This window comes from Leptodactylus fuscus, chromosome 8, assembly GCF_031893055.1.
Source record: "Leptodactylus fuscus isolate aLepFus1 chromosome 8, aLepFus1.hap2, whole genome shotgun sequence".
Taxonomy (NCBI): domain Eukaryota; kingdom Metazoa; phylum Chordata; class Amphibia; order Anura; family Leptodactylidae; genus Leptodactylus; species Leptodactylus fuscus.
Window position 1 is genome coordinate 67,838,656 of NC_134272.1, and position 72,089 is coordinate 67,910,744.

The window sequence follows — 72,089 nt, forward strand, 5'->3', positions numbered from 1 at the left end:
GCTGACGCACATGATCGTCATGTGGTTTACAAGAAAGACAGTATCATTTCCTGGGAACTCGAAAGCTAAAAGATGTTGAAATTTAAGAGCCAATGACTGATCGCCAGTGTATTCGGATACAAGACGTATATGCTTACAGCCTGCCGTTATCTTATCTTTCTTGCATTCCTGTATAAAAACTGTAACTTCCTCAATAAACCTCAGTTCTGTGTGAACAGGCATCACGCTCGTTGCATGGACTGGGATTAACCCTGACATATGTGTCAGAATTCATTCTAGTCAGCGCGCACATGCATGATTGATTTGGAGCAGGTGACTGACCACTGTAAGTGACCCGTACTCTGGCGGGGATTCTCCCTCAACACCGGTCCCGCCAATCATTATACTCGAGGGTCCGAAAAGACCCCCAAGTATAATGATAGCAGCGGTAGCGGCTGTCACCGGGCCCCTAATGTCCCGAGCCCTGTGGCAGCTGCCTCCGCTGCTATGGCGGTAGTTACGCCACTGCTTCCAGGGTTAAGACTGGACTGCCTGGATGTATAAAGTGGACGGATGGTCTGGAAGTGTGGTTAAAGAAAAGGAAACTCCGATTGAAGATACCAAGCAGACCAAGAAGACCTATCTATATATTACCTTTTACCTATTACCAAGACCTATAATGCTCCATGGAAGAAAATATGAAAATTAGCAAATGTCATCCAAACCAGAGATTTTACCAAAAGGAAGAGCAATCCATCTGTAAACAGCTGCTTCAGGATTCTTGACCCTTACGAGTACAGAGTAAGGTATAAGTTGGCTGGATGAATTGCCTTACACTAGGTTCGGGTTTCCATTCTTCGGATCCTCCTGGGGACCTGAAAAACAAAACCCAATCTGCTTAAAAAGTGGTTATCCGCTTTACTATAATGGGGTCTGCCGGGTTTCCACCCGAAAAATACAGAGAGAATAGTCCCGCTCCACATTTTTCAAACAGTTTCAGGGACGAAATCTCTGAATGGAGACTATGCACAGGTGTGAACCAAGCCTTAGACATAACTCCAGAAGACAAAAGGTAAAGAAAACTACAAAGCCTTCTTTGTATTGTGCATTGAAGTATTAGAGCAAATCTACACCCTCTATACTGAATTCAATTATATTGTAGAATTGTTACCTATGTTGCTGGCTAACGCGATCCCATAAAAGTGTCTTTAAATACAGGCTTCACTTTATGATGCTAAGGGTAAGATTAATACTTAGAAGTTACAAGTTATCTTATTGAAATGTGTTTCCACAACAATAGAAATCTTAACCTCACCTTTGTCAAAGCTTAGTCATGTGCCTGGTCAATGTAAAGCATTTCAGTCATATATTAATATTATCGCACATGCAGATAATATAATGAAGGTCAGCATAAGGTATATTTTATCAATGTGCAGTTAACAATGTTTTCCAATAACTTTCATTGGTTTCTGCTGTCTTCTGTGATAAGCTATCATGTAGCAGTAGTTTAACCAATTGCAGAAGTCCGGGTTACATTGGGTTCATATCAGCACTTGTATTACGTTCGGAGATTCCGTTCCCCTCTCTCAAATGTGGAGAGAAAAGCGCTGCAAGCCATGAAACTGAGTGCAAACCACATGGACCCCATTATAATCAATGGGGTCCGCAGGTTTCCTAAGGGGTTGTGTACGAGAGCCTTTCTCTTATAGAGCTGTGACAGAAGTCGCTCTGATAAGATGGGATGCACTGCACAGCTCATCTGCATATGGGTTAAAAGTTGACTTTCTCGACAGCAAGATTGCACTTTGACACAAGAAAGATATGTTCACTATGTCACTAACATCCCATACAACAGCTTATAAGCGGTTTAAAAGCAATTTTAACGGTGGTAGACTCCCTTTAGAGCGTACATATACTTTCAAAAACTTTTTATTTTGCATAAACAGCAACACAGCAATTCCCAACTGTGTCTTCACAACTGGTGTTGTCACAGCGGTAACTGAGAATTGCATCAATATGACACCAGAACAAGGTGCTATAAAGCCAAGGAAGCTATTTGAAGAGTTCTCCTCCTCTATGTAGACTATGCCAGTGCTATACACGAGCCAGCCATCCCTACTCACAGTGAGCAACAAACATTGATTTCCAGAGCAGGATTTCACAGAAAGAAGCCAAAACTTGTCATATTACAAAAGTTCTTAAGAACACAAATGCAGCCAGAAAATTTTACATTGTTGGAAAGTTTAGGTACGATTTAAGGCTTCGTTCACATCTGGATCCTATTTTCACATTTCTGCACTATATTCACATTGGCATGGGAGGTTCTAATGGTACCTGAGGAATCTGAATATAAGACAGAGAGGTTTTGTCTATTGGAATAAGTTGTCCAAAATTAGATGTTTGTTTGTTAAATGACTTCCTCCACAAAAAGTATAATCATGCAAATGTAGCTGGAGTCCTGGGTTCGAATCTGACCAAAGACAACATCTGCAAGGAGTTTGCATGTTCTCCCCATGTTTGCGTGGGTTTCCTCTGGGTGCTCCGGTTTGCTCCCACACTCCAAAGACATGTTGATAGGGAATGTAGATTGTGAGCCCTATATGGGACAGTGACTGACAATGGCTGTGAACGCTGTGGAAGATGATGATTCTATATAAAATAATAATACATTTTCTTCAAAGCAGCGAACTTCCCATCAAAGAGGTAAGTGATCACTTGGATGAAGAGAACAATAATGTTCTACAATATTACAATCACATTATACAAAAGTGTAAATAAGTGCAAAAAGGGAAAATAAAAAAATGTAAAATTGGGATAATAGAATGACAAATGAGACACATAGGAAGCCATTACAACAAGAGGGCATTGTGAAGTGCTAGGAAACCACCTGAAGAATCATGTGGACAGAGCAGGTCTTGAAAGCAGCCCACAGATATTGGTTCTCCTTGTACAAGAGGATGGATCTTCTGCACCTTAGAGAATTGATCCTAAACCATCTGTTGAGAAAAAACAAAGCAGACTTAGGCCGGGGCCCCATGGACCGGAAACGCCGCAATTTGCTCCGCTGCGGGAAAAATCGCGGCGTTGTACAGTGCAGGCAAAGTGGATGGGATTCATGCGAATCCCATCCCCACTTTGCAGAAAAGATCGCAGTGCGGACACGCTGCGATTTGCAAAGCCGTTGCGGTTTTGCAAATCGCAGCATGTCAATTATATATACAGAAACGCCAGCGGCTTTCCCGTAGATATAATGTTAAGAGAAAGTCCGCAGAGGAAAAGTCTGTGTACTTACTCTTAAAAGCGCTGCAGAAAGAACTGTAATGCATTCACGCAGCAGTTCTTCTCGCAGCGCTTTAGTGCTGTGGATACGGCCCGTGGGGCCTTAGTCTTAAAAGGTAGTCTCGACTGTGAGCCCAAAACACCACAGACCACCACCATCATTTACAGCAAGGAGAACTGGCAATTAAGAGGATACATCAGACAATGGATCGTCTGAAAAGTTATAGCATATGCTGTAGAGAAACCAGAAGGAACGGTGGATAAAGCGATACATAGATGAGAACACTTGAATGTGTATACACGTTTCATAATGAATGCCGCAGATCAAGATTTAGTACAGTTTATCCCCTAAATTGGAATTCACAAGACTTGATTCAATACTACAGCATGCAATCTACCATTAATGGGGCACTTAAACTTAACCAGGAAGACTCATTGGGTCCCAATGTATAGTCCCCCCTTCAGCTCTACCACCGAGGCAGTGGCTGATGTACATTGCGTCCTATTGTGTAGTTGCTCCATTGGCTTAATCACAGAGCCCTTGTCTAGTGCACATTGGGTCCTGATGTGTAGTCTTGCCCTCAGCTCAGAGCCAGTGTACACTGAGTCCTGATAGAGACATTACCCATACCTATACAGAACCAGAGTCCATTGGGTCTTGATGTGTAGTCCTTCGTCCTCCTCCTATATGTTTGAGGAAGTATATCGGTTATTGTCTCAATAAACCCCAAGCTACAGTGTAAATGTGCCAATAAAATGCATGCTATAGTACAAGCCTGTATTCTTTCAATCGCAAGGTAACCCCTAGCCTACCCACCAAAAAAAAAAAAAAATCACCAGGAAACAGTATATCTGTCTCGAATTAATACTTGAGTTATATAATGAGACATCCAAGGTTTCAAGACAATCTAGTTTGTTCCCTCTGCCAAAGTCTCCTGAGGCGGAAATAATTGACTCTACTGGGACTTAATTTCTGAACCAATGACTAATGGCCATTTGACACCATATGTGCTATATAATAAGACAATACGTTTTTACTCTTATAGGTGGACCTTGATGAAAGATGTTATCAGTTCTAAGAAGGTCCTTAAATCTGTAAGCACCTAAGAATGGTAGGACCTTCTTATAAGGTAGGAAATAAGGGGTCCATAGTATAAATGCATATACTGCGATAAGGTCCTAGAATATAAATTCATATTAGTTATTTTTATTTTTATTCTCTATTATTCATCCTCATTACCATTTTATTCCTTGGGTTTTATCAAGATGCTAAACTAAAAGATCTAAACTATTGATAAATTATTTTACCGAATGCATTTGCAAGCGCTGTGCAGTGAAAGCACACGGACCTCATAAGACTATAATGGGGTCCGTGTTCTTGCCGTGAGATCTCCACAGGGATCATGCGGACAGGAAAGTACTTCTCAATCTACTTTTCTGTCCACATGATTCATGCGGAGATCTCGCGGCGAGCACACGGACCCCATTATAGACTATGGGGTCCGTGTACTTTCATTGCACACCAGTTGCATATTCATTCGGTAGTCCGCTCCCATGCAGACTCCTCCCAACGGATTACCAAACGCAAATGTGGACCAAGGGTCAAATTCCAAACCCCAGACGTAAAATTTGATTCAAAACCTAAACGCCAGACCTAAAAAAAAAATTAATTCCCACCACAGACCTCAGACTTCCAAACAAATTCAGTACCCAGATTTTAGATGCCAGCAACACACCCCAACAAACACAATTATTCTGTGATACTTGTAGGCTCTTCTCTTCCTGGGCTTGGCTGGCTGTGGCCGAATCATGGAGAGAAATAAGGCGAGAGGGAGAGATAGAAAGCCAGTGATGTGCCCGTATATTACCCTCTCTGATGGGGTACCACTGCGGCCCCTGCCATTGGCAATAATGTGACCTATTCCCACATCTGCATCACTGCTATGTCCAATCCCAGGAATAAATTGCAGATATTCGTGCATGGAAGGGGACTGGGGTATCTAAAAAATCACTAAATAAAGTTACTATATGAAATGCTAACTCTTTTTCTGGGCCCATCCTCCCCTAGACTGTTTACAACTGGCTCACTTTGCTCCACTTTGTACTCAAAAACTGAACCGTGAAAATCAATTTCCTGCAGAATAAACAGCGGGAATAAGCATTCGGGATGATGTTTCAATTTTTTGCCTTGTTTCACATTCTGTCTTTCTGTGTCTTACCCGCTAGAATGAAGACGCAGTATAGAGAATTCTGTAATTGATTAGAAACAGAAGAAATGCTGCGGGCCACAACGGTACAGACTGAATGATTCTTCTAAGCCACTGGCTCTGTGCGTTGTATTCCTGAGACCGGCCAGTGATCCATAATTCATCTTCTCTCTCAGTCTTACTTTTCATTACAACTTTATGTCAAGCTCAATAAAGTCAGAGACATAGTTATGCTCCCCAGCAACAAGTTATATTCAGTTACGGTCCAGATCATTCTGCTTTTTGTTTGTAGATTTATAGTATTGTGTAAAAGTTTTAGGCAGGTGTGGACAACATACTGCAAAAATAAGAATGCTTTTTATTTCCACGACTTGCACATCAGCAAGGGCATTGAAGATGAAACGTGGCTGGGTCTTTCAACATGACAATGATGCAAAGCACACCGCCAGGGCAATGAAGGAGTGGCTTTGTAAGAAGTATTTCAAGGTCCTGGAGTGGCCTAGCCAGTCTCCAGATCTCAACCCTATAGAAAACCTTTGGAGGGAGTTGAAAGTCCGTGTTGCCAAGTGACAGCCCCAAAACATCACTGCTCTAGAGGAGATCTGCATGGAGGAATGGGCCAACATACCAACAACAGTGTGTGCCAACCTTGTGAAGACTTACAGAAAACGTTTGACCTCTGTCATTGCCAACAAAGGATATATAACAAAGTATTGAGATGAATTTTTGTTACTGACCAAATACTTATTTTCCACCATAATTTGCAAATAAATTCTTACAAAATCAGACAATGTGATTTTCTGGATTTGTTTTCTCATTTTGTCTCTCATAGTTGAGGTCTACCTATGATGTAAATTACAGACGCCTCTCATCTTTTTAAGTGGTGGAACTTGCACTATTGGTGACTGACTAAATACTTTTTTGCCCCACTGTATAAGGACTTTCTATACATTTCCCATTCCTTTTGTAGCCATTCTTGGCTTTGGCTGAAGAAAAAGCAACAAAATCTGCAACAAAACAAGCTGTGTTTCTGCAACATGTGGCCTCAGCCTTAAAAGGTTTTTTTGAGAGTTTACAACTACTTTTAGAATAAACTATCAGTATCTGACTGGTGACACTGCAGCATTCAGACTCTTCATTGAATACCAAGCACAGTGACATATATTGTGTAGGGCTGGGCTTAGTGATGCAGCTCAGCCCCATTTACTTGAATGAGGCTGAACTGCAAACATACCACATAACATCAATCATCTGTGATTTGGAATGACACTTAGGCCTCGTTCACATCTGTATCGGTAATCTGTTCGGGGGAGTCCGCATGGGGACCCCCTTGAACGGACTACCGAAAGCATTAGCTAGCGGTGTGCAGTGAAAGCACACAGACCCCATAGACTATAACGGGGTCTATGTGCTTGCCGCGAGATCTCCGCAGGACAGGAAAGTACTTCACAATCTACTTTTCTGTCCACATGACTCGTGCAATCTCACGGCAAGCACACGGACTACATTATAGTCTATGGTGTCCATGTGCTTTCACTGCACACCGTTTGCCAGTGCATTCAGTAGTCCATTCAGGGGGTCCCCATGCAGACTCCCCAAACGGATTACCAAACACAGATGTGAACCAAGCATTACCTATGTTACAACATTATCCAATTTTTTTATGATCTCAGACAACCCCTTTATATGGTCCCTAACTTTTCAGACAACTTAGCCACAATTAAATAAGGCTCATCTCCTCTGAAGAGTCTCGTGCATCTAAAGTTTAGAGTCCCAAAGCGATGTCTTGTCTTGACCTGTCTATATGGCACTATTAAGTTTATTTTCCTAATGTGAGCTTGTGTAAGCAACAAGTACTATGGACTTATAAGAAGTGGCTGCGATATATACGGATTTCAGACGAGCCAGGCAATTCATTGCTCACAAAAGAAGTGAGTGTATTTTTGCTTACACTGCAATTACAACTGTAGAATGGCTCCAATTTTCCAAAGGCAAAAATCATATTAAAAAAAAGCTTCTCCTTTGTAGAGAGGATTAACTTGACTCAAGCTGCTAGAGAGACCTTGGCACGAAGTGGTTAGCTGTTAGGATCTGTGACGTCATTTTCTGTCTCTGTAACCACAACTGCTATTGCCAGAAGGAAGATTAGTGTAATATAGCGGTAACTGCAGGCAGACTAGTCTGAGTCTATGATTACCAACCATGTAACATACATACTGTACATACTGTACATACATACACTCACCGGCCACTTTATTAGGTACACCATGCTAGTAACGGGTTGGACCCCCTTTTGCCTTCAGAACTGCCTCAATTCTTCGTGGCATAGATACAACAAGGTGCTGGAAGCATTCCTCAGAGATTTTGGTCCATATTGACATGATGGCATCACACAGTTGCCGCAGATTTGTTGGCTGCACATCCATGATGCGAATCTCCCGTTCCACCACATCCCAAAGATGCTCTATTGGATTGAGATCTGGTGACTGTGGAGGCCATTGGAGTACAGTGAACTCATTGTCATGTTCAAGAAACCAGTCTGAGATGATTCCAGCTTTATGACATGGCGCATTATCCTGCTGAAAGTAGCCATCAGATGTTGGGTACATTGTGGTCATAAAGGGATGGACATGGTCAGCAACAATACTCAGGTAGGCTTTGGCATTGCAACAATGCTCAATTGGTACCAAGGGGCCCAAAGAGTGCCAAGAAAATATTCCCCACACCATGACACCACCACCACCAGCCTGAACCGTTGATACAAGGCAGGATGGATCCATGCTTTCATGTTGTTGACGCCAAATTCTGACCCTACCATCCGAATGTCGCAGCAGAAATCGAGACTCATCAGACCAGGCAACGTTTTTCCAATCTTCAATTGTCCAATTTCGATGAGCTTGTGCAAATTGTAGCCTCAGTTTCCTGTTCTTAGCTGAAAGGAGTGGCACCCGGTGTGGTCTTCTGCTGCTGTAGCCCATCTGCCTCAAAGTTCGACGTACTGTGCGGCGTTCAGAGATGCTCTTCTGGCTACCTTGGTTGTAACGGGTGGCTATTTGAGTCACTGTTGCCTTTCTATCAGCTCGAACCAGTCTGGCCATTCTCCTCTGACTTCTGGCATCAACAACGCATTTCCGCCCACAGAACTGCCGCTCACTGGATGTTTTTTCTTTTTCGGACCATTCTCTGTAAATCCTAGAGATGGTTGTGCGTGAAAATCCCAGTAGATCAGCAGTTTCTGAAATACTCAGACCAGCCCTTCTGGCACCAACAACCATGCCACGTTCAAAGGCACTCAAATCACCTTTCTTCCCCATACTGATGCTCGGTTTGAACTGCAGGAGATTGTCTTGACCATGTCTACATGCCTAAATGCACTGAGTTGCCGCCATGTGATTGGCTGATTAGAAATTAAGTGTTAACGAGCAGTTGGACAGGTGTACCTAATAAAGTGGCCGGTGAGTGTATATACACACAGGTCCTCTTCAGCCATATCAATACATTCATGTTTCCCTACTAAATGTGTTCTTCACTATTTTGCATGTAGAATAAAAAATCTAACATTCAGGGCAACATGGTGGCTCAGTGGTTACCACTCTAGCCTTGCAGCGCTGGAGTCCTGGGTTCAAAACCTGCCAGGAACAACATCTGCAAGGAGTTTGTATATTCTCCCCGTGTTTGCGTGGATTTCCTCCCATTCTACAAAGACATACTGATAGGAAAAATAAATGTACATTGTGATCCCTATATGGAGCTCACAATCTACATTAAAAAAAAAATCTAATTTTCTTTTCGGCAAGCACACGGACCCCATTACAATCTATGGGGATCCGTGAGCTTTCTCTGTACACCGCTTGCAAGTCCGTTTTTTTGGGGTCTCCATGCAGACTCCCCCAAACGGATTACTGATGCAGATGTGAATAAGGCTTTAGCCTCAAGGGATTTTCCGGTCCCAAATTGAGTTTTCATACTTATGACACTTATGACCTTGATATATGATCAGTAGATGATCTGTGGGGGTCCGACACCCAGACCGCAGACAAATCAGCTGTCGCAGCAGCCTCGGGTGCTGGAAGTTGCTGCAGTGGATGGGCAGCAACCAAGTCAACTAGTTCTGACTTGGAACCTCAAGCAAACGTTACAACCCGAAGGTTGGAATTGTTTTAGTAAATCTAAATAACGCCCGTGGGTTATGATGATGGATTGGCGGCTGGATATGTTAAAGGGTGTCTATAAATTTTCAGAATGTCGTGGCTTATAATACAGACCCTAAAAATATTGTAACTGTCCTTTCTCAAAAATAAACTATATTAAAGAATTTCTAAAAACTGTACATTTCCCCTACAAATAAATATGTCATCATACTGGTTGTTTATGTGTGGTAGTAAGGGAGTCTCGTGAGGGTTCGACATGTACCAGTACAGGATCCTTTGCTCGCTTGGTGATAAGCTTATCAGACAACTGCAGAACCAGCAGACAACATAAGGATAATATGGATCTCCAACTGAACAGCAAGATGTTCCCATGTCCTAGGGTTACATATTCTTACCAAGGGCTGTGCTATAGTAGGTGGATTATATAGTAAACTTAGTATTCATCTTGGCCTCGTATCTTGCTTAACCTTATGTTTTATGCCCCTGTATATTCCTTAGCAATGACTGACTTCATCTTGCTTCTGACTACCTTCTGCATCCCATATGGTGCCAGAAGTCACACTTGGAAAAAAAGTTTCTATCCATTTTTTGGTTAAGATTATCATCCATTTGACATCTTTTGTTTACCAATACTACCATCACCATCATCTATTTGCTCCATCATCTGATTACTGAACTATCCAGTTACTAGCCTCCATTCGCATCACGTTGTTTTACATCCGATTAGCAGATCCGATGCCAAAAACACATGGAAACGGATGCAAATGGACGGCCTTTTGTTTAGATAAAAAGCAATTTTAAAAAGAATCCTCTGAACGAGCGACCAGTAGGGGGATATCTTTTCGCGTTTCCACCATATATGCAAATAGGAGCCTGCGGCCTTATGGCAGTGCCAACACAAAGGGGAAGCCTCAGGATAGAACTTATGGATTACAATGGGCGTTTTATACCACCTGGTGATCAATTTAAAGCTTGATTCTTGCAAGCGTACACATCTAGAAGGGCCCATGGAATGTTTGAGGACAAAGGATCTTTCTTCAGGAGCGAGGGACATTTGAAGTACTGCCTCTCATTTTTGGACATATGAGGGAAGTCTAGTGCCCAGTTCACGCAGAAGGTTGGCGTATAGAGTAGACAGGGGTCTTGGCAGACTTTGCTTACGGAGTAGAAGCTGCTCTAGCCATGAAATAGTGCGAGTGCGAGATCCCCGCCTCAGTGCTCCCAGTGCCTTAATAGATTTATAGGTTAGAAAGTTAGTCTGGAAGGAGAGGGGGTGTAATGTGAACCCAGGGTAAGAAGGGAAACCCCCATCAATTAGTAAGGAGTCATAAGGTAGTCGCCCAACATGCTTTGGCACAATTGGAGCAGAGTCCAAAAACTTTGATTCCAATAGGATCAAGTCTCCGAACCCCTTACCCCGGTTGGCATATTTTTGAATTTATGGCCCACCCTCCACTCTACGTCTCCTAAGCAACTCTCGCTTCAACTTCTATGTATTGCCAAGTCTTTGATCTCCTTATACTGGGCATCCGAATCCCCTCCCAAAATATCTCACTTTCTATGGAAAGTCTCTGAATTAGCCCGTATGGAGGAACTCTCCCACTTTGAACTTTGCACTCACTACAAATTCAGCTCAATGTGGGCGCCATGGCATACCTTCTCAAAAGACCCCACCTGGGCACACACCTGTGGGAACCCCCTGGTTGATTAGGATATTTCTCTTTTTCAGACCCTTTGACTCCTACCCCTACCACTCATTGTCTTTCCCTTCCCCATGTTCCATTTCCTGTTGTGTCTTTCATTGCTCAATCTGCAGTTATTTACAAACACTTTTGAATGTTTTATCTGTGTCTGTAATGCCACACTTTCTGTTATCGACAATATATATGTTCATTGTTGTCATTTTAAAAATTAAATTAATAAATAAAAATCTTTTAATTAATAAATTATTAAAACATTATTTACAAAAAAAAAAAAAGAAACTGATCCATTTCTGTCCATTGATTTGGTTGGACACTAAAGTACGGAATACTACATTTTTGTGTCCTTCAAAAAATACGGACAGAAATAGATCAGTTTTTTTTTTCTAACGTTGTTGCCTACCATGTTTCCCCGAAAATAAGACAGTCTTATATTAAATTATCGTCCTAAATATAGGATCTGTCTTATTTTTGGGGGACGTCTTATTATGGAGCGGCTGCCGGCACTTCCTTAGTGGAACGGCAGCATGACTGCCGATTGTAGGTTGTGTAGGGGAGGAGGGGGGAGGTATCCTAGTTACCTTCCCCATCTTCGTAGCAGCGCTGGTGCTGCTGTTTGTCCCGGCAGCGGAAGTGGTGGGTGGGGCTTAGCGAGGCTTCCGGCGGTTGCACCAGAGAGCCTCACTTCGTGGGCATTGCAGCCGGCTGGATGCTGAGCGCTGTGCTCCGTGTGCCTCTGCCTCTTGGATGAGCTGGGAGAGCCGACTCCCCACAGCGTATGCACAGCGGGCATCTCCCAGCTCATCCTACAGCAGCCAGAACAGTGGATACAACAGCAGAGGCAGCAGCCGGGATACCTGTGCACACGGAACATTGCTTTGGGGGTGCCTTATATTAGGCAATTCAACAAAAAAAAAACCATGCCTTACTTTCAGGGGGTGACCTATTTTCGGGGAAACCCTGTATGTAAATGGCGGCACATAGTCATGTGCATTTAGCCTTAGGCACCAAGATATCCTGTCCCACCCTAAACCCTAGTAGCAACTGTAATAGTAAGATTAACGCTATACATACATATATGGTTACATAATAAGTTCCTGTCTGACTTGTCTTCAGTTTTCTCGGATTACACTTGGCTGATGTTATCTACAATGGCCATTGAGAGAATATACAATACATGTAATCTGTGCTAGCATTTATCTATGGACTGCTCATAAATCACCATAAAATGTTTTTTTTCTATTAATCTTTTCATTTCTGCGTCTCTTAATCTTCGAAGCTGTCATAAACCTGGCAGTCATTTTTTATCCACCACACACCCTAAAACAGACACTTGCAAGAACCTTGTCAATATTTGACTTACAGAGTATTGTATTGTAAGCTGCAGATACAGTTTCCAGCTCAGACTTGTATATGGGTAAGGCATTTGCGCTAAAGTCAATGTGACCCTTGTATTATCTGTAGATAGGAAAACTATGCCAATCTCTACCGTGAAAATTTACTGCACCTACTGTACAAGGCAATTACAGCCTAACTTCCCTCCAAACCAAACAAATCCTACAAAACGGCAGCGAACCCTTAATGTTTTTTAAAGGGATTGTCCAGGCCTAAACTGGCTCTACTGAAACTCTTTTTTTCTGGAAAGTGAAGTGCAGTAATGGTGCCTGGCCATTATACAGTATATGGAGCTATCTACTGCTGACTCTGTGCACTGTATAGTACAGCGGATGGGTATAGCACCGAACATCTAATCCATGTATGAGCTGGCTGTCAGCACTCCAACAATGAGATATTTATAGACTGTCCTAAAGATAGGTCATTAAAAAAATCCTACAGTATCTATCTCCTATCTATCTATCTATCTATCTATCTATCTATCTATCCATTTATCTATCTATCTCCTATCTATCTATCTATCTATCTATCTATCTATCTATCTATATTTGCTTCTATACATGTCTACCATTATACATACTAAAATTGTATTTTATAATGTGATGCTTAGGGCCGGTTCACATCTGAGTTCTGGTTTCCGTTCAGGGAGTCTGCTTGGACACTCCCCAAACAGAAACCTATACGCACCCCCTTGCGTCATACCTTCAAACCGCCCCGTCTTGCTTGCGCTCCGAAAATTCCTCTTTCTCTCTCCCTGTAACCGCCTCCGGTGTCTCTCATCACCATTTCTTGCGTGCTTTCTTCGTCTGTCCACAAGAAAATGGCGCTCGGGCATGTGCAGTACAAGGGAGTGTTAGGGTGAATTCACATGGAGTAATCTGGTGCGCGATCTGGCACGTATACGGCGTGTCAGAGTTTGCGCGCTCAAAAAGATCCCATTGATTTCAATGGGAGTTACGAGCGTATACGCCGCGTAATTTTGTGCCCGTAATTTTACGGCCGCAAAATTACGGGTGCAAAATTACGTGGCATATACGCTCGTAACTCCCATTGAAATCAATGGGATCTTTTTGAGCGTGCAAACTCTGACACGCCGTATACATGCCAGATCGTGCGCCAGATTACTCCATGTGAATTCCCCCTTACTGTGCATGCACGAGATTTCAATGTACAGGGGGAGAAGAGGTGAAATTTTCAGCGCGCAAGCTAAAGAGGGGCCGGTTTCAAGGTATGACGGAGGGGGGTGCACGGTGGCTTGGAGGAACACCCAGGGTGCACAGACAGGCTCATTTACATATCGGTTTTACTGTTATGTTATAAAAACGGGGGGGTCCTTTAAAAAAAGAGTAGCAGCGTCCCTCTGCAACCACTATTATGCCCCACAGCGGCTGTGGAGCATAATAGAGTTGGGTGGGCAACTGTGGGGCATAATAGAGGTTTCAGGGGGCCGCCGTGGGACATAATATATATAGACGCACACCTTCCCCCCGCTACCTGATGCGGACGATCAAAGGTAGGTTCACCATTGGGCATGAATACATATGGAGAATTATTTTGATGGTTCTTCCGCTGCTTTGTCCATTGTCTATATCAATGCTTCCCATTCTGTTGTCCTCCAAGATGGAAACTACATCTCCCACCTTCTCTTGACAGACGTTGCAATATCACAACAGCTGGAGAAACATGGATTGGAGACACATTGGTCCATGTGATGAAAGCAGATGGTACTGACTTCTATTGACACCCTCTTACTCTAGTAGTGGGTGTAGAAGAGGGTGTCATCGAAGTCTAATCAAAAATTAAAGTAAGTGCGAGGTAAACAGGTATAAAGTAACACAGTAATAAGAGAGCTGCACATGTTATGTAGGGGACTGCTAAGCCCAGGAATACATGTAATATGCTGCCTAGTAACTCTTGTCTTGTAAGAATATTATTCTTACATTTATGTCTCCATTTCTTTCCTTATGTCACTTGCATATTAGTTACACCTAATATAAATGCAAAGTTCAATACACACAAAGCCTATCCCCGATCTGCACCTCCCCCACCACAATGGTTGCTTTTTGTTATTTTTAGTAGATCCTGAAGGCGCGGGTGACACCGACCCGCACTGCAATAAACTTCAAAGACTTGATGCCTGAAGCCTCATACCTACCCATCATGTTATTGAATGTTATCATAACATTAGCTGCCACAATAATGGTGGACAGATTTATTGGAATACCCCTGAGATTTATTTCCCTGGCACAGATTGGTTTGGTGCAGGTTCGGTCAGTGGTGTCAGACATATTCAAGATGCTGATAGTGAGATGAGCGAACACTGTTCGGATCAGCTGATCCGAACAGCACGCACCCATAGAAATGAATGGAAGCACCTGTGATGCCGGCCGGCCGCCGGCAAAGTCAGCGTCACAGGTGCTTCCATTCATTTCTATGGGTGCATGCTGTTCGGTTCGGCTGATCCAAACAGTGTTCGCTCATCTCATGCCATTAGAATGGACCCCGCAGCTCACCTGTCCCCGGCCGTACTAACAATGCTAAGAAAGCTTTTGACAATGTTGCCTCCATTTGATTGCCAAAAGGGAATGTGGCAGGGGGTGCCCACGTTTATCTCCCCCCTCTTTAACCTTGTATTAAAGCCTCTCTAGACTACCTCTGGTATAGAAGGGATTAGGGTCTGCGTATGGTAAGCTCTGCTCTTTACTGAGATGGTTTACTATAATTCTATATATATTAATATAGAACAATAAAGTATTTACTGTATATAAAGATACCACTGTCCATGCATGTGGAATTTGTGCCCACCAAGATACCAGGGCGCAGATGAAAACATTACATTATCTGGTTTAGCAACTAATCTACTGCCAAACCAATAGCCATACAAAAGCAATATAACTATGCATCCCACCAGCAGTTATCACCATAGACTTCAGTGAAGCGGACAGTTGGATGCCATCAAATATAAGCATTTCAGGCTAAGCAAAAATGCCACCACCATGGCTCACACTCTATGCCAGACATCTTCTTCCTCTACCTCTCCTGCCAACATTCCAAACCTCTCTCAAATGATGACCTCTGCTCATGTCTATCGATCTACAGCAGAAGTAGTCCTAGTTATCAGTAATAGTCAGTAGGGGAGGCAGCACTAGAGATTTCAGACCCCGCTGAACTCTGCAAATGTTATTGACTCAGGGAGACCTGCTTGTGTAATACCCTTGGTTCACATCTGCATTTGGTAATCCGTTCGGGGAGTCCGCATGGGGACCACCCGAACAGACTACCGAATACGAATACATTTGCAAGCGGTGTGTAGTGAAAGCACTTGGACCCTATAGACTATAATGGGATTCGTGTGCTTGCCGCGAGATCTCCGTACAGGAAAGTAGATTGTCCGCATGTTCCCTGTGGAGGTCTCACGGAAAGCACACGGACCCCATTATAGTCTATGGGGATCCGTGTGCTTTCACTGCACACCGCTTACAAATACGTTCGGTAGTCCCTAACGGATTACGCAGATGTGAACGTGTCCTTAGTTACAAAGTTTATCAAGTACAGGGAATGTTGGAGACTGTCTCAGAGTGTGCTGAAAATCCTACACGGAGGACTTTTTCCTCTGCTGCTTTCAGTTAAAAAAATGGTGAACACTTTACAGACCCCATTATAGTCCATGGCGTCCAGAGGGCTCCTTGTGTAACTTCTGTTCTAGCAGTCCGCCTTTCCATATTCGGGTCCCGAGATAGACTAGAACAATGGAGAACAAGCGTTTGTGTGTACTTAACGTAAGCGTTATTTTTCCCTGTATTACCCCTATAATATACAGCAGCAGTGGAGTATACTGTAAATGCGTAAGCTTGGCTAGGCCGCCGGGCTTGTAATGGAGAATATGTTGCACAGATTGTTATTGCACATTACGGCTTGTATTTATAGTCTTCGCACACAGGATGTTTATGATGACACATGATTTATGGCTATGTAGCAATGATTTCATGTCATTTCCTGATATCATTAAATCACAATTTCAGGAATACCTTTCCCCTTATCAAAAATTATTGCGTTTTTTAGTCCCTTTTTCTGATATACACTTTGCAAAGATCAGGGTGTAAGTTTGAATTATTTTATTTCACCGCCCTGCACATGTAAATTTGGTCATTATATGGGTTTTCCCCATTTCCTTCTGACAACCTGACATTTCAGCACCTGTCTCTGCATGTCTGTCGCTGTAACATCCCGTCTCGTAGTATTATTGTATTCATAGCACTTCTATACCTCCTCTGTAACTAGGTGGGTTATGTTCATATCTCCATAGCAAGGAAACTCTTATGCAAAAAAAGTGAATTTTTTTCAAGGTATAGGATAATCGGTATCATCAAGGTTAACCATTTCAGCCCTGTGATCTTCATCAGACCATCCAGTTATCATATGAGCTATTGTGTAGTGTAGTTCCTACCTCAGGTCATTAGTCAGTGTATGAAAGGCGCCATACATTAAGACCCTCCATGGACTTTGCCAAAATTTTGAAATAATATAGTGCGGCATATTGCGCTACTTTGTCTAGGAGGTTGGAGACACCTTAACAGAAACCCAAGTGACTCAGTGATAGCTAATGGAGTCTGATGGGTGGCTTAGGTGTCCATGATATAAGGGTTACTATAGAAGTTGTGGCAGGGTCAAAGATATATGACCAAGAAACTGTAGTCTTTGAGAGAATTCACCCTGGAAAACAGGACAAGACTACAATCAGAGAAGACGTTAATGGATATAATTGTTATGTGTCGTCCTGTGACCGGCCTGCATTCTCTTATATAGTCCACAGTATGATATACTCTGCCAGCACCGACGTTGGTGTCTGATCACTATATGGCTGAGATATAGCAGTAAGACTGGTATATTGGTCTGTGTATGGACATAGTCAGGGCTGGTTTAATACTTAGTGTTTCGTAGTTTCCTTAGTAGGCCCGCCCATAGTTTAAGGTCCCCTCAAGTAAGTGGCCGCCATATAATGCCCTATGCGTGACTCACCATTACCCCTTGTGATAGTATATACTTGTCCCCAACTGTAAGAACGGGTGCTTATATATTTTACTTTTATCTCTTCTTTCTCATGGTGATGACGTGGCTTACATATTTAGGGAGTGATGACGGGTTTAACCAAAAAAAAGTTAAAAAATTGACTTCGGCATCCAGAGATTTTGGCCTTACTAGATAGTTGGAGGGAACTTGTTTGATTTTTGATCTGTCACCAAAATCCCCTCCAGGCTTCCCTGAGCCCCATCTTGTCTGACAACTGGGTATTAACATTGCTCTAGTCTTATAGTGTCAGCGATGACTGAACAATGCGAGACTCTACGGCGACAGCCCTTGACAAGAGCGATGGTAAAACCTAAATGTCAATTTATTTATAGAAACTTACTTTTTACCTGGAACTAAACTTCCTAGCAAGGTTGCCTTGACTATAGATATGTTATTGGAGGGCGGTGGTGGGGAAGGGGATCAGCCCAGGGCCTGTGGCCTTTGTAAAGGCAGACTGTCATTTGGAATATGCAATTGAATCTGCCAGCAGCATAACATGACATAACATAGAGCAGATAATACATAGTCTTGTAGGAAAAGTGACTGACTTGCCTGCTCTTTCTATAGGAGTCCAGTAGGCGGTGCTAAGTAGTGATTGACAGCCATCCCTCTCTATGCATGTCCATACAGGTTGTTGCTCATTGAGTAAGACCGGTCACTAGACTCTAAGCATATAAAGAACAAGGATTTCAATAACTTACAACTTATATTGAATATTTTCCCAAAAAATCACATATTAATCTGCTCAGCTCCTCCTGCTCTATAACATGCCTCCTACAGATTGCACAACATGCTCATGGTGATAGGTCACCCATAATGTCCCTGCAGCAGGGGCACAGCTATAGGGGGGTGCAGAAGAAGGGCTGTCTGCAAGATAAGAAGACACTGGTGTTATACAGGGTTAGGCAGGGAGGTATGGATGATTTGAACGGGGCGCCATGCAAGGTGGGGATAACCTTGGTGGATAAAGAGTGGGGGTATCTGCTCGTCAGGAGCCGCCATTTCAGTAGCAATGGTGATGTGGTCGTTAGAGCATCATGTGTTCGTGTAAACACCTTTATTGAAATGGGCCATTCTGTCATTCAAACACAGAGACGTTTCCGAAATTATTTCAACGTTGACCGTCATGGTCGTGTTCCGAAGTTTGACACGATAATGAAGTGGGTGAATCACTTTCGACGAACAGGTTCTTTGAGACCCGGAACTGCGCGAAGAGGTGACCGAACGGTACAGACCCCGTAAACCATCGAAAGGGTGTGTCAAGCAGTTGAAGCCAGCCCTCGACGTTCGGCCGTAATCAAAGCTTTAATTTCTTTTTTCTTTTATTTTTCTTTGATTTTTGTAATGGCAACATCCAAGCTACACATTGAAAAAAATAAAATTTGAGTTTCGTTGAAAAATGAGTGTGTAACTATTATTTCAAATCATCCATACCTCCCTGCCTAGCCCTGTCGATAAGACATGGTAAGTGGGACGCCATTACAGATTGGCGCTAGGAGCTTCTTGCTACGCCTCTTATCTAGACCATAGAGGTTTTCCTTTTGTGTTTTCTGCACTACAGTGAAAATAAATCCTACATCGGCCAAATAATTTATCACACTTCACTGGAACATTGCAGAGATACGCACTCCAGTGACCTGGGATTGCAGCCCACTTTGGCACACATTTCTACCACGAGTGGGTTAAAGTTAATGTCAGTGTATCTGCTGATCAGACTAAACAAGCAGGTTAGTCAAGCGAGGTCAGGGAAGTTTTTAGTGTTTTGTATAGGAGAAGGTGCTTCTTGCAAAATAACTCTTGTCATAAGCAACCCTGCGAGCCCTCTGTACCTGGATAGCATCAGACACATACCCCACTAATTGCCCCCTCCAGGGATGGCCCATTGTCTAAGACATCCTTGGCAATTACCATGGACCTCGAAAGTCAAGTGGGCCCAACCTGTGCCCACATATGGCCAGTGCTCAGACCTGCCCAACCTTTTTTTTTTTTGCAATTCCTACAATTTATTCTATTTTTGCTTACAAAGTAATAATCTCCTATTATTGGTTACTAATCAAAGAAAAAAGGAAAGGGTTAATCTTTGATTTTGAGCGGTGTAACTGGCCATTGGTCACACGTGGTCGACACCATACCACCAGTGGTGGCCAATGATCCTTTGGTGCCGTGGGTAAAACTGAGGCATCACCCTAATATATTAATGGAAAACTTTAAAGAACTTCAGGAAGTGATCTCGACGTGGCAGTGTCAGTCTATCGATTTGTCACTGTTACAGCTTTAGTAAGGCAAAAGGTGAAAGTATCCGGTTTGATGTTTATCACAAGACGGCAGCTTATGTAGTTTAGTTTAGTTACATGTCCTGTATAGCAGATTTGTAGGTGGATCCACTGTTCCCTTTAGTTATCAATGAATAACTAGACATGATAACTGTTAGAAGTACAGCAATGCCTGGGTGTAACAAGTAACAATCGGGCCCCACTCTAACATGGCGACCCTAAGCAGCAAAGTCAGAACTTGAAAAGAATACACCGGGATAACATATGTAATGATCTTATAGTAAGGAAGATATACACAGTACAGGAATATTACATACAGTGATATCACAGTACAGGAATATTAGACACAGTGATGTCACAGTACAGGGATAATACACACTGTGTGTATTATTTCTGTACTGTGACAACACTTTATATAATATTCCTATACACTGTGGTGTCACTACAGGGATTATAAACACAGTGATGTATTTATATCCACTTTTCTAAATGGCACAGGAAAGGTACAGTGTTGGCCAAAAGTATTGGCACCCCTGCAATTCTGTCAGATTTCTTCCAGAAAATGATTGCAATCACAAATTCTTTGGTATTATTATCTTCATTTAATTTGTCTTCAATGGAAAACCACAAAAAGAATTCTCAAAAAGCGAAATTGGATATAATTCCACACCAAAAATAAAAAAAGGAGGTAGACAAAAGTATTGGCACTGTTTGAAAAATCATGTGATGCTTCTCTAATTTGTGTAATTAACAGCACCTGTTACTTACCTGAGGCACCTAACAGGTGGTGGCAATAACTAAATCACACTTGCAGCCAGTTGAAATGAATTAAAGTTGACTCAACCTCCGTCCTGTGTCCTTGTGTGTACCACATTGAGCATGGAGAAAAGAAAGAAGATCAAAGAACTGTCTGAGGACTTGAGAAGCAACATTGTGAGGAAGCATGAGCAATCTGAAGGCTACAAGTTCATCTCCAAAGACCTGAATGTTCCTGTGTCTACCGTGCGCAGTGTCATCAAGAAGTTTAAAGCCCATGGCACTGTGGCTAACCTCCCTAGATGTGGATGGAAAAGAAAAATTGCCGAGAGATTTCAACGTAAGATTGTGCGGATGGTGGATAAAGAACCTCGACTAACATCCAAACAAGTTCAAGCTGCCCTGCAGTCCGAGGGTACAACCGTGTCACCCCGTACTATCCGTCGGCGTCTGAATGAAAAGGGACTGTATGGTAGGATACCCAGGAAGACCCCACTTCTTACCCAGAGACATAAAAAAGCCAGGCTGGAGTTTGCCAAAACTTACCTGAGAAAGCCACAAATGTTTTGGAAGAATGTTCTCTGGTCAGATGAGACAAAAGTAGGAAAAGGCATCAACATAGAGTTTACAGGAAAAAAAAAGAGGCCTTCAAAGAAAAGAACACGGTCCCTACAGTCAGACATGGCAGAGGTTCCCTGATGTTTTGGGGTTGCTTTGCCACCTCTGGCACTGGACTGCTTGACCGTGTGCATGGCATTATGAAGGCTGAAGACTAACAACAAATTTTGCAGCATAATGTAGGGCCCAGTGTGAGAAAGCTGGGTCTCCCTCAGAGGTCATGGGTCTTCTAGCAGGACAATGACCCAAAACACAATTCAAAAAGCACTAGAAAATGGTGGTGAGAGAAAGCACTGGAGACTTGTAAAGTGGCAGCAATGAGTCCAGACCTGAATCCCATAGAACACCTGTGGAGAGATCTCTTGATGGCAGTTTGGAGAAGGCCCCCTTCACATCTCAGGGGCTGGGAGCAGTTTGCCAAAGAAGAATGGTCTAAAATTCCAGCAGAGCCTTGTAAGAAACTCATTGCTGGTTACCGGAAGCGGTTGTGCGCAGTTATTGTGTCTAAAGGTTGTGCTACCAAGTATTAGGCTGAGGGGGCCAATACTTTTGACCGGGCCATTTTTGGAGTTTTGTGTAAAATGATCAATGATTTGACTTTTTTTTTCATTCTCTTTTGTGTTTTTTCATTGCAAGCAAAATAAATGAAGATATTAATTTTTCTGGAAGAACACAAGTATTATTTGACAGAATTGCAGGGGTGCCAATACTTTTGGACAACACTCTAGGTGCCCCATTACAGATTTTGCATTTGGACCCACGAGCTTCAAGTAGCAAGTCCTGAGGATGGACCATAACCCCCCTCCCCCCCCCAGAAAACCCATTTATACTGTAAGTTACAGTACAGTTGTCAGAGCTGTGTCCTGGAATGAGCTGTGACCTATGTGTCCATAACATGATCATGGACTGATTCTTATTCTTATTCGCCAACTTTCCCGGAACATCTGGTAATTTCTTTGAAAAAGGGTTGTCCTCCTGAAGTCCCGGAAGAACAGGCACATTTTCCAGGCCTGGCGGCATGCACCTGCATCCTTCTAGTTATATGTCAATATATTTTATTTGTATTTTCTAGTCTACATAACAAAGAGGGACCATGTCGTGTCTCAATAGGACACATTGCTCCTCCTAAAAGGAATATGGCCTCGTTGGAAAATTTTCGTGGCATGCAGAGAAGGCTGCTTTGCTGGGAGCCCAGATGAGAATGTTGGCAAGTATGTCAACAATAAAGGTTGCCATTCAATGACATGATGCAGAGATCTTGAACATAGTGACTGATACAGAAAATATATTGGAAAATTGTATAGCATTTCATTACACTGAATGTAAGCTTTAATGTGCAGTTCAGGCATTGCTGTTTAATGGGATGGCTTCTAAAGAATATTAGTGTTACACTAGGTTCACATTTGCGCTGGGGTTTCCGTTCTTCTTACAAAAAAACCCCAATCCCCTTACAATGAGGTTACTCATATAAACCCGCAGAACCCTTAGACTATCATTGGGTTCCGACGAGTTTCTGCCCAAAAATGCGGAGAGAAAATTCCTCCTTGCTGAACTATTCTCTCCGCGTTTTTGAAGCGGATTCCGGGAATGGAATCCCCGAACAGAATTCAAGCGCGGGTGTGAACCTAGCCTTAGCCTGACACCATTACAATCGTTGAGGCCACAAACTCTTCCAACCCAACCTCCAAGTAGCAGACGTGCCCTGTTCCAGATGGAATGACATGGGAATAAGGGATTCAAGCCCAAACTTCCCAATCCCTCAGGGCACGGTTGTACCTGGAATCATTTTCACCCCTGAAAGTATGCATCTGTTTCAGCATGTTTAGTAACTTGTTCTGCTGTGCGTAGGTGGAGGGTCCTTACAAACTTCTCACGAGTAAAGCCGTATTAGTATTGTTTAACACAAAAAAAATCCTGTTTCATGAACTCTTGCCAAGAAAGCTCAGTGGATTGGAGACGTTAATAGTTCACGTGCCTATACGAGATGCGGCACTGCTTATATTCTCATTGTTAACCCTAATGTATCCCTCATGTGCAATAGTCAGGCCTCCTGCTCTGAAGGTTCTTTCATTATTAATTCTAGTTCTTTAGTTGGATATTAGTGAATATTAAACAAATTATCTTTTATGTATTAATATGGACTCTCGTGCATATTAACCCTTAAGTCCTATCATGCCTCATTGCGGCTTTAATGTCCAGTGCTGAGTATAATATAGGACAATAGAGCCACAGTGAGGCATGGACTCTGTGTCACAGATCACTATGCCAGGAGTCCCATCTCCTAACTAGGTTCGGACTGGGAAATCAAGCCATTGTGCATACTGGATTTTCAGTCTCACTTGTCTTGTGTGAATGGGACCTAAAGTGGTTGGCCTGGATTTTTTTTATTTATTAGCCAATATCTGACTACAAGGAGGGGGGGGGGGGTCGATACGGAGACCCTGCGCAGATCAGGTTTTTGATTTGACTTTCAAGCCTTGTACTCTACACTGCCTGGAGTTGGAAGTAGTTAGCTCTGTATAATACCTGGGTGTCAGGACTGGAGTTTAGCTGCCATTTCCTTTAATTGGAGGTGCAGTAACTGCTCTCGGACACTATTCAGGGCATGGAGTCAACTACTTCCGGCTCCACACTGTGTTCAGTACACAAACCCTTTAAAGACCCCCTTCAAGGGTATTTGTCACCAGAGTATCTTGTCCTACTTAGAGGGGTTACTGATCCCGCCTATAGAAAAACTCCTAAATGAATGAATCCATGCACTTAAGAAAGGGATGTTAATCCTGAAATGCGTTGTGCCTTTTACTGAATAAAAAAAATCCAGTTTTGACCATACGCAATCGTGAGCCTTACCTTTTTGTATGTTTGTTGTTCTGCCAATTCCCGGGTTCTCCACCCAGGTGTTCTTGTATGCTACTTAAAGGGGTTGTCTGATGGCAAGCCCTGTCCGTGTGCTGTATTACAACGTAAGGGTATTGGTCTTCTCTATGAACCAGAAGAGAGATGGGCTCTACACAAGACCGGCCTATTATTACCACATTTTCACTTCAGTGGTCGCTGCAGGAGAAATATCAGATTACTTACGGCTTACCCCTCAAGGCTATATGCTGGGGGTGTCAGAGGCAAGACTTGGTGTATCCGCTGACTGCCTAGGAGGGCTCATTCTGTAAGAGATGTCCATTGAGTAGTGTCTAAGGATCTGGTACCTTTATGGAGTTCTGTATCAAGCTTTTCCAACGTCATCTTCAGACTACTTACGGCTTACCCCTCAAGTCTGTATGCTGGGGGTGTCGGAGGCAAGACCTGGTGTATCCATTGGCTCCATAGGGGGCCACATTCTGAAAGAGATGTCCATTGAGTACCTTTTTATGGAGGATCTGGTACCTCTTTATGGAGACCTGTATCAAGCTTTTCCAATGTCATCAGAAGTATCTTTGACACATCAGAAGTTTATTTTGGCTATATCTTCCATTTACAAGTACAGTCGCCTGTGATTCAGTCTCACCGCTCCTAGAAAGTTTTCTGACACAGTCACAACCTGATTTTGTAATTTTCGTCTATTGTGAAAGCCCTCGGTTCTCTTTTCATATAGTAAGGTGTGAAAGGTTTCCAATACAAACCATATCTGGACAAAGGCTTCTCAAAGCCAAAAAAAGATACCATACCTTCAGTTTGCAGCCTCTATATGAAATTAGATTATAGAACCTCATTTGTGATAGATGTACCCCCCCCCCCCCGAATGAATGTTTAATAAGACGGAGGGTGATGAAAAACTTTGCGATGACAGTCTATGTGGTATCCATTGGTCATTGGGTGAATATGATGTTCATAACCTTTTAGAAACTATCAGGCTCCTTTGTCAGCAGATTATATCCTACTGGAGCAAAGAGTCAAGCGTGAAGAAATCCAACATGTCTTAATGTTCTTGACATTCGTCATTGAGAATAATTGGAAGGGCCCACATTTATATAAGATAGTTGACTGGTTCCAAAGAAATTGGCAAGTTGTAATTTAATAGGTATGGGCGCTATAAGACATATCAGATACATATGTCATAATAAGGAGTGATCACACTTGCGTCCCTGTGCGCTCCGTGTCATTCCTTCGGGTTTGCGTCCTAAGCACAGGCGAAACTGGACAAGAGACGGCTTCACTTTTAAAACCCATTCATTCGAATGGGTTTTAAAAGCAAACCACTGCTGTCCGCCTGCAGCCTTTCCACGGGGAAACCGCTTTTTTTGGCCCAATTGAGTGGGTTTTAAAACTGACTACTGGGCAGCCGTCCCCTGTTCAGTTTCGCCGAAGCTTAAGACGGAAACCCAGTGAAATGACACAATACACACAGGGGTGCAAGTGTGAACGCCCCCTAACAAGGATTCTCGTGGATGCTGAAAACCAAGAAAAAAGTCCTCCCCCACTAACATCAAGCCAGCTAGGTTTCCATAACTCTCTAGCACTCATATGGTCATTTCTTGCACATTCTCAATAGTTTTGCAGGTCTCAGCAAACCCTTATCACTATGGTAGATCAGCCTTTATAGTGGTTGTAGACATTGTAGTTAAAAAGGTTTTCTGAGAATTTTAGAATGACAACCCATCCTGATGGAAACTTCATGTCTGCTCCTTATCTGATGGAAGATAAAGTTGTGTGTTCAGGAAAACGTAAACAAACATTGCGTAAAAAAAGGATTCAGTTCCGTATTCCGTTCGAGGAGTTCACATGGGGACCTCCCCCTCAACGAAATACCGAACACATTGACAAGCGGTGAGAAGTGACAGCACACGAACCCCATAGACTATAATGGGGTCCATGTGTTTTACGCACAGTGTCTGCCCGAGTCATGTGGAGAGTAATTCATGAAGTAATTCATGAAGTACTGGACACCGCACGGAAAACACACGGAACCCGTTATATTTGATGGGGTCCGTGTGCTTTTGTTAATGCATTCGGTCATCTGTTTCGGTCATCTTCCCGAACGGAATATCGAGCGCAGATGTGATTCAGGCCTCACATGGAGACCCAAACATATCACTATTCAGGTTAATAATCCCAGAATAGACTGACCCCTTAGTAATGACATCAATAACAGACAAGTCCGGGCTTATCACTGAGGTATCGATCAGTCAGACTCCCAAATCATAGAATATTCCTGTATAAATCGTCTGACCCCACAATTTTTGACCTATTGGACTGTTCTCAGGTGGTTGTCTGAGGAGCTTTAAGTTGTGCCCACAATATAACCCATAATGCTCCATATCCATAGCACACCCTTTACGGTTAAGTTCACATTTGCATCAGAGTCTCCATCTCAATGTCCACCATATATTGGCGGATGGACGTCTTTTACTCTGCTACTTCCATTTTTAATAGGACGGCAGTCCCAGCAGTGTATACTGACACATATATACATAATACATCTATGGATGGACAATTTCCTGGGGGTGAAGAGGGAGACAACAATTCATCGTCCGGCATACCCGGTCCCATACAATGCGATATGATATTGTCTGATAAAACTGCTGAACACTATTCACACTGTCGAGGTTTATTGACAAAATGTTTATTTGCGTTTCAAGCGACAATCTGAATTTAGAGTCTGTTGTAAGAAAAGCACCTGACAAGTCTGTTGTTGTATAAGTATCCATAGGTGACCAAAATACAGCAACCTCTGCATTAGACCACGTTCACACTGAGCTATTGACATTACAACTGAACATGAACTTGACTGTTAGAAAAACACAATGTGACCTAACTCTATCCAGCAGTGAAGGGGTTAATAAAGAGGGCGTGGCCAAGAAGTGGTGGGCGACGCCGGCTCTGCCTGCTGCATCGTGATGTTTTGCGTCATCACCGGGGGGCGGGGCTGGAGGAATGCTGCACTCTGATTGGTGGAGCCGCTGTGACAGGAGACTTTGGCCGTGTTGCCCTGTAGTTTCCCGTCATATTGCTTAGGACGGTCCTGAGAACGGAGTGAGAGTCACCGGACCGGGCAGAGTAACGGGGGGGCGCGGCACAGCGACACACCAGGACATACTGCGACAACTTCACCGAGGATATACCCGGCCGGTGCTAGGGGCCACCATGATGGAAATAGAGTTACCCCCCGCTAAGCAGCCACAGCAGGTGAGGGGACACCTGGGGGCGGCGCCGAGATGTCACCTTGGTGTCATGGAAGGGACCTGGTGGGGGTGGGGCTGGAGAAGAGGGAGACAACAATCCATCGTCCGATATACCCACTACCATACGATGCGATACGATATTGATTGTTCACACTGTTCAAGTTTTTTGCTTGTTTATTTGCATTAATGTGACATTTCCTTAAATAATTGGTTGTGGATTTGCTATGAATAAGATATCATGATTAATCGCTTAATTAAAAACTTGCGTTAATTTCAAAAAATATTTGTATGAAATTTGGTAAAAAAATTTCCCAGACGTTGTCACCAGCTGAACCCAGTACCGGTCTCCGGTGAGCCGCTGACCCACTTACAGCGATTGGTGGTTGACAGGTCATGTGACCATTTACACAATGAAGGGGGTAGGGGGGGGGGGGGGGTCACATACTTTCATTGAGCGATGTCTCCACTTCCTCTTCTGTAACCGGAGGAATGAGGAAAACTTTATAAAAAAAAAAAATTAGGCAGCTGAGAGTTGTGCCCGGTCAGCCCACATCAGGTTGGGTTCTCTGGGGACCTCAGATGCTGCAGAACCTCGTGACATCACTTAGGTGGCGGTGCTTGGAGGGTTGGGGTTGGTGTTTAGGGGGTTCGGGATGTCTTATAAGGTGCTAAGATTTGGCTGAGTTCACATTGAGAACTTTGACAACTTATTTCTGAAGGTTAGAAGCCGCTTCCTCGGTCTTATATCCTACAGAGCAGGGCAACTGGAGCGGCCAAAGGGTGGTCACTTCTTAAAGTGTCTGATATATATATATATATATATATATTAGTCCTTAGAAAACTTTAAAAAAATGAAATTATATATAATTATTATATATATTTTTTGTTTTTTTATTTATTTTTTTATAAGTTTCTGTATATATTTATTTTAATTATATAATTTAATAAAATAATAATAATAAATAATAATAATATTTAAAGTTTTCTAACGACTACCAAAGGGCACCCGGCTAGTTGTGTAATGGTCAGTGTGGATGTGGTTAATGTTTCCTTGGCTGGTTGCGATCCCCCGGAGCCTCACTTCCCGTCTCCTCCATACTAGTGCTCTATGGTTGGAGTTTGCATGTTCTCTCCTAGACAACTGAATGTGCATAGTCACCAGGGGGCTCCTTAGGGGGTTCTGGGGGAGCAGGCGAGAGTAACTTCCTGTAAGTGTCCTGCTGGGTACAGTTGATCCTCAGACTTCATGGACTGTGTGCTGCAGAGCAACTTTTTACTATTCACATGTTTTATTTCATTTAATGAATTCTACTATAAAGTTTGTAAATGTTCTGTTTGTTTTCTGGATGATGACTACACATCATCATAAGCCAGAGGTGTCTGACTGCAGTTTACTGTTTCTATCCCATTGGGAAGACCTGCACAGGTGACTGAGCCGAGTGTGCGTGTGTATGGGGGTATTCTGCCAGTAGCTATAGAAGGTGTGCAGGCAACTACAGGAGTGTCCCTCATCTTATCTGCAGGTAACCAGTACTTGTCGCCAGTCACTAGACTGAAGGTTATCTGAAGTGTTATTAATGTAATCTGTGGAAAGAACCCTTCTTATATCCGTATTATATTTCTTATTATGAGCCAGAGGTGACATGTCGGTGCCTGGATTGGTCTTAAGGAGGTCCAACCAAAACTGCCCTAATGGTGAGCGGATTGACCCGGCGTAACTGTAGGGAGATGCTAAAGCCTACATATTTCCAGAAATGTAATAATACATAGTGGTCAGTAGTATCACATATAGTCCTTATAGCAGCCCTACACTTAGGCATTCTGTAGACCCTTCTCCCCTTGCTCTCTATTAGTCAGAGAGGATATGGGGAGTCAGCCTGCTAAAAGTGAACCTATAGAAAGACTGATCTCTGTGATGTATATAGGTTTATATGATAGATGGAGGTAACCATAGAGTATCACAGAGCTCAGCTTCTCTCCTGTATCATATAACCCTATATATCACAGAGCTCAGCTTCTCTCCTGTATCATATAACCCTATATATCACAGAGCTCAGCTTCTCTCCTCTATCATATAACCCTATATATCACAGAGCTCAGCTTCTCTCCTCTATCATATAACCCTATATATCACAGAGCTCAGCTTCTCCCCCCTATCATATAACCTCTATATATCACAGAGCTTAGCTTCTCCCCCCTATCATATAACCCTATATATCACAGAGCTTAGCTTCTCTCCTCTACCATATAACCCTATATATATCACACAGCTCAGCTTCTCTCCTCTATCCTATAATCATATATATCACAGAGCTCAGCTTCTCTCCTCTATCATATAACCTTATATATCACAGAGCTCAGCTTCTCTCCTCTATCATATAACCCTATATATCACAGAGCTCAGCTTCTCTCCTCTATCCTATAACCCTATATATCACAGAGCTCAGCTTCTCCCCCCTATCATATAACCCTATATATCACAGAGCTTAGCTTCTCTCCTCTACCATATAACCCTATATATATCACACAGCTCAGCTTCTCTCCTCTATCATATAACCCTATATATATCACACAGCTCAGCTTCTCTCCTCTATCCTATAATCCTATATATCACAGAGCTCAGCTTCTCTCCTCTATCATATAACCTTATATATCACAGAGCTCAGCTTCTCCCCCCTATCATATAACCCTATATATCACAGAGCTTAGCTTCTCTCCTCTACCATATAACCCTATATATATCACACAGCTCAGCTTCTTTCCTCTATCCTATAACCCTATATATCACAGAGCTCAGCTTCTCTCCTCTATCATATAACCTGTATATCACAGAGCTCAGCTTCTCTCCTCTATGCTATAACCCTATATATCACAGAGCTCAGCTTCTCTCCTTTATCATATAATCCTATATATCACACAGCTCTGCTTCTCTCCTCTTTCATATAACCCTATATATCACAGAGCTCAGCTTCTCTCCCTCTATCATATAACCCTATATATCACAGAGCTCAGCTTCTCTCCTCTATCCTATAACCCTATATATCACAGAGCTCAGCTTCTCTCCTCTATCATATAACCTGTATATCACAGAGCTCAGCTTCTCTCCTCTATCATATGACCCTATATATCACAGAGCTCAGCTTCTCTCCCTCTATCATATAACCCTATATATCACAGAGCTCAGCTTCTCTCCCTCTATCATATAACCCTATATATCACAGAGCTCAGCTTCTCTCCTCTATCCTATAACCCTATATATCACAGAGCTCAGCTTCTCTCCTCTATCATATAACCTGTATATCACAGAGCTCAGCTTCTCTCCTCTATGCTATAACCCTATATATCACAGAGCTCAGCTTCTCTCCTTTATCATATAACCCTATATATCACACAGCTCTGCTACTCTCCTCTTTCATATAACCCTATATATCACAGAGCTCAGCTTCTCTCCTCTATGCTATAACCCTATATATCACATAGCTCAGCTTCTCTCCTTTATCATATAACCCTATATATCACAGAGCTCAGCTTCTCTCCTCTATCCTATAACCCTATATATCACAGAGTTCAGCCTCTCTCCTGTATCATATAACCCTATATATCACAGAGCTCAGCTTCTCTCCTCTATCATATAACCCTATATATCACAGAGCTCAGCTTCTCTCCTATATATCCCAGACCTTACCTTGTTTCCCTCTATCATATCCCGCTCTCAGGTAGGGTACAGTAGACATTAGATAATGTTTGTTTCCCCTGATTTTTCTCACTAGCATATTCAGCTTGGCCAAATGCACCTTCTCAAAAACCGCTTGCATCAGTACAATAGGGGGTCTAACTCTGTAATAGAGAAGGTACACGTTGAGTATTTTAGTTGACCATGCAAATATTGCCCCCCCCCCCCCCCCCCCCGACACACAGCACTGCCACATATATGGTGCTCCTTCCCTCACCTCCAGGGCTCCATAGCTTTTCCGTGGCCAGTCTCTGTGGTTCACCACGGACTACTAGAACAAAATTGCATGGTGCTCCAGCGTCTGCCAACTGGTTCAGCTTGAATTCGAAAACATTATTTATAGATGATAAAAATCCATGAAAATAGACTCCATGTTTACACTGCACACAGTACAGGATACACCTGATACAGGATGTGTACAATCCCCGCACCAGGAAGCCTTTGTGAGACTTTAGTAGCCACCGTATATTGTGACTGACTATATACAAGACCTGATAGGAAGGAATATCATAGGTGAGGAAAATAAGAGAATAAAAGCCATCCAGACCATTGTGTCTATACATAATCTCTGGAAAGCTGAGCTGTCACACCTGCTGCTACTCCTGTCACGCAACGTCTCGAGCTGATGAGGAACAATGGAAAGTTGTATGCAAAATGTGGCTTTGCGACTCTTGTGCGACTCCACCTCTCAGCTTGTATCTGTTCGAGCATGCTGTGACTTATAGTTCCACACAATCCCTATACATAGCCAATAGGAAATGGGTCATCAATTCGGTCACGGTCGGTATCGAGGTGTGAGATTTTCCTGTTTTCAAGTGGAATCCAGAATCTCACAGTACTGACTATGACCACGAGCGATCGATCACCCGAACCATTACCTCTCTCTATATAATGATATTAGTGTCAAGACGTACGAGTGGTGTCCTGTGTCTTCCAATGGCTATGGCTGTGTCATTTCCATATTAGATTGAATTGCCTTTTTATATATTACCCTAATACTGTACCCCGAGATCTCTACCCGCTTTAATATAAATCTATCCATCCATTTGTTTCCATTGTGAACCAGTTTATATTCACTGACAGCAAGCAGAGAGCGTGACATTGCTGAGGAATCGACATACAAAGTACATTAGAAGGTTACAGGCCTTAGTGTATAAAATTAGGAAACCACATGAAATATTTCTGGGCATGTCCCAGTCCACTGGTAGGATGAGGCAGTGGTGGCGTAACATACTAAGGAAATGTTTACAGCTACATCTCTGTCCCATTTGGTATTTCGTCATCCCGGGGAGCCCGCTTATGTTTTTTATGTTTTTGGTGTTATACAATATATACCTGCTGTATACACCAGTGATGGTGAACCTTTTAGAGACTGAGTGCCCAAACTGTAACCCAAAACCCACTAATTTATCACAAAGTGTCAACACGGCGATTTAACCTTAATAATGTGCGGATCCACAATTGCACACAATTATAGACCTGCAAAATATGGTCATATGAATGGGGCTTTATAGAGCTTTCTGCTCCACAGTGGCCCCCACACAGTACAATCTGCTCCACAGTGGCCCCCACACAGTACAATCTGCTCCACTGTGGCCCCACACAGTATAATATGCTGCACAGTGGCCCTCACACAGTATAATCTTTTCCACGAATAGGTGCCCAAAGAGAGGGCTCGGAGTGCCACCTCTGGCACCCGTGCAATAGGTTTGCCATCACTAGTCTACACTGTATACCTGCTCACTGCTGTCCAATGTAAACACATGCCTTGGTGTGATGTACTGGCGTTGCCATGTGGATGTGACGCCACAACATCACCGCTCTGGGCAGCCACATCAGGTGTGGGATTGACAGATCTGTAGTACCCTTGGGATCTAGTTATACTGTACATTAGCTATCTGTCTGTCCTTCCACGTGAGATCTGCCCCACGGGAGAAAGCCATTTACCTTGGCCATATTAAGGGGAATTGTCCAAATTGGCGAAGAATAAGGGCTTATTCACATGACCAAGAAAACCAGCCGTCACATGGCTGTATTCACATTTCATGGGTTTTGAAAGGCATAAAAAAAACAAAAATCAGCCCTCACATGCCAAAAACTGCTGTACATGTCCATTGTTCAAGGCTATTAGATCAATGGTTGAGTGCATAAAGCCTCAATGGTGTATGGCCAAAGACCACTAAGGCCAGTGATCGTCCTCCGGGGTCACGTGGAAACATTGGCGCGCCCCATATAGGGATCACTATGTACTTTTTTTTTTTTCCTATTAGTATGTCTTTGTAGAATGGATGGAAATCCACACAAACACGTGGAGAACATACAAACTCCTTGCAGATGTTCTTCCTGGTGGGATTCGAACCCAGGACTCCAGCGCTGCAAGGCTGCTGTGCTAACCACTGAGCCACCGTGTTGCCCCCCTTCAGCCTATTTCTTCCTGTATCACGACTATTTTAAAAGCACTTTAGCTTATTGAGAAATGCGTGGGACTTGCCCTAAAAGAGAAGTGACTTACAATGCGACAACATTCTGATATAGATTTTTGGCGCAAAGTCAATGAGCAAACAGTCGATGTAAACTTAGACTAGACCGTGTCAGTGTGCATCGGGTCACACATTTTGTAACAATACAAAGTTGTGGTTTTTTTTCTAGATTAATTTTTCTCTTTAGAGAGTCTATAGAAAAAACATCAGACAAGTGAAGGCTAAAAAATAAGAACAAAAAAAATATCCTCTGCAAAAAAAAGTACTTTTTGTATTGCCCTGATAGGTCCCACTCCCTAGTGACTGACATGGAACATCTGGATACAGAATTTTTATTTTTTTGTGGTATAAAATGTACTGAAAAATCATGTTTTTTTGCAAAAAAGACCTTGTGAATCCAGGCTAAGAAAATCTCCAGACTTGGATGAGATGGATCTAGAATCTGATTTGTGTGTCAGAATGTTACAATGTTGTAGCAGTGCTCGGAGCAGGCGGTGGCGGTTGTATGTCGGCAGTCCCCTTGTAGGATCCCTGTGCGTGTGAGCTCCTCTACACTCGGCACAGCAGGGAGTTGTTGGGACTGCTGAGACTCTTGCGCAAGCACTTCCCTCCACTCCCCGTGCCAAGGGCAGCCTTTTATTTTCTTTTCCGACTACATCTGGATTTAGCAGCCAGCAGCGAGCCACATAATGTCATTCTACCATCCGATTGCATAATCCTGCATAGTTCAGCAGATGGAGCGCCGAGCCGTCCTGGAGGAAGACGCCGACTTCTTCTAGTATATAGGGACTATCTGCTGGACTCACTTATATAATGTAGCTTCATAAGACGCTGCTGATGGCTGTAGTTGGGATATTGGACTTCATGAAGGTTGATCTGGCCGCAAATAAAGGTGTATGGGTCTGTTAAGATGTCCATATACACATATATATTATACTGGTGGCTTTAACAAACTTCTACGTGTTGCGCTATGTCTGTGATGTATATTTAGTGGGTTGGCGAACTGCCAACGGAGGCATCGAATGTGACCATAGGATTGCATTAGCCTCACAGAGGGTGTCCTTTCGTCCTGTTATATAATATTATAATATGATATATATTTATATATATTATATACACACATACATATATTTATTTTTTTTACACACACACACATATATATATATAATATATATATATATAATTGTAAAAAAAAATATATATATGTGTGTGTGTGTGTGTATATATATATATATATATATATATCTCCTGCATGTCCGACTTTGTGTCCGGTTCAAAAAAACATTTTTTTTCCACAGAGACCATAAAATGCTCACGGGTGGACACTTTGCAAACCCATTGAAATGAATGGGTTTGAAAAGTTCCTGCCAATTTCCGTCTCCTGTCCAGTTTCTCGGGCAGAAGACGGAAACCTAAAAGCAGAGACCAGGCGCAGGTGTGAAACCGCCCTAAAAAGTATTTTCACATTGTGTATGTTAACTGTATGTGTCGCAAACCGCCTGGTCCATACATTAAATATATTCATGTGACACATATCATACAGTGCCATCCAGCACCCATAGAATTGTATACTGCACTCTATACATTGTGTCCTAGATGCCTTTGTATGGAATAGTATAGTGTGCGCCATTTTATTCAGCTAAAAAAAAAATGGAAGCCTATTGGATCCCATCAAGTGGAAGGCACTTTTTGGGTCTCCACCAGTATAATGGGCCATAGCTTTCTCAGCCTATGGTAACATACACTATAGACATAACGTATATGTCACACACCTGCATTGAATGGATCTCACAAACATGATGTGAACGGAGCCTTACAGAAACATGTGAAGAGTCCGTTTCATACATTACAAATTGTAGTGTATCCAGTGTCACATGCAATACGTTGGCGCTATATAAATAAAACGTATTCTAGTTATTAGTGGGACATTGGTCTGACTGGGGTCAGTTTATGAAATCCCTGAACGATAGAAATACATCTCAGTGTGTGTGACAGGCGGCATTCTTGTCTTTCTTAGGTATGTAAAAAATATTAGTGTCACAAAGATGATGTATCACTAGGAAATAATGACTTAGGACAAGCACAGCGTCAGTACTTGGACGTATATATACTTATTGAAGGAGTCAGGGGGTGTTCAGACTGAGGTGTTCTGCACGGTCAGTCTAGGTACAAGTGACTTGCGATAGTGCCAGTGCCAGTGCCAGTGGCAGCTCTTGCATGAACATGTCCTGATATCCATGAGCTGCAGACTTCCTCTAGATTCTGATTGACAGCTTGCTCCCTCTTACTGTGCGTAGGGAGAAGACTGTCAGTCAAGAACTAAAGGGCAGGTGGAGCATCACTTAGGGCTAGTTCACACAGGGGGTGGTGGGGTGGATTTTGGCACCGAGAGTGATGCGGGACCCGCCTGCCACGACTGTTGTGGCTCCCAACAGTCGCAGCTTCTTTCCCCCCGGAGTCGGCTCAAATGAATGGGCCCACTCTGCAGGTTTGCAAAAAGCCACTAGTGGAAAATTGAACACTAGCGTTTCACATTGAGGTGAAATCCGCAGTCAAAATCCACTCCCTTGGCCTCATGTGAACTAGCCCTTAGGATGACAAAACAGGAACTCCTGAGCACTTTCTTCCTGAGTCCATTAATATGACATCTGCAAGGGTCTGACACCTGGGACCCCTGCAGATCAGCTGCTCCTAGACACATGCTGGGAAACTCGTTATCCCCTTTAAGAAAAGTCATTCCTCACGAGGAGTGTAAGCTCCTCAAAAATGACACTACAGGCACATACGGAAATCAACATGGCTGTCACTCCCTGATGCTGTCCCCGGATAGGGCGGACAATTGCACTGACACATTGCCTTTAACTGTAGTTATTTTTCTTGTTACAATTGTGAAATCCATAAAAGGGGAATAGAAAGGTTTGTGTTTGTTGGCGTCAGTAAAAATCCCCCTTCCTTGTCATTAGTCACCTATGAAGTCATCTTCTCAGTTCCTTATTTAACCTTCCATACTTGAGCGCCTTTAGTGTGAAGTGGATAAGACATTGCCAGGGATTATTGGGAAAGTTTGCTTTCTATTATCTGGTTCAGTCCATAGTCTGACAAGTGAAACGCGAATGTGGGTTACTGTGTGCCGAGTGTGCACAAAGCAGGTGGCTGGTGTGGTCACTGCTGATAGTAAGGCCAAGGCAGTATCGGCATCAATATGTGAGCATAGAGACCCACCAAGTCTGCAGAGCAATGTACCTAATGTATATTAGGACAATGGCCGTAATGTCGCATCTGGTGGAGCATGCTACAGTAAAATCCCTTTAAGGAAGACCTTCCACCAACTCCAGCTCTTTGCATTTTTAGCTGCTGCTCCACTTATTCCAGTACAGTTGGACATTTTTCTCTAGCCCCCACCTTTCCTGAGCAGCCAATGCTGTTATTTTCAGCACCCAATATTGTAATAAGGCTCTTAGTGTCAGGTGGGCGGTCCTGAGCTGGTGCAGAGAGTCTGAGAATCTGCCCCAAGTATTGATCCCTTCTGCCTAGTCAGGACAGTAAAGTGATCTAGGCCTAGGAAATGGATAAGTTTCTTATTCAGCTGCAAACTTTTTTTTATTTCCAAACTTTTTTTCTTTTGACTTTTTTCGGTCATCCCGTTGATCAGGTCACACCAATATATCAGAGTTCTATGATCCTACAAGTCATATTACTCCGAGGTATTACCAGGCGATGTGACCAGGTACAAGGGGCAGGGCTGCGGGCGCCATGTTCAGGGCCGTACTTAGTTTTTCCAGTTTGCCAGTAGATGGGTTTGTCCGTACATATGGCAGATATTTTGTAGAGCATATGGCGCCTAAGTGCTAATGTAGAGAGTGTTTATCCAGTATGAGCTGACACTGTATATCCAGGTTACCAGGCAGCCATGTCCACATGGTGGGATCTGCTTACAAGGCCTTCATGCAGATGTAAGACATCTGTTAGGTTGTAGCCATTGTCTTATTTATAGTAATGGTCTTTAATGAGGTTACCGTATTTACTCTACATACCAAAGACGTCATTTCTTGTTGTCTGCCATATAGTCTATAGGTAGGCTGAGCCATGCCTGACCTTGTTGTAGGCTTTCTATTGCTGCAGACCAGTTTGCGCTTTATTGTGATGTGTATGGGCTCAAATATCGATATAGGGTGCCCATACACATTAGGCAATGTACATTTTTTTTTCTCCTATCAGTATGTCTTTGTAGAATGGGAGGAATTCCACACAAACACAGGGAGAACATACAAGCTCCTTGCAGATGGTGTTCCTGGCAGGATTCGAACCCAGGACTCCAGTGCTGCAAGGCTACAGTGCTAACCACTGAGCAGCCGTGTTGCCACATAAGTACAACTTTTGACAGAAACATTAAAAATGATAGTCCATTCGGTCCCTCGGGATCAGTTGCTGTCGGTCATTAGATGGATACATCTTAAAGGGGTTGTCTGAGATTCCTCCCTCCCCCATTTATAGTCCATAGAGCTGGAAGCCAGTCCGGTACTACATCCTGGCTGCCATTGGCTTCAGCTGCAGTACCGGTGTCTGGTATTTTTGCAGGGTATGGAGCCAACTACTCCCAGCTCCGTCCACTGTATAGCACAGACCAGATGACCCTACAAACATTTGATCCATATGGCGGACGGTTGTTGGACCGATGACCCATGGTCAATTAAGATAGGCCTTAAAAGTTGTATGTTGTGTGGCCATCTTGTTTCTGTATAACCAGCTATACAGGGGGGGTCTGTATATGACATGGACTATTTATAGGGGTCTGAGACTGCTCCTGACTAATGGAAAACGTGTAGGGTAATCCGAATATTTCTTTTCACCATCAACTCAAGATACCGGATCTGGAACAACTGACCTGCATTACATTGTTAACCTATTAGTCTGAATGAGCCTCTATTAATCTCCTGCGCAAACAGGGCGATCAGGTCGGTCGTGTTTGGACCATCTTGTGCCTAGGAAAATTTAAAGGCGCAGTAAACCTAATGGAGAAACTTCTATAAAGGAGCTCATATTATATCAAAGTATACTAGAAAACGTAGAAGAGGTTCTGAGAACAGGAGATATGGAGAAGGGGTGGGGAATGTTCTGGACTTCCTGTCAGGGATCCTGAAGAAGAACATCTCCAAGTCTAGTATGGCTGTAGATCTCTAAGCTGGCTTTTTTGGAGGCTGATTTTGAGGTGGATTCAGCGCCACCTCCTTTCCATAGACTGACGTGTCCTGTCCAGCTTTATGGTAACGGAAACTGCTCCTGCTTTGTAATAATTCAATGTCATCTAAAAGCCGTCCATTACATCGTCAGACCCCCTTTGGCCCGCGCACCAGGCCTCAGCTATATTATAATATATTACATTGTGACCCTCTATCTCCGTGGCCAAGAGTCCGGACTTTCCTCTGATCAGTATCTTTTATGACGCGTTTCGTTTACAGGGACGACCCCCCATGTAGTACCTTTTATTGGTACAGACCTGCCTGACTGGTGCCGCCCACAGGTGATAGGTTAGAGCTGCACCTTACACACTGGGGCGCAGGTGAACCTGGTGCTTTTATAGACCATACTCCGGATTTCTTAACCTGTTTGTGCGAGCAGGATTGTTTCCCCAAGTAATCCTAGTTGTGGTGTGTCAGTCTCTCTATGATTTAGTAATGAGCGAGGCTTATAAAAACAGCCGAGGTCACCGCGTGCAAAGGACTTGTTACCCAATTACTGGGCTGTCATCACACAGGACCGGTCTCTGAAGGGAGCGACTGCTTAAGCTTCTAGGTGGAGCGCCATTCACATGGTGGTTACTTTGCAAATCTGATTCTTTTAAGATAAAGGTTTTCCATTTATTTTAACCTGTTATTCAGGCCTCGAAAGAGAAATGTAGCTAGTGTGAACTGTATGCTAGATCTCCATAGAGAGACTAAGGCTGGGTTCACACCTGCGCTCAGTCCGTTCCCCATACTGCTTTAAAAATGGGAGAGAAAAGTCCTGTAAGCAGCGCTTTTCTGTCTGCATTGTCTGCACCTTTGGGGTGGAAACCTAGTGGACCCCCTTATAGTCTGTAGGGGCCGAGGGTTTCCAAAGGCAACCTTTTTTTTTTTTTTTTTTTTTTTTTTTAAAGGGACTCTACCATTAAAATGTTTTTTTTTTTTGTGTTTTTTTTTGTCAGTCATAGGTAGGAATAGCCTTAAGAAAGGCTTCTTCTCCTACCTTTAGATATCTTCTCGGCGCCGCCGTTTGCTAGAAATCCTGGTTTTGTTCGGTATGCAAATGAGTTCTCTCGCAGCACTGGGGGCGGTCCCCAGCGCTCAAACAGCACTTTAGGTGTCCCCAATACTGCGAGAGAACTCTCCAGCGACGCCTCCATCTTCAACAGCAACCGCGTCTTCACACTCAGTACGCTCCTGTAGTTTTCCGTAGAACTACAGGAGCGTACTGAGCGGAGTGTGACCCCAGCCGGAAGAAGACGCGGTTGCTGTTGAAGATGGAGGCGTCGCTGGAGAGAGGTCTTGGGCAGCAGTGGGGACGCCCCCATGGCCCTTTGAGCGCTGGGGAACGCCCCCATTGCTGTGAGAGAACTCATTTGCATACCGGTTAAAACTGGTATTTCTAAGGAATGGTGCCGCGGAGACCACGTCTAAAGGTAAGAGACGAATAGACTTTCTTAAGGCTATTCCGATGTGGTAATTAGAAAAAATGTTGGTTTAGTGGTAGAATCCCTTTAGGCATTTAGTTGTAAGAAAGAATCTCGGGCTGTTCTTGCTACTTACAAGTGACTTTTCCCGGCTCCTTTCCATAGAGCGTGTGGTGAAATGAAGGTATTTTTCGTCACCCGTTTTTCACTGATTCCCCACAATTCCATTTCCTGTAGCAGAAAGAAATAAAAAAATTACCTTTTGTAGTAGGGAATTCCAAAGGCATCTTGTGCTCTCACTTCTCTATATTGGGTCCTTGGCATACACCATTGTGATTTGCAGTTAGTTGTGGAGTTTTAGCTTTATGTATTATTAGCATTGTCTTTATCCGTGGCCCAGATGTCACGTGCGCCTGTCATGCGATGTGTGCCTATGGAATCTAGAAGGGAATGTACACCAGCTTGTTCTCTGAATGGAGCCCGGCCTATTGCCATTGTGTGTTATGTCCATAGTGAGTTCAGCGTTGGAACAGAAAAGATGTTGCTATGAACCTAAGGAGACTCTCATTGTAGGTTTTCTACTTAAAGGGGCGGCTCAGGATTAGAAAAATGTGGGGTTTTTTTTGGTTGTTTTTTCTTCTAGTATCCGTGTCATTCTTGTCTATGGGTTGTGTCTGGTGTTACAGCTCATCCCCATTAATGTGCAACTATCTGAGAACACAATGATGCAGAAAAAGAAGCTGAGCTCTGTGATATATAGGGTTATATGATAGAGGAGAGAAGCTGAGCTCTGTGATATATAGGGTTATAAGATAGAGGAGAGAAGCTGAGCTCTGTGATATATAGGGTTATAGGATAGAGGAGAGAAGCTGAACTATGTGATACATAGGGTTATATGATAGAGGAGAGAAGCTGAGCTCTGTGATATATAGGTTATATAATAGAGGAGAGAAGCTGAGCTCTGTGATATATAGGGTTATATGATAGAGGAGAGAAGCTGAGCTCTGTGATATATAGGGTTATAAGATAGAGGAGAGAAGCTGAGCTCTGTGATATATAGGGTTATAGGATAGAGGAGAGAAGCTGAGCTCTGTGATATATAGGGTTATAGGATAGAGGAGAGAAGCTGAGCTCTGTGATATATAGAGTTATATGGTAGAGGAGAGAAGCTGAGCTCTGTGATATATAGGTTATATAATAGAGGAGAGAAGCTGAGCTCTGTGATATATAGGGTTATATGATAGAGGGGAGAAGCTGAGCTCTGTGATATATAGGGTTATATGATAGAGGAGAGAAGCTGAGTTCTGTGATATATAGGGTTATATGATAGAGGGGAGAAGCTGAGCTCTGTGATATATAGGGTTATATGATGGAGGAGAGAAGCTGAGCTCTGTGATATATAGGGTTATATGATAGAGGAGAGAAGCTGAGCTCTGTGATATATAGGGTTATATGATGGAGGAGAGAAGCTGAGCTCTGTGATATATAGGGTTATATGATGGAGGAGAGAAGCTGAGCTCTGTGATATATAGGGTTATATGATAGAGGAGAGAAGCTGCGCTCTGTGATATATAGGGTTATATGATAGAGGGGAGAAGCTGAGCTCTGTGATATATAGGGTTATATGATAGAGGAGAGAAGCTGAGCTCTGTGATATATAGGGTTATATGATAGAGGAGAGAAGCTGAGCTCTGTGATATATAGGGTTATATGATGGAGGAGAGAAGCTGAGCTCTGTGATATATAGGGTTATATGATGGAGGAGAGAAGCTGAGCTCTGTGATATATAGGGTTATATGATAGAGGAGAGAAGCTGCGCTCTGTGATATATAGGGTTATATGATAGAGGGGAGAAGCTGAGCTCTGTGATATATAGGGTTATATGATAGAGGAGAGAAGCTGAGCTCTGTGATATATAGGGTTATATGATAGAGGAGAGAAGCTGAGCTATGTGATATATAGGGTTATATGATAGAGGGGAGAAGCTGAGCTATGTGATATATAGGGTTATATGATAGAGGAGAGAAGCTGAGCTCTGTGATATATAGGGTTATATGACCTGGAACAGGATTTCTGAATAATAAGCAGAGTAAAATCTGAAAGACCTCCAAGAGAGTCTGTGAGAGTCCTGATTACCCCGCTCACACAATGATTGACATCTCTCCTGTACCTAAAAGGCTGTTATCACTATGTGTATGTGGAGTAAGCTGGACTCTCACTGACTCTCCTAGGAGTCCTTAGGGAGTTTACTCAAAAAGAACCTTTCACCACCTCTTAACACATCCAGTTCTTTACATCCCTTAATAGCTGCTCCACTAATTCCAGCACATTTGGATTTTTTTTTTTTCTCTAGCCCCCACCATTCCCAAGCAATCAATGCTGTTATTTTTGGTGCCTGACATATTATTTAGGTTTTGTACTGTGAGGTGGGCGGTGTAAGGCAGAAGCAGACAAGGGGTGTGACTCTGTGGCACTGGCTGCCTCTGATTGGAGCCCTGAACCACGCCTCCTGCCTGACCCCGCCCTTCTGACATTACAGAGCTTTCACAACTTGCTCAGGAATGGTGGGGGCTATAGAGAAAATTCCAACTGTGCTGGAATCAGCGGAGTGGCGACTATTAATAGATGCTTAAAACTAGAAATGGTGGAGGTGGTGAAAGGTCCTTTTTAACTCAGAAATCCTGCACTAAATCATATACAAGGCAACATAATTCATTGATAGGTTCACTTTAATGGGGATGAGCTGCAATACCAGACACAGCCATTGACAAGAGAGGCACTATTTCTTAAAATAAAAAGAAGCAAATCCTTTGACTGTGTAAGGTAATATGACACTAGTCTGAGATAACATCGCTATCTAAGGTGTAGTTAATCATTTGCAGGAGGTAATATAGATTTTCTCGCTCCTTAGACTTGGAACTTGATACGTGAGCTATTTCTTAATAGACGGCTTGTTTCTTTCAGCCCATTGTTTGCGATAGAATATATTTTTTTGACAGGAAATGAAATGATCTCCGATAGTTCCTTATTGTTGGCCTTCTCTCATGTGACATGTTATTGCAAAAGATAAAGCAGAATCGGACCTTGTTCTATCCCCCCGAGGACAAATAACACGTGAAGCAAATAATAGGGAAATTCACCAAATCTAAGCTTTGTTACTTCTTGTTTTTCTTAGAAGTCGTCTAAAATGTTCAGATGACATTCATGGGCAGGGACTGATGACGGGTGGGTTTGAGGCGTAGTTATCGTAGGGGTCTGATCAGTGCGATCTTTGGGATCAGGGGGGCAAGGATGCTCTTTGGAGTAACATGGCTTCTCCTGAACTTAAAGGGGTTTTCTTGGATACAAATATTGATGATCTATCCTAAAGGTAGGCCACTAACATCAGATTGATAAAGCTTCCAAGTGGCAGAAGCTTCATCGATTAGCTGTTCACCCCAGCTGATACAGAGAATGGAGCAGGAAGCAGACAGCGCTGTTCTCTGTGTAGTGGCTGAACTAAGTCACTGCAGTTTAGCGCCTATTTAAATGAATGGGAGCTGATCAGCAGGTGGTCTGACCACTACAAAGAGAACAGCGCTGTCTGCTTCCTGTTTCATTCTCGGAGAACAGTTGATCAGTGGGGAGCTAGGTGTTGGCACCAATATTTTTAGACAGATAAACCCCGTTTCCCCTGTATGCCATTCACAATTTAACAAGAAGGGGCTGTGTGATGGCCAAGCAGACCCTACACTCAGACCTTCTAAGCACCAAAGACTCTTTAAGCTGAAATAAAATAGCCACAACTGAATGTTCTTACATTTCTTGTATTGTTCCTTTGAGTAGTTAGTACGCCTTCTTAAATGTTCCTGGAAGTAAACCCTTAGAGACTTCCTGCACAGCGCCCTCCGTGTCCCGCACACACCTCCCATTTGTGGCTTTTCTTAGAAATATTTGGTGACACATTACACAGTAGGAGGCGGTATAGTCACAGAAATCCATCACTATTTACTGTTGTTTTTGGCCAATTGCCTTCCCACTATAACCGCATGCAGCTACAACCTCCTCACACCACCCACCTGCAATGCCCCGAGACCTGATAAATGGCCGTCAGTAGCGTTTGTTTATTTTTTAATTGATGACCTATCTATGGGGAGGTCCAACACCTGGGACCCTCACAGATCAGCTGTTTGAAGTTGGAGCAGCACTCCCCAGGTCTGCTTCCACTTTGAACATATGGTATTGAGTTCAAGTGACTGGGCTAAATTGCAATACCAAGCACAGCCACTATACAAGTGTATGGCGCTGTGCTTGGTAAGTACTGAAGAGGCCGCAGTACTCGACCGAACACTGCAGCCTCCTCAAACAGCTGATCAGCCAGGTGCTGGGGATAGGTCATCAATTATTTAGCCTGGAAAACCCCCTTAAAGTGGACACAAATATCCAACGTAGCAAGATTTTATTAACACGTGAGATTATACTCTGGAGTGTGTTGGTTTTAGGGCCATAGATTTCATGGATTATGTGTTGTTCTTCTTAGGATATGGATCTTATTGACATCCTGTGGAAACAAGACATTGATCTAGGTGTGGGCCGTGAAGTTTTTGACTACAACCAAAGACAGAAGGAATATGAACTGGAAAAACAGAAGAAGCTTGAGAAGGAACATCAAGAACAACTACTCAAGGAACAGGAGAAAGCATTATACGCCCATCTCCAACTAGATGAGGAGACGGGGGAATTTATTCCTCTCCAGCCACAGTCCCCCATCGAGGCGGCCGTGGTCACACAGTCAGTCACAAGTGCCCTGCAGGTAATTAGCCAGATTATTAACGCTACAGGTCACATGACCCGGGTCACAAGGGACCACATAACAATGTCGTAATGCTTTGTCTTTCTAGAGTAAATCCGACTTAGGGCAAGAACTCTTCATTGATGAATGCATGAAGATTTTAGCAGATACATTCCAGTATGAGGTAACGATCGACTTTCCCCAAAAACTTCTTTCTCTTCTTTAAAATTATGAATTAGTTTTATCGCTTTTATTTTAACAGATCTTACCCCCCCATTTGGACATGCTTATCTGTCCAGTGTTTCTTACATATTTAAAGGAACACCAGACCCTAAGTCTCAAAGCTTTACTTCCCATCTAAGACACTGAGATCTTATTGTTAGTCTCAGCCATCAGTCTCCGATCTATGGTGGTGATGAGCAGGTGTGAAAGGGGAGATCTCTAAAAGTCGCTTCTCCCATAGGGTGGGGGTGAAGGGAAGAACGGACGCCAAGGAGAGTCTTAAAGGATGAAGCTTCTGTTGTATAAACTGAACAGTGTGTTTCGGACTTAGAGCCTTCATCAGGTTCCTTCTAGGAAAGTTGAGTACCACTGCGACACAGAAGGTACTGGACGGATGAAGGCTGCAGTCCAGAACCGAAAAGTGTTGATACAATAAAAGAAATTTCATCCTTGAAGGCTTTCAACTCGGCATCAGTGTCTCACTTCATACGGACCTTTGAGAGTTCCCCTTTTCACACCTGCTTGTTTCCATGGATTAAGCAGCATGAGCGCCCCTGTGGGAGGTGACGGGTGCTGGACAACGCAGCTTGAAGCTCTTTACTCCTAAGAGAGTAGTTTGGTTGCATAGTTCAGTGCTCTACATGGAGTCTCCGCACATCGCAGACACATCCCGATTTTGTTGTGAACAGCCACGCTATATACCACAATTGGAAAGCTTCCCCTTTCTCCATCTCTTCTTGTTTTTTTTCCAGTTGTCTGGGATCCAGTTCTACAATCCATGGTGGTCAATCTGCCACACATCCTTAACAATAAGATAATCCTTTTATAGTCCCACAGTGGGGAAATATCAGTATGTTACTAGCAGCATAGTAATACAGATACAGGATAATACACAGTAATATGTTACAGAAGTAGACACACATATGCTGAGAAGATAAACTAGGAGCCTATAGCAGCTAAGGAAAAGAAGGAAGACTTCAGGGTCACTTAGTTCTCTGTGCGGACTGATCTTTGCTTGGTCTGATATAGATTATGTATCCTGATGGCGGTTGGGAGGAATATTTGTATCTGAGAATGTATTGCATCATCTTCCATCTCATAATCCTCATATGATTTATTATTCCTCTCCAGGCACCTCCAATGACCTTCCAAACCGCAATGGTACCAAATTCTCAGATTGCTACCAGCCAGAACTTTCTCACCACAGAGCAGCACCCACTTCCAGACAACTGGCAGGACCCAACCACCAACACAGAGAACATGGATCAAGCATGGGAAGAATTACTGTCTATCCCCGAGCTGCAGGTAAGGTTATCATTGTGCCTATGAACATCATTACAAGTCTGTGCTACATATGGCGACATTATTTCATTCTTCTTTTCATTGCTCCCTGTTAAATTTAACTCCTGTAAGTTATCGCCTACCTACCTGACATGACAGTGGTCTGATTTCAGTAGTCGGACCCCCTCTGATGAAACCACTGGAGCTAAAACAATATATCTCTTCCCCCCTACATTATGTAAAGATGATCCTGATCCAGCCAGTTGTCTTACATCCCATCATAGAATCAGCCATGACCCTCCTATCAGTTCTAAGACACCACAAGGAAGAGTTATTTATACATTTCTCTCCGTAAAATGAGATAATTTTGAGTAAGAGAAGGAAGGGCTGGGATATCTCCAAATTATTTGGTGTAAGTTAGTGCTCCTTTTCTATAGCCATGTTTAACCCTCTTTCCCTTTCTTCCCCCAGTGCCTCAGTGGTCAGCTGGACAACCTCGTCGACCTGAGCTTGTATTCCAATTCGGACGCCATGACGGAAACTACGAACAACTACATGTTCCACACGCCAATGCTGAACATTGAAAAACCAGCGGAGGACACGGCTCCCGTTTTCTCTAATGACTTTGTTGGTTCTTACGCCTCTAATGTACCCACAGTAAACCCAAATTCATCATTCAATGTAGAATCATTCTGCGATGACATATTTACCCTTATTGATCCCAAAATGACCAATGTGCCTTTGACAGACAATTCAAACCAGACATTTACTGAACTTTTAAGCGACCCCGTAGATATCACAGACTTATCGTTGTCTAAAGCTTTCGATGGGAACAGTCCAAGAGAATTCAACGATTCGGATTCAGGGATCTCCATTAACACAAGTCCTTGCGCTACATCCCCCGGCCAGTCCATGGGTTCCTCCATTTATGGAGATGCACATTACGGATGCAGCGACTCTGAAATGGACGATATGGAAAGCACAATAGAAAAAGTACAGAACCCCACAGAGAAATTCCCCGTTCACTTTACAGAAGACGCGTTCTACGCGCTCTCGCCCATTGTACCGCATGACGTGTGCTTCGACCTAGAAGCTCAGAGTCCGGCAGAAGAAGAGCTGCCTGTTAAACCTGGCCAAAGTAAGGCTCCTTTCACAAAAGACAAGTCAGTAAGTCGCCAGGAAGCTCGTTTCAGTAGAGACGAGCAAAGAGCGAAAGCTCTGAACGTCCCGTTCTCTGTGGATAAAATTGTCAATCTTCCTGTGGACGACTTCAACGTCTTAATGTCCAAGCATCAGTTCAACGAGGCTCAGCTCGCTCTCATTCGAGATATACGTAGGCGAGGCAAAAATAAGGTGGCGGCCCAGAACTGCCGGAAGAGGAAAATGGAGAACATCGTGGAGTTGGAAAGCGATCTGGACAAGCTGAAGTACGAGAAAGAGAAGTTGCTTGCCGAGAAGGGCGAGTACAACAACAGCCTTCGCCTTATGAAAAAACAACTCGGAACATTGTACATGGAAGTCTTCAACAAACTCCGCGACGAGGACGGCCATCCGTATTCTCCTCACGAGTACTCCCTACAGCAGACGAAAGATGGCAACGTCTTCCTCGTCCCGAAAGCCAAGAAGATTGAGATTAAGAAAGAACAGAGCTAGAATCTAGACTTGCGCTTCTATAGAGCGGGGGAACGGGTTGTACAATAGGGCGGCACTATGGAGCTAATAGTTTTGGTCTGTAGCACGTACATGTAAAATAGTAGAAAAAATAAATAAATTCTGCTCTATAATTGAATGCTTCTAACTAGCGTATCAATGGATAAGATGTGCTACAGACAGAAGGATTAGGAGTGAGAGTGGAAGCAAAGATGGGCATTTTAAGTACCAGTAACCTTGTTTTTAAGTTTTCATCTGTTTGACGGCGTGTGCTCTCCACTGTATGTGTGAATACGGTCTGATTCTATAAAATTTCTAGGTCTGCAGGCTTGCTTTACTATCCTATATACCTGGTAGCGTTTCGGGAAAAAAATCTGCGATAGGTGGCGACATCTCTGCTTTATCTATTTGTTAGGTGAGCCGCTTACTGTAGAAAGGCGGGCCTTTCAACATTCGTGAAGACAACTCGGGTGATGTCACCACAAATCATGATGATGTCACAGGATTAGTGACTGCACACTGAAATCGTGGTTAATCTTGACGCCACGCAGCCTTAGCCTATATGTTGTAAACCTTTAGCCATAAGGTTTAGTTCGCCTGTATCCATGTTCACACCTGCAATTTTCTTCTGTCTTCTGAATAATTGTAAATATTAAATCCTATTTATATATAAATATATAAAACGTCCTATTTTATCTGTTAACAGATATACCAAAAATAAACGTACTGCACACCGCATCATTCGTTTCAAGCCACATTTGTAACTGCAGGGTCTTATTTTTTTGTAGAAGGAACTTCATTTCTTTTACTTGGACAATTTTAATTTGTATTTTTTTTTTTTATATATATATATTTTCTCAATACAAGTCCAAGAACAGTTAATAAAATCTAAGAACTGAGGATTGTTGTCTGTGATTTATATGTGAATGTCATTATTTCAGATCAGTGAGCGCCAGACCCCACGAGTCAACTACCGTATATACTCGAGTATAAGCCGAGACCCCTAATTTTACCACAAAAAACTGGGAAAACTTATTGACTCGAGTATAAGCCAAGGGGGGAAACCACCATTGCAGATACAGTCTGGTCATGTACATTACAGCTTAGTAACTCCATGGGGATCATTGTAATAGCAGTTAACCCCATCATGTCCCTCACATTAACCCCCTGTGTGCCTCACGTAAGAGTTACTGATATGTGGGACATGTGGAGGTAATAATTAGGTATCTTCATCATTAAGGTCCTTCATTAGTCCCCTCATGTGTCTCACATATTAGTAACCCTTATATGGGGCACACAGGGGTTAATATGAGGGACATGATGGGGTTAACTGTTATTAATGTGAGGCACATGGAGTTACTGAAACTAAATTAATAACCCCAAATGCCTGATATTACTAGGCAGAGTAACTAAAGGAAGGTCCCTGTGTGTGTACCTTTCCTGTAGCTTCCTCTCCTCCATACAACAGACATCTTCCATAAGACACAATGAATCCTGGCCACTCATCTGCAGGGGAGATGCTAAATCCTAGTGGGGTAAAGGACCTCTGATGACATCATGACCATGTGATCGGACTCTGGTGTGGGGGCAGAGCTACTAGGAGTTAGACTCATCCTTATCTGCAGATGTTACATACCAGTGGCTACAGGACCTTTGATGACATCACAGTCACGTGACCTCATGACAAGCCGATCACAGAGCAGTAGCACTAAAGGACCTCCCCCTTCCAGTTTTCTGTGCTCCGTGGACCGACTCGTGTATAAGCCGAGGAGAGCTTTTTTCAGCATGAAAAATGTGCTGAAAAAGTCGGCTTATAGTCTAGTATATACGGTAATTTGGCTGCCAGATGCCATGTACGAGGTATACGGCCAGGAGCAGCTCTATTAAAATGAATGGGAGCAGCGTGGCATCTGGTCGTATACCTTGGTGCAATCAAACCCCCACTAATCTGATAGCCATAAACTATCCTGTGCCTACGTCGTAGGTATCCATTATTCCTAGGTCTCTGACAACCCCTTTAAGGTTGAGGTCACGTAAGGAAAATATATATTTTTTTTTTTTTTACAGATTTTAAAGGCAAATTTTTGGCAGCTTTTCCTAACCATGTTTCCTCATACAGAAAAAAAAAAAGTCCCCAAAGTTTGATGACAAATCATTTCTATTGACCTAAACAAGGTTATTTCTGCAAGACTACATGAACGTACGCATTTATCTAACATGTTAATGTAAATAAGGCCTAAAGGATATTTCGTCTGCCTTAGTTAAACACAAGGGTAAGGACCCAAACTTGATGCTGTTATTTTGGTTGAGGATTTCCAAATGTAACATGGACACTAAATGAAACTACCTTATTTCTTAAAGAAACTGCCGTCTTAGTGCTAGGTCACATGGGCACAGAGGGGGCGGATTATGGCCCAGAATCCACGTCATAATCCGCCCCCTCATAATGGTGGTCTATGGATATCGCTAGTGAGCTGCCCTTTCTTCATTCATTTGAGCCTACTCCGGCGGGGGAAGCCGCGACCATCGTATCTTGGCCCGAAAGTGAGGCTTCTCCCCGCGTCACTCTCTGTGCCAAAATCCACCCTTCTGCTCCCTGTGTGAACAGGGCCTTAAGCTAAAATTGGATTATAAAGGAATGGGAGATATAGAATGACCTACTGGATCCACTTCTGGCTTTGGCTCAGAAAGCCAATTTAGAAACCAGACTTGGATCACAATTACACAACCATGTTTGTCGTGAGACTCCGTCTGTGTCGGCCAGATCTACTGCCTGTACCTGAAGCTGGGAGAGGGATTCCTATTATAGTTACCTCTGCTACTAGTAGTTCCTGCCTCCCAGTGACAAGGTCCCGTTGTGGGTTTCTCATCGGCTGAACTCCAATGTAATGAAGGAGCTGCCCTCTAGTTTTGAGGCAGAGAGTTGGTGGAATCAAGATCTTAAATGACACGACAGCTCAAGCGACTTTACTTGCTACAGACCATCCTCATCTAAGTATGCCATGGCTCCTTTTTGGCCATTATTTGGTTCTTGGGGTGAACTAGAATCCACCTGCAATTTCTCAACCAACTAAAGGATGTGGTTACATTTCTGATGTATTATCACTATACAGCCCTCACCAGACTCCTAGATTTTTTTATTTTTTTTTCTGTTTGGCTCAAAGTGTGTTCCCGAGCCCAATTTACCCTTCCACGGACATAAGAACCCCGTACTCCAGCCACAATCCACACAGCAGGAACCTACTTTCCTAGTTGCCTCCATAGCAGATTGTGTTCTAGAACAGGAGACCTATGCACAGACATGTCTTCTGAAATTTATGGAACAATCTAATCTAGGACCAATTTCTGTAAGTAATAGGTTGTGGTGCTCAGGAGACTTCTACCATTTTCAATTCTCTGACAGAATCTGGAGTGTAAATTCCAGCGCTATGGTTCGATATTGCAGAAGTGACAATTTATCGGGGTTGTCCATCCTCAACATCACCAATAATGTCAGTGGGGTGGGTCCAACCCCTCATCAGCTGTTTGAAGGAGCAACAGAGTGAATACCAGTATGGTGGCAAACCTCTAGAGACTTAATGGGTTAAGGGACTTGCACCTGATTTTGACTTCAAATCACCAAATTGCACCAAAGAAACGTGTATCTTATGTACCCTTCAAGCTTTACTGGTGAGGCCGTCATGCAAATGTGTGGTAATGCAGGCCGACAACTAGACAACCGACACAGACAGAAGTATCTTATTTGCATTAGAACTTGTCAGGCGCTTTTCACATTGAGTTCCCCCATTAACTAAAGGTTCAAGTGAATAGGTGAGGAGACCTTGCTGCCGCTGACATCACTTATCTGCTGTCTCGTTTGGAGAACAACCTCTTTAATTCATGACGATACAATGAATTTCTCAAACCCAAGGCTCCGCGCTCACCCAGTGTGTTGGTTGTTTTCGAATAAAGGATTGTATGTTGTGAAAAATCTTGGGTGAGCGCGGTGCCTTATATTTCGCTTGGACTCCACCATCGCAGGACGGGTACCATTTGGACAATTCGGCTTTCAAAACTGTGCAAGGCCAGCTTGTTCAGTCTATGAAAAACAGATGTCCATAACACCAGAATAGGCAAGATATTCGCCTGCTTCGTGGACTTTAAGAAGGCGTTCGACTCAGTATGGCACCCAGGCCTGCTCCTAAAACTCCTAGAGAGTGGAATAGGAGGAAGAACGTATGACGTCATCAAGAGCTCCAACACCAGAAACCAGTGCAGTGTGAAGGTGAATGGGAAAAGGACAGCATACTTCCAACAGGCCCGAGGGGTCAGACAAGGCTGTAGCCTGAGCCCAACGCTCTTCAACATCTACATCAATAAACTGGCTACAGCCCTGGAGGCCTCACCCTGAACGACCAGGAGGTGAAGTTCCTGCTATATGCCGACGACATCCTACTCCTGTCCCCCACCGAGAAAGACCTCCAAGAAAGGAGCACCACATGGGCCCTACCCATCAACCACAAGAAGACCAAAGTCATGGTATTTCAGAAGAAGGGTCACAACAAAGCCCCCACCCCACAATTCACACTGAACGGCTCCACACTGGAGAAAACCCAACAGCTACACCTACCTGGGGCTGGAGCTCAGCCAATCAGGAAGCTTCAAAGCAGAAATCGAAACCCTGAAAGGAAAAGCCTGCAGAACCTTCTACGCCATCAGAAGACAACTACAGTATACCACCTCAAACCACCGGTGAGGGTCTGGCTAAAGATATTTGATGCAGTCATCGCTCTGATCCTTCTCTATGGCAGTGAGGTTTGGGGCCCAGCTACCTACCCAGACCAGCCAAAATGGGACTCGAGCTCAATAGAGACCTTCCACCTGGAATTCTGCAAGTACCTCCTCCATGCCCACTGCAGCACCTCCAACATGGGATGCAGGGCAGAGCTAGGCAGACTCCCCCTATGGCTCACCATACAGAAGGCGGCGCTATCATTCTGGACACACATACAAGGCAGCAGTCCTGGCTCTTACCACCACCAAGCCTGGCTGAGCCACAGAGCCCCGAGAAAAACTGATACCCCCAACCAAGCATCAGCCATCTGCCAAGCCAAAACCCCCAACATGCCCTGAACAAGGCTCAAATAAAAGGAGTCATTGAGAGAGACAGAGAGCGGTACATCGAGGAATGGAGAAGCGCAATAAATAACTCCAAGAAACTCACCGTGTACCAGTCACTGCAAAGAGACTACACCATGGCCACCTACCTGGAGAGAATATGCCACCCCAAACACAGACAGACCCTGAGCCGGTACAGACTGAGCACCCACAACCTGGAGATGGAGCGACAGGCAGACATACAAGCCACGGGAGAACAGACTGTCAGCACTGTGACCAGGGGACCCTAGAAGACGAGGCCTATTTCCTGCTACACTGCACCAAATACTCAGCTGTGAGGGCCGTCTACTTCCAAAGACTCTCTGCCCACATCCCAGACTTCATATCTGCAGACGAGAAGAAGAAACTCTACATCCTACTAGAAGAGGCGGCCACTGTGGAGATCGCTGCCCAATACGTGTCCAGCTGTCACCAAACAAGAGGAAGATGAGACTCCACGGACTGTTATACCCCAAATCAACCCCCCCCCCCCCACTTTACTAGCTTTGGCAATGCCAAATATCTATTCGGACATGCCAATAAAGCCTGTTTGATTTGATTTTGATTTGAGCTGGGACCTCAGTCTGGGAAACAAGGCTGACATATGGTCTGTATTTCATACCAGTCAAGTCTCTCAAGTTGGCCCCAAGGATTGAAAGGGGGAGGGGGGAGACAACACATGGTAAAGCCTTTATATAAACAAATGGAACTTTATTTGATTTAAAAAAGCTTGTAAAAAAATGGTTAAAAAGTTTTTAAAAAGTCACATCCTACAAATACATTAAAATTGTGTTTCCTCTTCTTCCTGTTCCAATGTTGCATAAAATCCAGTTGTAGACCTAAGGGGTAAAAAACAATCCATTTAGCAAAATCTAGGCAAGAGCAGCAGTTATAATGTAAGACATTGTGTGATCTACAGAGACAGAAACTTTGACAAACTTAGGTCACATTAACATTAGTTCCAAGAACAAGGACTTTCCGAGGTGAAGGCCCCACACAGTATAGCCACTTTATTTGTTGCAGATTTTGAGTCTCAGCCAGGAGGGGATTGAGCAGAAGTATAAGAGCGGCCTTTATATTTCCCCATTCCTTTTGGGGCCACAGCTGGGTTGGCAGCAGGGTCGGGTAAAACAGAATATACTCAAGTCCCCCGGTCCTCTGCAGGAAGCCTGGGACATGCTCAGGCCAGAAGTGCAGGATCTCAGATGACCGCAGAGTCTAGTGAGGCCAGTACCTTACCACAGTAGTCACCTAAACCCCTGTACCTCCGGCCCTAGCTGTCCAACCAACGGGAACAGTAGATGAATCCGGAGCGGTGGGTAGGAGAGTATACTTTTGTGATAAAGCCTGCTTTTGCAGATTCTTATCACTAATAATCTAGGTTAATGGGAGAATATATAATGTATCTACAAAAGCAGGACTCCTGCAGGCACACAATGTAGAGTCTTCAGCTTCTATACTGGACCTTCAAGACTCACCGCAGTATCCTGAAGAGATCCAGGTCCTGTATATTCTCCCAGGGGATGTTTCACACATAAAAGGCATCATTAAAAACTCTAAAGAAAAAAAGATTATTACTGTAGGACGTGTAAAATGGTAAGAGAAGAACTGGTTTTCACCCAACTGCATAGCAATAGGTAAAAGCATATTTTCTGCACATTTATTTTCTTTATCACTTATAGAGCACCCATCTTAAAGGGGTTCCTACTCCCAACACATCCTCTATACATAAGTGGTTTGCATATACCCTAAGGGCATGTTCAGAGTTTTTTGGCAGAGGATTTTGACGTGGAATTTGCCTTAAAATCTGCTGCCAAAAATGGCTTTCATCGACTTCAATGGGAGCTGCTCGCTTTTTTTTTTCCCGCTAGCTAGTAGTCCCATCTTGCAGCGGATTTCACGACTGACTCTGCCACAGCGCGAGATTCCCTCCCAATTAGACACATTCATTAGGGCCTAATCTGGAGCAGAATGCCAGTGCACTGCATCGCCATTCCGTCACGGCTAGCCCCGCAGTATGTTCACATGTGGAATCCATTTTCCATACTCTTATGAAAGTAACAAGAGCTGTACATAAGGAAGAAGCGCTAATGAGAACCAGTTTAATGCAAGACAATTATTCAGTATCCAGGCAATACAAAATCTAGAGATGAGCGAGTACTATTCAAAGCTCCTGTTTCAAATAGACCGCACCCATAGGAATGAATGGACGCAGCCAGCATGCAGGGGGTAAGCGACCGGCCGCCGCCAGTCTGCGTGCCGGCCGCTTCCATTCATTCCTACGGGTGCGTGCTATTCGAAACGGCCGTTTCGAATAGTACTCGCTCATCTCTAACAAAATCCACAGATAACATTTAAGGCATTTTCCTTTAGCACCAAGATACCTTCTAGGTAACTCGCTGATCAGTGGAGGTCCAATAATGCAAGCTGTGGCCTATTCCCTGGGTAAGTCTGGCAAACTCATTGACCGAATTTCATTGTGAGTCTAGCCTTGTCTAAATAGTATACAGATAGGCTCTCCAGGGGAAAGAAAGCTAACTCATTAGTACCCCTTGTTATAGAAAGCTACCCTATACGTATCTCAATGCCCAACCCATTCAACAGGCCTGCCTTGCTCAGGATATAGACAAACCCCTCCATAATGAAACTCCTAGTCTTAGGTTCTTGCACCTCAGTGAGGAGCAGAGTAGTTTGCTGACCAAGTGTAAGGAAATTGATATAGGATGTGTTATAGGGCAGGTAATTCTGCCTGGGGGGGTATGCAAAAGAGTTCTGATCCTGAGGATACATTTAGGATATTTATGTGCTTTTTGTCCCTGCACCATCAGCATGTTACCTTTGGTAGTGAAAAACTTACTCATGTATAACAGAGTGGAGCCGCCAGAAGCCATGGCTTCCGTTCCGCACGCTATTCCACGCCCCCTGCGAAGTAAAAGGGATGTTATTACAACTTAATGATATGAGCTGCGGTCTATAGGGTAGAGAATAAAAGCACACCTTACCTATTCTTATGGCCCTCGCTTTCAGGTCTCACTGCTAGACCTATTGGCTTTTTGTCACACCTGCCGTACTGTAGCTAGCATTCTAGTAGGCTCCAAATGGTGTTGGCCTCTTCCTAGACTGTCTTCGTTATTTCAGCTGTAACTAGTCTTGGGGAAGCTCCTCACTATCAGCATAGTAACTCCTGCATTCACTTCTTGGAAACTTGCAGCTCTTGTTCCTGCTGTAACTCCTTTATTAAGGCTGACTGAGTCCATACCGTAATGGCGATAGAGGTGCTGTGCTAGAAAGGTCTCAAGTAATCCACTGGTCTATAAGGCAGGACAGCTTAGAATTGTCTAGTACACAAGATAATACTTAACTGCAAACAATGAACTAAATAAAATGGCGTCCTCTATAGTAAGAGCTAAGAAACCAAGAACACAGTTGTATCCAAAGATGGGAGATTTCCAGGATTCAAATATTGCTGGTCTAACATTAGTTATGTCATGGCGGTCTGACCACCGATCCTGACAATGCGAGGAGCCGCTCACCCCCCCCCCCCCCCCATTGCAAACTCTGCCCGACACCAGCCAGGCTGAATAGGTTGTCACATGGTGGACAGATGAAGCCATTGCTGTGACCAGTGACACCTACATTCAGCGTGGTTGTGCTCAGCAGAGACAACACCCCCAACTAGTAAGGACTTATATACTCTATGGAGAGAGGATACTTTTTGCGGCATAATGCTTTTAAATAGGATTGTACAAGAGTTACAGCACTCGGGGTTGGGGTGCAGAGTGTAAACTCCCCATTCCCTGACACTCCATTGTACAGTCCTAGAACTTACCAGGGCAGGAGTTGAGTCTCCCATGACCGCTGAGGCCGGTGACTGGTCTATCATGTGAGACTCCTCCTTACAGCCCTACAAGTCCTAGGACAGGAAGGAAAAGGACATTACAATAGAGAGCCAGGAATAGAATGCAAGGAATTTTTTTTTTTTTTGCACCCACCCGTTTGCTCAAATTTGTGGACAACCACCGGTACATAGAATAACACCCTTACATAAATGCCGCAGTCCTACGTGTCATTTGGTGGGGTCAGACACCGAATAAACCATGACAGAAAAATGAAGAATCTTCAGTAGCTAAAACCTTCTCAAGACTGTTCTCTTTTATATCTGCCGACTTACACAGCACAAAGACTATGGACAGACCATTATTTAAATTCCTGGAAACCCCTTCAAGTGTTGAGTTTAGACCTAGATTTACTAAAGTGCAATGTGATTTTATATTTAGAATTAAAAACTCAACTCTAATCTAAGTCAAAGAAACAAAAATGTCACATTTACAAAGTTATGTAGCAATTTTTTTTTCTCTAAACAAGTCCATAAACCCCGCACTTTTGTAAATCGAGGTTGTACGAATCACATTTACCATTTCAGTGAACCACTCAATGAGAACCAGATCCTTTAGACCAGATTATACATTCCCTGCTAAATGGGTAAAGCTTAAAAGGTGAAGTCCACAGACATTGACTCGTTTTTAAAGGACACCAGCTCTGTGGCCACCAGACCTGCCGCATAAGGAGTCTGAAGCCGTCTGTTCTGTATATTGGCCATGATGAGCTGCAATATCACAGAACTATACAGTGTACAGAGCCACCTACAACAAACTCTATACTCAGCAGGTATAAGCCGATTATGGGAGTGTCAGACCCCCAGAAGTCTGAAGACTCATAGACCCGGTTCACATCTGCGCATGGGTATCCGTTTGGGAACCCTCCATAAAAAAAAGTTACTTTTGGAAACAACACGAACTCCATAGATTATAATGGGGTCCGTGTGGTTTCCATATGAAAAATGTGGAGACAAAAGTGCTGCTTCCAGGACTTTTTCCTCTAGAGAGGGACGGAATGGCCTGAACGCAGATGTGAACAAGGACTTACTCAGGACAGAACATTGGTATCTAATAAACCTTTAAAGAATCAATTTATTTTGTGCTCAAAGTCGTAGAAGTCTCCAATACAGAACCACATTGCATCAATCTTGTAGAGGAATCCATGAAAACCTTTGGGAAAAGTTAATGTCAGGTTAGTCCCCGATTTTTTTGTTTTTCTTCTTTACAGCTTAATACACAGAATCGTACACTGAACTGGAATATAAGCAAACCTCATAGAAAGGAAAAGTTAAGAGGGAAACATCACTTAGGATTTTATACCAATTATAAACCACTTATTTGTTTTTATACACCTTGTAGATTTGAATTTAAAAGTCTATTTCTTAAAAGATTTATGGATGCAAAGCTGTAGAGTGTGTAGGCCAAACAATACAGATCCTCTAACTCCTAAAGTAGTGATGGTTAGTTACAGATTTACCTTCACAGAACTCAGAGCTGTAACAAAAGGACTGAACTGGGACATGTGCATAGGAGTCACTACATCATAGTTCTCATGCAGTGAGCTCCTGATCTGCTCAGTTGCAACAGTAATGGATAGCATTGTGCCAATTCAATACTGTAGTGTGATGTAAAAAGGAAAGATTAAAAAAAAAAAAGTTCTAGAAACTTTATGGCCGTTATAAAAAGCAGTGTTATTAAATGCCACTGAAGGAGATGGTAAGATGGCAGTGCCCCTTAGATTTCTAGCAGGTTGTCTAAAGAGGACTTTTCATGGTTTGGGCACAGGCAGTTCTATATACTGAATTCAGCGCACTGTCTGCTTTCCCGATTTGTGCCCCAGGTGAAGAGCTAGCGGTCCCGTAGCTCTTTACAGTCAGAAGGACGTTTCAGACACCGTCAGGACCGTCCTTCTGTACAAGCAGTGACTATAGCGCTGTACAGTGTGTGTGTGTGTGTGTGTGTGTGTGTGTGTGTGTGTGTGTGTGTGTGTGTGTGTGTGTGTGGGGAGGAACGCCCCCTCCCTCTGCTCATCCATAGACGAGTATTATCAGGAGGGGAGGGGACATTCCTCCCCGCTCACACTGTACAGCGTGATAGGCGCTGCTTGTACAGGACGGTCCTGACTGTCAGAAACGCCCTTCTGACTGTAAAGAGCTACAGTACTGGGACCACTAGCTCTTCACCCGGGGCACAGATTGGGAGAGCCGACAGTCCACTGAATTCAGTGCACTGTTGGCTTTCCAGTGGTATATAGAACTGCCTGTGCCCCAAACCATGAAAGGTCCTCTTTAAGCATCTGATTTTTTTGGTGGGATAAACTTTTCGATAGATGAAGAATAGCACTCTCTTGTCACAGTATCTGCTACTAGGCATTACACTTCAGTCTAGCAGTCTGCTTAAGAGAAATTTCTCACCAGGAGAGACTACAGACAGCACGGCATGGGTCTTATTCACTGTGCTCACCATTCTTATTCAATCTGAACAACCCCTCACCTTAAAGCAGTTCTCCAGACAAGTGACATACAGTACTTGGTACTAAGCTTTAAACTTGTATTCCCATCTTAATATATGATCAGCAGGGGTCTGGACTCTAGGTGCCCAACACTTATTCCCCTGAAAGGCCCAAAAGCTAAAGGGGCAGTGGTGCAGTTCCCTGCACGGTTGGGGCTCGGGAGCACCTGTCACATGAGTTAGTATGGCTTGCATGTCGAATCAGAACCTAAAGGAGTTAAGCTGCCAGGATTTAGATTCTCCAGAGGGAATATGGAGATAATACAGTACTTTTAAAGCTGGCTTATCTATGCAGCAGACCCCAATACTGGGTATGTATCTGTCAATGGGGTGTGCCCCTAGAGTCATACTACCCTACTGATGCCAGAGGCAGACTGTTGGCACGCACTCAGCCGCCAATAAGAACTTGGCTGCCAAGTTATGTGTTTTACTCAGATGCTCTCAGGATTACATATAGGAACAACAAAGTTCCAATGAAAAGTGTTACACAAATCTTGACCAGTCCCCTATAATCCAATTCATAAAAGTCTGATGGAAGTCAATTAAGTCTGGGGGAGGAGTTACCTGTCCAAAACTCATCTATAAGCTTTCCACAACACCTATTAAATGCTTCCATGCTGCAGTTTTTAAGCAGTGCCACCAAAAATAAGAGCAATTGAGGTAGCAGATAGCTGGAAACCAGAAGTATAAGATGCGGACAAGCAAAGTGCTGCAAATCCAGCTTCCTTACAGAAACAGCCAGCAAACCATTCTGACAGCTACAAAGTGTCATACAGCTGCTTAAACTTACTAGGACTATTTATATATTAGGTGAGATCTACATCTCCTACAAGGACTTATAGTCAGCGGCCAGTCCACAACTTGAGGTTTATTTTATGGTCTTGCAGGATTGTCCCATTCACTTGAATGGGCTGCTAACGAGAAAAAAAAAAAAATTACCTGTGCAAGTTATTACTCAAAACTACCGTGTGAGGCCCCATTCACATGGAGAGATGGGTGGATTTTGACCCCAAGAGTGACACGGGAAGCTGCGCCACAATAAGGCCAAAATGCACCTGCCACGACAGTCACGGCTTTCCCCTCCGGAGTAGGCTCAAATGAATGGGCCTAGACCGGAGGGTGCTGCTGTCGCTCATGGAAAAAAAAAGTAGCCTGGCGGTCTACATAGACCTCCATTGTAAGGGAGCGGATTGTAACGTGGAATCAGCGCCATAATCCGCCCCCTCTTGCCCAGTGTGAACGAGCCCTAACACTCATTTTATTTATTTCTGCTATTGTGTCAGATGGTGTTTAGAGAACATTTTTTGTAATATTTAAGAGAGGAAGTTACATAGGCTGTAAAGTTCCCATTTTTCCTAGCTGGTATAAAACCAGACAGAAGTAAACATCCCTTTATGGGTATTATACTACATACTGGATTTTCCCTATTAACAGCACATTTAGGGCTCGTTCACATGGAGTTTTTGGCAGCAAATTCTGACACTGAATCTGCCTCAAATATCAGCTCCCATTGACTTTAATGGGAGCTGCTCGCTTCTTTTTTCCCCACTAGCTAGTAGCAGAAAAAAGAAGAGACATGCCGCTTCTTCCCATTCATCTAGGCCTAATCCGGAGTGGAATGCCACGTCAGGATGGCTGTACACTGCATCGGCATTCTGCTGCGGTAAAAAAAAATAAATAAATAAAAAAAAAATGCACGTTGCACTTTAATGTTTATGGTGTGAATTTGTGAGCATTAAGGGGTGTTGGAATTTGATGCTGATTCTGCCCATCCGTCCCCCCCTTTCATTGGACTCTAATTAGGAGCAGAAAGCCGATCACTATGAGGAGCCTGCAAACTGAAAACAAAGGAATCTGTGGCGGATTTCCACCTTAAGTTACTCTATTTCCCACGCTGCCCCTTATATTGCATTGAACATGACTGAAAGCCACGCCCTTTTATTGCTAACTATACTGTCCGTCCAGCAGTCACATCCATAGGGTTAGCACTAAAGAAAGAGGACGTGCCAAAGCAGACTGCTAAATTCATGATACGTCTAGTCATATGACTTTACTTCAGCAGCCATTAAATGGACGGAGGGAAAAAAAAAAAAAAATCCTTGAAAAACCACCAGAACATACAACCTTCCGCTGAATTCACCACTGCGCCCTGGTCTCTGCTTTTAGTTTCCGTCTTCTGCCGACAGAAGACGGAAACCTGACAGTGTCCAGCAGTTTTGTGCTCTCTGCGGCGAAAGTTTTTTTTTTTTTTTAAATGAACGCTCACGGCCGGACACTTTTCAAACCCATTCAAATGCCTGCAGGTTTCCATCTCCTGTCCAGTTTTGGGCAGGAAACCTGCATAACAGAGACTAGGCACAGATGTGAACGAGCCCTTACCAGTAGCCATGTTAGGCAGTACTTTTCCAAGAGTCCAGGCTGCATTTCCCAGACTGAACGTGTGAATGGAGCTCTATACAATGAGCTACAACATTATGAGCTCCAGAACTGAACAAGCCACATGTACAACAGATCATTCACTATGACAGTGAATGGATAGCGAGTTTCATTCACAGCCTTCAGCACAAGAAATACAAAAGCCACATGGTCTGAGTGAATACAACATTTAAGAGTTGCACATTGTCGCCCCCTTCAAATGGGAGTCTTTGCTGACATCCATACTGTTGCTGCTGTAGACAGTCACATACGTCAAAAGCTGTTATTTGAGGTGGCACGCAAACTCAGAGCAACCATTCCTGGGAGCACGATGAACTTGGAACAGGTTTCAAAAAGCAAAACATCCTTCCAGTTGCCCAGCACTAAATGCTGATCCTTCATGGAAGAATGCTGTGCTAAATAATTGAGGCAAGCTTACAGATACAAGCCAGTTTTTATTAGAAAACATACACTGGAGAAGTCTCCAACCGGTTTAACATGGTTAACTGTGCTCACTTATACAAGTACCTGTCCATTACTATAACGCTTATATAGTCTTGGCAAGTAAGGTATAGAATATATAAGAAAAAAAAAAGTCAAATCGGACCATACGGTGTTCACAAAGGGCAAATACTGTGCCCAGTTCACATTACATACTTTATCAGCAAGTGTATTGTAGAGTCACTTTACATACAGCATAAAGTTACCCTACAACAGACTGGATAAGGGGGAGAAAAAAAATTCATTAGGCTATAGGCCTAGAAGCCTGAAAAATGGTATTTGTAGTGTTAAAGAACTTTTTTGTAATGATCCAGCCTTACAGAAGATGAGAATGCAAAAAAAAACAAACCAAACCCCATGGCTACAGAATTACCAGTTTTAACACCCCAAATACCACGGCGTTTAGTGTATCGATTCTAGTGTTACGCTTGTGCTGCTGAAGGCTTTCAGGTACACAGCTCTGGTTTCTTTTAATAATCTGACATTAACTCATGAATAAAAAAAAAAGCATGTTTATTTCGGGTCGAGCAATACTTTTGCCCTGTTAAGCGAGGAAACACTGAACTACATGATTTTATTTTTTTTTAAAGTTAAAATCTTCTGAATTCTTTATTCCTGCTATCACTAGCACAATTTACAGGGCAGTATACCTGATGTCATGGGGTGGGAACGGGAGAACAAACTACAACAGATAAAAAGACCTCAGGAATGTACATCTAAATCAACACTACATTGCATCAATCATCAGCTGCACTGCTTACAAACTGAGGCTATTACAGTCCTGAACAAGAAAATGCCTCCTGTATAAGCTGCGGTAACTTTTCTGACTATGGATCATCGCTGCTCCTGTAGTAGATTTTATAGTTCCTCTAATGCACATGGACGACTGTCTCAAAGTAACCTGCAGCTTTCCTGACAACTCCTCGCTCTCTTGCTAAGAACTGTAGCCTGTTGAATGATATAGGACAAGAAGATTATTATTCAAGTGCTTCTGCAGCCAAGGCCATTCATTATCACAAGACAACACAGCCACGGTTAAGTTACCTTTTTCTGTTGTAGACTCAAAACCTTCGGCTCCCGTAGCTTCCGCCGCCGCCGCTTCCGCCACCGGATCCATAGCCACCTGCAGAAGAAGAATTTCCAAAATCTCAAATGGAAATAAGTAAAAAAGTACATAAAGTGAAAGTTGTGCCAGGCACAAATGCATCAGCCTACATACCACCGTAGGGGCCACTGCCGCTACCAGAGCTTCTTCCACTGAAGCTGCCGCCTCCCTTCATGGGACCATAGCTAGACTGTTGCTGGCCACCATAATTACCAAAGTCATTGTAGTTGCCTAGAATAGAGAAGAGGGGAGAGAAAAAAAAAAAAGGCAGCTCATACAACTGGATTTTTTTTTTTCTGCATCTATGTATGTTGTAAGTTAGAAGTAGCCAAAACTTATCTTGTTTCTGTTTTAAAGAGGACCTTTCATGGTTTGGGCACAGGCAGTTCTATATACTGCTGGAAAGCCGACAGTGCACTGAATTCAGCTTTCCCGATCTGTGCCCCGGGTAGAGCTATTGGTGCTGGTACCGTAGCTCTTTACAGTTAGAAGGGCGTTTCTGACTGTCAGGAACGTCTTTCTCCACAGCAGCGCCTATAGCACTGTACAGTGTGAGCGGGGAGGCTAGTATTATCAGGAGGGGAGGGGGCATTCCTCCCTGGTCTCAGAGCACAGCGCTATTGGCGCTGCTTGTACAGAAGGACAGTCCTGACAGACTGTCAGAAACACCTGACTGTTAAGAGCTACGGTATCGGCACCGCTAGCTCTTCCCCCGGGGCACAGATCGAGAAAGCCGACAGTGCACTGAATTCAGCGCACTGTCTGCTTTCCAGCAGTATATAGAACTGCCTGTGCCCCAAACCATGAAAGGTCCTCTTTAAACCATAGCTAATGGAACATTAGGGGATACTACTTACCACCAAAGTTACCGCCTTCATTGTAGCCATCGTATCCACCCCCACTGCCACCGCCGTATCCACCACCTTGGTTTCCATAACCTGGGCTACCACCATAGCCTCTGCCTCCATAACCAGGGCCGCCACCATAGCTTCCACCACCTGGTTTACAAAACAAAAACAGCTATCGGAAAGTAATTTGGAAAAGGGCGTGCACCCGCCACTTGTCACATTTCATATTAGGCGTTTATTTTGAACGAGAACAAAATCTAGAAACTCTAGGCCGAAGATTCTGGATCTTCCTTTGGATCAAGTAGGAATCTGGAAGGTGAACACTACATTCAGCCATCCAGTACACTATTTCTTCAGGTTATGAACGCAAATAAAATATTGAGTTGCAATTTACCCTTCATGTTTTTTTTTGCTGTTCTTTTAAGGAAACAATTTGACCATTTCTGAACATATAGAACAGCGAGTGAATGAATGCACATATAGAAGTGAATGAACTTATAGGGTAGAACAGAATTCTGAATTAACAACGTAAGATAGTTTCTAAAGGATACACTATTTTGCCATATCTTACAACATGAGATATTTGAGACCAAAACCAAAAGAGAAGATAAGACCACAAGAGTAACCTCATGTCAGAAGATGATAGTTGCAGAATTTGGATAGGGGAGGGCAAGCACAAGAGCAGTCAAGTATAAGTCTCAGCCACTTTGGAGGTCGAAGTGACAAGAGAACCTATAAGTCTAGAATATGCACTTGCACCATATTAAATATTTTAGTTTCCAGTGCTTATGTGTCCACTTAATCAGGGTTAGGAAAAGACTAATCATTTAGGCAGAGGTAAGCAATTGTCAGGATCTATCATTACAAATTTAGTAACTTGCTCACAAAACCCAAAGTGCCTTGAAACAAGCCCAAAAACACTGACTTGCGAACCAACTATTGACCTGTACAGAAAATGGAAAGGAATACACTTACCATCTCCACCAAAGCCATTGTACCCATCTCCACCACCACCATAACCGCCTCTGCCACCGCCATAGCCACCTAAAAGTAGGGAGAAAAACTCCATTAAACATTTTGTATCTTATATGTAACTAATCTTTGAGAAGATCTAGGGTTGGGCAACTCGCCTCGGTTTCCAAAGCCTCCACCGCCTCCTCTTCCAAAGTTTCCTCCACCGCTTCCATAATTTCCACCTCTACCCATGAAATTGCTTCCTCCACCTCCACGGCCTAATGTGAAAATGGAAGACTTTCAAAATACATCCCATCCCACAATGTACCATAAAGCAGGTATGTATAGAATAGCCGAAAACAAACCTCTCTGGGAACTGGCCGTTTGCATCTCCTGCTTTGAAAGGGCTTTTTTCACTTCACAGTTGTGGCCATTGATGGTGTGGTATTTCTGGACTAAAATGCACAAAAAAAAAAAAAAAATTCTATAAGCAAACACCATAAATTTCATATCAATTTACCCTATAACTAGAATGCTTGCAGGAACATCCCCAGTCAAACAATTAGTCTAGCAAGTCTTTCTTCTGGATGATAAGGTGTACAAGTTCCTTATTTGTTCTCTTGTATGAAGATATTGTGCAGACCCTCCTGAAGTCTACAGATGATGACCACTGTCTACAACAGGGTTCAGCTCCTGTAAAACTACTCCAACAATCAGCATGCTCCATTCACTTCTATGGGAGTTCCATGAACAGTAGAGAGCAAGTATGCTGGAGTGCCAAAGGTTGCTAACCCCGGCATAGAAAATACTAGTCATTCAAAGGCAAGAATCATGACCAGAAAGCATCAAAAACGCAGATTGTGGCCTGGTTCACATCTGCGTGCGGATTTCCGTTCAGGGTCCGCTTAGGAACCCCCGAACGGAAACCTATCCGCATAAAAAAAAATAAAAAATTACCTAAGGAAACCTGCAAACCCCATAGACCATAAAGGGGGCAGTGTGGTTTCCGCACGAAAAATGCAGAGAAGTACTGTTTTCAAGACTTCTCTCCTCATATTTCATGCGGATAGGGAAACTGAATGGCCCGAACGCAGATGTGAAACAGGCTTTACACACAAGTAATCCAAACAAGTGGAATCATTTCCACTGTTCAGTCTCAATAACACTCGCATATTTAAAAGGATTTTAGCTAGGAGTCAGAAGGGAGTGCAAAAACTGTTATTTGAAGCAAAAGGCTAAACTTATGGGTAATGAGAAAGCAGACATCCCAGACAAGTTTACTTACCAACAATCTTATCAACTGTATCGTGGTCATCAAATGTGACAAAAGCAAAACCACGCTTCTTTCCGCTCTGGCGATCTTCCATAACTTCAATTGTTTCAATCTTGCCGTAGGTCTCAAAATAGTCTCGTAAATGGTATTCCTCAGTGTCTTCTTTTATACCACCCACAAATATTTTCTTTACAGTGAGGTGTGCTCCAGGTCTGACCGAATCCTAGAAGGGGGAGGGGACCAAAATATTTAGTAGCAAATACAAGAAAAGTGGCAAAAAAGGCTAGCCAGGAGAAGCCCAGTAAAAACGCATACTTCTCTGGAAACTGCTCTTTTGGGTTCGACAACACGTCCATCAACTTTGTGTGGCCTCGCAGCCATGGCTGCGTCAACTTCTTCCACACATGAGTAGGTGACAAAACCAAAGCCTCTGGAACGTTTTGTCTGTGGGTCTCTCATAACCTACATAGACAAAAAAAAAAAAAAGTTAATTCTGTACCAGACAGGTTACATGGTTTTGAAAGATTAGATGACATGTTAATGCTAGAAGATAAAGATAACTGAAAAAGCACATCCTGCCCCATCTATGGGTGATGGGAAGAGAACCTGACTCCAACTAACGTAGAAGATTTCAGGCAGAAAAGCATGAAAAACAGCTTGAAAGTTAGCAATGGGAATTCGGCCCTTAACAGCATAAGGGTGCATTCACACTAAGTATACGCTCAGCTCACTGAGCGTAAAAGACGTTCAGAATGAGCGCGTACAAAGCAGATCCCATTCATTTCTATGGGAGCCGGCATATGTGCGCTCCCCATAGAAATAAATGGGCTGCTTTTTTCCCTAATGCTTTCAATGTCATACGCGCGTAATACAATAAAACCAATAGGGGAAAGAAGCAGCCCATTCATTTCTATGGGGAGCGCACGTATGCCGGCTCCCATAGAAATGAATGGGATCTGCTTTGTACTCGCTCATTCTGAACGTGTTTTACGCTCAGAATGAGCTGAGCGTATACTTAGTGTGAATGCACCCTTACAGTAACCAAGACCATAGCAGCAACAGGGACTAAATTCCCTCTGGTAGAGCCACAACATAAATAGAAGTCAAGATTGCCATTAAAGGCAGCTTTCCAGGATTTTATTAGTGGTAACCCACTCTTAGAAAGAATTCACAGTGTTTTTAAACACATCAAAAAACACATTTGATAACCATACATGCATGCAATGGCTATAATAGAAAGTGAGCAAGATGTTGTAACCCAATAGCTAGAAGTGAGATTACACTCAGTGCTGCAATGTATACTGCAAACAAACATCTGAGTCTGGCTCCATAGAGGACTGAGGCAACCCCTAGAGTTTAACCTTCGCCCAAGAGACTTCCCGGGTTCCACATAGGAACAGTATACGATGTGAAAATAACCCTTTTGCCCAGAGATGGAAGAAAAAAAACCAACAAAAATAAAAAATAATAATTCTGCCAGCTATAGGGAGATGAACCATGCATAAAAACCAGTATGGTTTATGTTACATGAGTTGCGCACAAGATAGCAGCACTATGGATGTAGGTTTGAGAAAAAGAATAACTTACCACACAGTCTGTGAGCTTTCCCCATTGTTCAAAGTGTTCCCTCAAGCTGTCATCGGTGGTCTCAAAACTCAAGCCGCCAATAAACAGCTTCCTTAATTGTTCAGGTTCTTTGGGCTCATGTCCCTGTTTGGAGAAAAACAAAACAAAAAACTTAGGTCTGAAAGGGCTAAAAGGTAAACAGCCCATATCTATCTATCTATCTATCTATCTATCTATCTATCTATCTATCTATCTATCTAGTTCAAAGGAAATCCCATGGGAGGTAAAAACATATCAGACCTGGATTTCATATGCAAAAGAATCCATAATGTGTATCATCATAGAAGTAACTCAACCCTAATGACTAGAGATGAGCGAGTACTATTCGAAACGGCCGTTTCAAATAGCACGCACCAATAGGAATGAATGGACGCAGCCGGCACGCAGGGGATTAAGCGGCCGGCCAAGTCTGCGTGCCGGCCGCTTCCATTCATTCCTATGGGTGTGTGCTATTTGAAACGGCCGTTTCGAATAGTACTCGCTCATCTCTAGTAATGACTAACGGTAAGTGTTTCTCAGGACAGGTGTGTATGGTGGAACGTGTAGCTAGCCCAGTCACTGTGTTACTCAAAGTTCCAGCAATGAAACCCCCACCTATCAGCATTTACATGATGAAGACTCTCCTCTATGAGAACCATAAGAACATAACTGAAGAATAACCACAGCTGTATCTCAGATTTCATGTTCCAGAGATGACCCCCCCCCCCCCCCCCTCCAAAAAAGGTGCAAGTGTTCTTTCACCTTATTGCCAAGCTTAATATATTAAAGGGCTATTCCCAACTTGGGCATTCAATCATATCCTGAGATTCGCATGTTTGAGTAGGAGTTGAGTCTCCCAAACTGTAGGATTAGGTGGTAGGTAGTGGGTAGGAGGACCCCTTTACACATATGAAGGTGCCCGCAGTAAGACCCACATATAACAGACATCTACAGCACTTCCAATAAGTGTCCTAAGTGGGAGTACCCCGCTAAACAAGTGTCCTTAGAAGTATTGTATACTTACTGCATCATCTGATGAACTCCAGTGTTCCTAATAAAATACAAAAAAAAAAACATCTTTTACCATGACAGACATGATCCACTAACATTTGAACTACTATTACCCCAATAAAAAGCATACAGGCGGCCTTATACATTGATGTCAGGTGAACCTGACATACATGGATGACTAGTATTTCAAAATACCAGACACTGTTCTCCTATGTAACCACATGCAAGGTCTGCTAGTATAGATGTATGGAGAACCTCACAACTATAGCCATTGGCCGAACTAACACAGGAACTGCTGATTTGTGGGCACCTTTAGTAGTGTAACCCACCCCCATCACTTGTGACTCTTCAGTCTTATATTCTAGCATTAGTTTTGCCAGTGTTCACCTCACCGTTAGTGATCAGAGGGCAAGTGAGGAAATGCGTTCTGAGTTTCAGGTAAAACATGCTTATGTAAAGACTTATGTAAGCGAGAGTTATAAGTCATTGGACGCCACTAACCAGGGGAGTTGCATATAATGAATCTTAATCTATCCTATGCTAATTGGCTGTAGGGGCATCAGACTACTGATCTGGTACCAAGTGAATGGTCAGCACATGAGAAGTGAAAGTCCAGACAACGGCTTAAACATTGTATAGTGGAGATAGTAAATGTACAGCTTGTGATGCCTATATGACACTTGTGTGCATTATGGAGGCCTTCACAAACTGATCAATATTTGAAGGAAGAGAGTATATGGGTTTAAAATAGAGCTATGCAAACTACACATTAGAATAATGACTACAGGTTACACTATTGCTACCTAATATCAGTACTAAATAGAGCTACAAGCACAGCCTGCGGCTAAAGAGCAAGTGACAACTTTAAATAGCCCGTGGAAATTCTCTGTGAATACGACCCCCACGCTGTGCTCTACTATAAACTGTACTAGAAGGGCAGCCAGAGGGGAATGCCAACACTACAACATCTCCGGCAGGCTGAGGCGTTAGCAATGATTGGGATCCCAATAGCCAGAGCACCACAGATCATTTACGTGTACAAGATATGGTGATAAGTGATCAATGGGTCCAGCCATTCTGGGGGTCCCCAAATCAGATGTGAATTGTGCTGTACTCTGCTAACTACATCCGTCCTATGGGAGTAGTAACATGCACACCACCAATGCCCCCACACAGGGGACTGACTCCATTTATTCCAAACCTCTGGTGATCACTTACTCCAGATCCTATCCTATAGATATAAAGGATTTGTCACTAAAACTTTATATTTTGAGGACATATCCTAGGCCAGTGATGGCGAACCTATGGCACGCGTGCCAGAGAGGGCACGCAGAGCCCCCTCTGCTGGCACGCGTGCTGTCGCCCTGATCGCTCACTAACGGCGAATCCGATGCAGGATTCCCCGTTAGTGAGCGATCGCTGCCTTCAGCTGGTTGTGCAAATGCGCATCCAGCTGAAAGCTGTCAGTGTAGCTCAGTGTAGGCCACGCGTACTACGCGGCCTACACTGACTACAGAGTGTGACCTCTGAACAAGCGCGGGCGTGATGACGTAAGTCATCAGCGCGCGCAGTGAACAGAAGAGAGAACACCCGGCAGCTCTTCAGGTAACTATATTGTGTTTGTTTGCACTGTCAGGGGAGGGGGGCAACGGTAGACATTTCATGTTGTGTAGGAGGGGGCTACTGTAGACTTTCATGCTGTGCGGGTAGGGGGCTACTGTGGACCATTTTATGCTGCTACTGTGGATCTTTCATGCTCTGTGGGAGGGGGCTACTGTGGACCAGTTCATGTTGTGTGGGAGGGGGCTACTCTGGACCATTTCATGCTGTGTGGGAGGGGGCTACTGTGGACCATTTCATGTTGTGTGGGAGGGGGCTACTGTGGACCATTTCATGTTGTGTGGGAGGGGGCTACTGTGGACCATTTCATGTTGTGTAGGAGGGGGCTACTGTGGATCTTTCATGCTCTGTGGGAGGGGGCTACTGTGGACCATTTCATGTTGTGTGGGAGGGGGCTATTGTGGACCAGTTCATGTTGTGTGGGAGGGGGCTACAGTGGACCAGTTCATGTTGTGTGGGAGGGGGCTATTGTGGACCAGTTCATGTTGTGTGGGAGGGGGCTATTGTGGACCAGTTCATGTTGTGTGGGAGGGGGCTACTGTGGACCAGTTCATGTTGTGTGGGAGGGGGCTACTGTGGACCAGTTCATGTTGTGTGGGAGGGGGCTACTGTGGACCAGTTCATGCTGTGTGGGAGGGGGCTACTGTGGAGTATACAGGTATAATCCTGTGTGGGGGCCACTGTGGGCCAGATTGTACTGTGTGGGGGGCCACTGAGGGGCAGATTGTACTGTGTGGGGGGGCCACTGAGGGGCAGATTGTACTGTGTGGGGTCCCCTCACTATGTATATCACACAGTATTTGTTTTATAGCAGACGTGAAATTAGTACAGGATGTAATAACATTGCACGGTAACTATAAAACAGATCCTGTGCGATGTAAATAGTGAAAATTAATTGTTTA

The 72,089-nt window shown here is 43.5% G+C and overlaps 2 protein-coding genes across 3 annotated transcripts in view; one reads left to right on the forward strand and one right to left on the reverse strand.

The window, feature by feature from the left end:
- Window positions 1–27,344: 27,344 nt before the first annotated feature.
- On the forward strand, window positions 27,345–49,230 carry NFE2L2 (NFE2 like bZIP transcription factor 2). Its single transcript, XM_075283973.1, has 5 exons — window positions 27,345–27,548; window positions 44,926–45,198; window positions 45,287–45,361; window positions 46,531–46,704; window positions 47,152–49,230. Exons 1-5 carry the CDS (start codon window positions 27,507–27,509, stop codon window positions 48,331–48,333), a joined length of 1,746 nt encoding a protein of 581 aa, XP_075140074.1. The 5' UTR covers window positions 27,345–27,506; the 3' UTR covers window positions 48,334–49,230.
- A 14,037-nt stretch (window positions 49,231–63,267) lies between these two features.
- HNRNPA3 (heterogeneous nuclear ribonucleoprotein A3) overlaps window positions 63,268–72,089 on the reverse strand; it is an 11,360-nt gene continuing 2,538 nt past the window's right edge. Inside the window, exons 2-12 of one of the 2 annotated variants that reach the window (XM_075283975.1) lie at window positions 69,581–69,607; window positions 68,539–68,661; window positions 67,267–67,413; window positions 66,964–67,174; window positions 66,044–66,133; window positions 65,855–65,956; window positions 65,700–65,768; window positions 64,734–64,874; window positions 63,991–64,107; window positions 63,816–63,894; window positions 63,268–63,719 (exon numbers count right to left, since the gene is read on the reverse strand). In XM_075283975.1, the coding sequence (XP_075140076.1) occupies window positions 63,833–63,894; window positions 63,991–64,107; window positions 64,734–64,874; window positions 65,700–65,768; window positions 65,855–65,956; window positions 66,044–66,133; window positions 66,964–67,174; window positions 67,267–67,413; window positions 68,539–68,661; window positions 69,581–69,607 (1,089 nt within the window). In that variant the 3' untranslated portion in view covers window positions 63,268–63,719; window positions 63,816–63,832. Of the gene's footprint in view, window positions 63,720–63,815; window positions 63,919–63,990; window positions 64,108–64,733; window positions 64,875–65,699; window positions 65,769–65,854; window positions 65,957–66,043; window positions 66,134–66,963; window positions 67,175–67,266; window positions 67,414–68,538; window positions 68,662–69,580; window positions 69,608–72,089 lie in introns of both variants that reach the window. The other variant, XM_075283974.1, reaches the window with a different exon arrangement.

Excerpts from the sequence above, each read along its gene's own strand:
- NFE2L2 (XM_075283973.1), top strand. The coding sequence starts at position 27,507 with ATGATGGAAATAGAGTTACCCCCCGCTAAGCAGCCACAGCAG. Across the intron at positions 27,549-44,925 it reads CCGCTAAGCAGCCACAGCAG|GATATGGATCTTATTGACAT; the intron begins GTGAGGGGACAC and ends TGTTCTTCTTAG. Across the intron at positions 45,199-45,286 it reads CAGTCACAAGTGCCCTGCAG|AGTAAATCCGACTTAGGGCA; the intron begins GTAATTAGCCAG and ends TTGTCTTTCTAG.